Source organism: Aspergillus mulundensis (assembly GCF_003369625.1).
Source record: "Aspergillus mulundensis strain DSM 5745 chromosome Unknown scaffold_9, whole genome shotgun sequence".
Classification (NCBI taxonomy): domain Eukaryota; kingdom Fungi; phylum Ascomycota; class Eurotiomycetes; order Eurotiales; family Aspergillaceae; genus Aspergillus; species Aspergillus mulundensis.
Window position 1 is genome coordinate 1 of NW_020797897.1, and position 71884 is coordinate 71884.

General features: G+C 33.0%; 13 protein-coding genes across 13 annotated transcripts; 7 read left to right on the forward strand and 6 right to left on the reverse strand.

The window, feature by feature from the left end:
* Window positions 1–8150: 8150 nt before the first annotated feature.
* DSM5745_07959 (J domain-containing protein) lies at window positions 8151–8890 on the reverse strand (the record flags this gene model as incomplete). The annotated part of the gene is made up of 3 exons (XM_026749975.1): window positions 8151–8679; window positions 8735–8778; window positions 8831–8890. 3 exons carry the CDS (start codon window positions 8888–8890, stop codon window positions 8151–8153), a joined length of 633 nt encoding a protein of 210 aa, XP_026600979.1.
* Window positions 8891–9175: 285 nt separating this feature from the next.
* dbp4 (RNA-dependent ATPase HCA4) lies at window positions 9176–11602 on the forward strand (the record flags this gene model as incomplete). Its single annotated transcript, XM_026749976.1, has 1 exon — window positions 9176–11602. The coding sequence occupies one exon, from the start codon at window positions 9176–9178 to the stop codon at window positions 11600–11602; it is 2427 nt and encodes an 808-aa protein (XP_026600980.1).
* A 537-nt stretch (window positions 11603–12139) lies between these two features.
* On the forward strand, window positions 12140–13757 carry DSM5745_07961 (E3 ubiquitin-protein ligase; the record flags this gene model as incomplete). Its single annotated transcript, XM_026749977.1, has 2 exons — window positions 12140–13077; window positions 13124–13757. 2 exons carry the CDS (start codon window positions 12140–12142, stop codon window positions 13755–13757), a joined length of 1572 nt encoding a protein of 523 aa, XP_026600981.1.
* Window positions 13758–14169: 412 nt separating this feature from the next.
* Window positions 14170–15901, reverse strand: DSM5745_07962 (uncharacterized protein; the record flags this gene model as incomplete). The annotated part of the gene is made up of 3 exons (XM_026749978.1): window positions 14170–14921; window positions 14996–15606; window positions 15654–15901. The coding sequence occupies 3 exons, from the start codon at window positions 15899–15901 to the stop codon at window positions 14170–14172; spliced, it is 1611 nt and encodes a 536-aa protein (XP_026600982.1).
* Window positions 15902–16383: 482 nt separating this feature from the next.
* DSM5745_07963 (Hsp70 family protein) lies at window positions 16384–18377 on the forward strand (the record flags this gene model as incomplete). Its single annotated transcript, XM_026749979.1, has 4 exons — window positions 16384–16488; window positions 16565–16746; window positions 16818–17412; window positions 17493–18377. The coding sequence occupies 4 exons, from the start codon at window positions 16384–16386 to the stop codon at window positions 18375–18377; spliced, it is 1767 nt and encodes a 588-aa protein (XP_026600983.1).
* Window positions 18378–19330: 953 nt separating this feature from the next.
* DSM5745_07964 (aminoglycoside phosphotransferase family protein) lies at window positions 19331–20164 on the reverse strand (the record flags this gene model as incomplete). The annotated part of the gene is made up of 1 exon (XM_026749980.1): window positions 19331–20164. The coding sequence occupies one exon, from the start codon at window positions 20162–20164 to the stop codon at window positions 19331–19333; it is 834 nt and encodes a 277-aa protein (XP_026600984.1).
* A 649-nt stretch (window positions 20165–20813) lies between these two features.
* Window positions 20814–22391, forward strand: DSM5745_07965 (uncharacterized protein; the record flags this gene model as incomplete). The annotated part of the gene is made up of 5 exons (XM_026749981.1): window positions 20814–21073; window positions 21124–21467; window positions 21524–21834; window positions 21891–22056; window positions 22144–22391. The coding sequence occupies 5 exons, from the start codon at window positions 20814–20816 to the stop codon at window positions 22389–22391; spliced, it is 1329 nt and encodes a 442-aa protein (XP_026600985.1).
* Window positions 22392–22550: 159 nt separating this feature from the next.
* Window positions 22551–24650, reverse strand: DSM5745_07966 (Monooxygenase; the record flags this gene model as incomplete). The annotated part of the gene is made up of 3 exons (XM_026749982.1): window positions 22551–23934; window positions 24002–24261; window positions 24324–24650. The coding sequence occupies 3 exons, from the start codon at window positions 24648–24650 to the stop codon at window positions 22551–22553; spliced, it is 1971 nt and encodes a 656-aa protein (XP_026600986.1).
* A 1235-nt stretch (window positions 24651–25885) lies between these two features.
* Window positions 25886–26920, forward strand: DSM5745_07967 (uncharacterized protein; the record flags this gene model as incomplete). The annotated part of the gene is made up of 5 exons (XM_026749983.1): window positions 25886–26096; window positions 26143–26162; window positions 26212–26319; window positions 26370–26747; window positions 26891–26920. 5 exons carry the CDS (start codon window positions 25886–25888, stop codon window positions 26918–26920), a joined length of 747 nt encoding a protein of 248 aa, XP_026600987.1.
* Window positions 26921–28414: 1494 nt separating this feature from the next.
* Window positions 28415–29937, forward strand: DSM5745_07968 (aminoglycoside phosphotransferase family protein; the record flags this gene model as incomplete). Its single annotated transcript, XM_026749984.1, has 5 exons — window positions 28415–28510; window positions 28561–28778; window positions 28844–29004; window positions 29054–29651; window positions 29706–29937. 5 exons carry the CDS (start codon window positions 28415–28417, stop codon window positions 29935–29937), a joined length of 1305 nt encoding a protein of 434 aa, XP_026600988.1.
* A 2006-nt stretch (window positions 29938–31943) lies between these two features.
* Window positions 31944–32564, forward strand: DSM5745_07969 (uncharacterized protein; the record flags this gene model as incomplete). Its single annotated transcript, XM_026749985.1, has 4 exons — window positions 31944–32121; window positions 32177–32275; window positions 32327–32413; window positions 32464–32564. The coding sequence occupies 4 exons, from the start codon at window positions 31944–31946 to the stop codon at window positions 32562–32564; spliced, it is 465 nt and encodes a 154-aa protein (XP_026600989.1).
* A 394-nt stretch (window positions 32565–32958) lies between these two features.
* DSM5745_07970 (uncharacterized protein) lies at window positions 32959–33488 on the reverse strand (the record flags this gene model as incomplete). Its single annotated transcript, XM_026749986.1, has 4 exons — window positions 32959–32963; window positions 33030–33116; window positions 33164–33262; window positions 33311–33488. 4 exons carry the CDS (start codon window positions 33486–33488, stop codon window positions 32959–32961), a joined length of 369 nt encoding a protein of 122 aa, XP_026600990.1.
* Window positions 33489–34650: 1162 nt separating this feature from the next.
* DSM5745_07971 (uncharacterized protein) lies at window positions 34651–36012 on the reverse strand (the record flags this gene model as incomplete). The annotated part of the gene is made up of 1 exon (XM_026749987.1): window positions 34651–36012. One exon carries the CDS (start codon window positions 36010–36012, stop codon window positions 34651–34653), a length of 1362 nt encoding a protein of 453 aa, XP_026600991.1.
* Window positions 36013–71884: the final 35872 nt, after the last annotated feature.

The window sequence follows — 71884 nt, forward strand, 5'->3', positions numbered from 1 at the left end:
CTATTTTTTTTATACTTAAAAAAAATAAAGGCTTATAATTATATATTAATTATTAAGGGTTAAATAAAATAATAGTTAAAAATTAATACCTTTTACCTTTTATTTTAAAAATTTTTAACTAAATTTTAGGAGCAACCCGCTACACCAAAGTTAATTTAAAAAATGCTTATTATTATATTTAGGTTTATAAAAAAGACTAGTAAAAAATAACTTTTTAATATTAATATAGTTATTATAAGTATATTATTATATTTTTTAGTTTAACTAATGCTCCTGCCACTTTTTAAAGTTATATTTATTTTATAATTTATAATATTTTAAATTAAATTTATATTATTTACCTTAATAATATTTTAATTTTTTTTATTAACCCTAAGCAATATATTAAATATATTAAATAAGTTTTTAAATAGTTACGCAAGGCTAAATTATTTACTAATTTAAAAAAATATACCTTTTTTAAAAAAAAGGTAAAATTCCTAGGTTTTGTAATTAATTAAAATAGTATTAAAATAAACCTAAAATAAGTAATTACTATAATTTTATAAAAAAAACCTTGTTTTTATAAAGCCCTGTAATTCTTTTTAGGTTTTATTAATTTTTATTATTATTTTATTTATAATTTTACATAAATTACCTTACTATTAACTAATTTAATAAAAAAAATATAGCATRGGAAGAAAATTAGGCCCCTGTAATTTTAAAAACATAAAAAGCTAATATTTTAATTTTTTTTTAATATTTTTATAAAAGCCCTTTTATTATATTATTTTAACCCTATATAAAAAAAATAGTTAAAAGTAAATGCTAGTAACACGGGGATAGTTAAAATATATTTTTAACTAAATAATATAGGGAAATATTATCTAGTTATATTTTAGTTTTATAAATTTATTAAAGTAAAAATTAATTAATTAATCCTAAATAAGAAACTATTTACTATTATTTAATTATTTTATTATTAAAGGTAATACCTTAAAGGTTCCCCTTATAAAATAATAGTATAGTTAAATTATATAAATTTTTATTTTTTTATATAGYAGYAAAAGTAYAGYAAAAAGCAAGTAAAATAATATATAAATTTARTARTATATAAYTTTAARATTTTATATTAYYYAGGCAAGYATAACCYTATAAATACCTTATTTAAAAGGTATAAAAGTAAGACTAAATTAGTCTTAAAAAAAAATTTTTTAACACTTATTAAAAAAAAAATAGTATAAGGTATTAAAGTACAAATAATTATTTACCTAGACTTAATATAAAGTCTTTATAAAAAAAAGCTTAATTTAAATAAAAAATAAGATATTTAAGTTTAAAGTATTAGGTGTAATAAATACTTTAATATTTTTAGGAAATTCTCTTGTTTTTAGGATAAAACAAAGTTAAATTTTAATTTTAAAAACTATAGTACTATAAATATATAATCTAATTTTAAAAAAAATTAGGTTTTAGCCTAGTATTAAGTCTAAAATACTATATTAGTTAAAAATATTTACTTTAATTATATATTAAATTATTTAGTAAAGTTACTTTTAGTATTATAATTTATAAATAATTAGACTTAAAAGCAAATTAAAACCTTAAAGGTAAAAAATTAAGCTAAAAAAGCTAAGAAATTAAGTTTTAAAAACTAATTAATTATAAAAAGTAATTTACTAGCTTTTTAAGATTAAATTTATATTTTATTAAATTAAAGGCTTAAAACTATAATTATTTAAGTATATTATAATAATTCTTTAATAAAATATTTTAGTTTATAAAAAACTAAATTTTTAGTAAAATAAAAGTTTTTCTGGCTAAAAATAAAAGCTATAATAAAAACTTTTACCTATTTATACCTTATATATTAATATACTATAACGCCTTAACACTAACCCTATAAAAAATTATCCACCTTACTAAAATTAAATTACCCTTTTTTTAAAATTAGCATGGATTTTATTATTAGCCTACCACCTACTATATACTAAAAATAACATGTTAATACTATTTTTATAATAGTAAATTATTATATAAAGTGGTATTAATTTATCCCTATTTTAATATTAATCCAAGCCCATAAACTAGCCAAAGTTTTTTATTAAAATTAAACTTTAAATTATAGCTAGCCTAAAGGTATTATATTTAATTAAAATTTTTTTTTTATAAGTAAATATTAAAAAAAGCTATAATTTTATTATAAAACTAAATTATATTTATTAATTACTTTCCACCCTTAAACTAATAAATAAACTAAGTAAATTAACTAGGTTTTAAAATAATACCTATATTATTTTATTATAAAAAATTATTATGCTTAGCCTATATTACTTAAAATAGTATAATTTACCTATAATAATACTAAAAATATTATTATTAAAATATTACCCTTTTAAGCTATATATAGCTAAGACCCGGAAATTATAATATAATTTAAGGTTAACTTTAAATAAATAAAGGTACTAGCTGTATTAGCTAGGATTAAAAAACTTAAAAAAATTTAAGCTAAATATAAAAAAAATTAAAAAAAAAATATAAAATACTATTAAACCTACTATAATAAAGGCTAAAAAAATATAAAGTTTAAGCTAAAATAACTTATTAAACTTAGTACTAAAAATTTAAATTTAAAAATGCTAATAAAACTTAAGCCTAAGTTTATTAGTTTTTTTTAAGTATTAAATAAAATTAATTTTATAGTATATTAACTTTTACTTTCCAAAAAGTATTATTAAATATATAATATTTTTTATATTTTATTACTTAAGCCTTGGCATAATAAAATTAATATAAAAACTATACCTAATTTAAAAAAAAATAAAAAATAAAAAATTAATAATATTATTAGCTATAACTTTATTAAAAATAAAGACTTATACCTAGTAAAATAAAAAAAATAGCCTTTAAAATATAATTAATAGGTTTTTATTAAAAATATAAATATATTAAATTTTATTTAAAAGTATAAAAAAAGGCAAGCGCAGCAAGATAATTATTTATTATTTAATTAAAAATAAAAATAAGACCTAATTTTAAGTTAAAATATACTTAATATACTTAAATAAAAAAGACCCTAATAAAATACTACTTAAAAATTATTATTTTAGCCTTAAACTATAAGTAACTATAAAAAACTATAAACCTAAAAAGTAATAAGTGYTAAAGTAAAAAAAAAAAAATAAAGTATTATTAAAAAAACAAGGCCTTAATATTACCAAGCCGTTACCTAGTATAACTAAACTAAAAAATAATAAAAATAAATAACCAAGGCGCTAAAAAGGCACTAAAAATAAAATAAAATATTAACTTTAAAAAAGTAAAAAAATAAAAAAACACTACTACTAATACTAAATATATAATAGACCTGGTTAAATACCCTTAATAATAATAGGAAACTTTGTTTTAATATAAGCAAGTCTAGTATTAAAATTTAAAGTATTAATAAAATAAGCTTAACAGGCAAGCTTAACTTTTTTTTAAAATTAAAATTTAGTAATAAACTATTAAACATGGCCTAAATTACCGGGAAAAAAATAAAAGTATAACTATAAAACTTTAGTATTATTTTTTATATTAGTAATAAAAAAATTTATAAATTAAATAATAGAAAGTAAGGCGCGATATAATAATACTTTTATATAATATTAAAGGTTTAACTTTTACTAGTCCTTTTTTACCTTACTTAAAAAAAAGAATTTTTTTTAATAAGCTTTTTTTATATTTTTAAAGGTTTTTAGTAATTAGATTATTATAAAATAAGTTTAAAAAATAAATTCCTACCCTTATTAATATTTTTTATTTTTTAAAAAAAGCTTTACCCCTTTATTATTAGTCCGCGGGTAAAAAAAATAATAATATTTAATAAAAAATTATAAATTATAGGCGTTTCTTGTTATTATTACTTTAATTTAAAAAATATAATAAATTAGTTATAAAATATAAAAAAAAAATATTAAAAACTTACTAGCTTACAAGTTTTATTATAATAAAAATAGGTCTTACATAAAATTAATATAATAGTATTAAATTTATAACTAAACTAAAATAATATATTATTATTATTTAAATTACTAGCTTTTAATGCGGACCAAAAGCATATTAGGTATTATAATATTACTAAATAAATAGGCACACGTGATAAAACCCTGTAGGTTTTACTAGCTTTTTTACTTTTTTTAAGCTTTTTTTTTTTTTATTATTTATAGCGCCCTTTTTTTACTTATTTTTTTTTTTTAAATTATTTAAGAAACCTTTGCTGTTCCCGTTGCTATTTTTAGTAGTAGTAATAATAGTTTTTAGTAAAAAAGGGGGGTAAATTTTAAACCTTATTATAAGTGCTATAAGATTAAATAACTAGTAAAAAAATAAAAAAATAAAATATTAAACTTTAAAAAATAAAATAAGGAAACTAAAAAAATAAGATAAAAAAATTAAAAAAGTTAAAAAAAAAAAAAACCAGGAAGTAAATAAAAATTTATTTTTTTATATTTAACTACTTATATAATATTAATAATATAGCATTATAATAATTATATTAACCTTTTTATTATTTATAAAATATTGCCTATTTATAATTTATTAATACTTAAATTAATAAAAARTAACTTAAAACTTTTATTATTTACTAGAATAGCTACCTTAGCTACTAAAAGCAAAGTTATTTAAAAGTAAAATACTAATAAAAAAATATTATTTTAAGCCTTAAGATAACCCCGCATTTAATAATAAATTATTTTAAATAAAAAAACTAAATAATTAAATGTAAAATTAAAGCAAAATAATAATAAAACATGTTTATTATAAAAATTAAAGCTATTTAAAAATTAGGATAATTTTAATTAAAAAAGGGCTAAGTTATTATACCCATGGGTGCTAAGCCCTAATAAAATAAAAAAATTAATAAAATAAAAGTTATGGTAATATTAACCTAACATGTAGTAATAATATTATTATTATTTTAATAATATATTTAAGGCTAACACCCTAGTAAAAAATAATTAGCTAAAAGTTAGTTTTTATGTATTCTAGGCCTTAAGATTTAATATTAATCCCCTATTAAATAGCCCTCTTAGTACTTTGTTTTGTACCTGGTTAGCCTACTCAAGGTTTTCACAGCTATATTATTTTAAAATAAAAAGTATAAAATAAACTAGTTTTAAAAAATACCTTTAAAGGTAGTAAAGTTAGGAATATTATTATTAAAAATAGGTTTATTATTATTAAATAGGAACTTTAGAGTAACTTTATAATGGTTTTATATAAATTATATAAATTACTTAATAATATTTTTATAATTACTTTTAAGCTAGTAAGTGTAAGCCTAGTATATTTTAAAGTACTTATTATAAAAGTAAATTACCTATTAATTTTTATTTATTACTAGCTTTATAAAAATAAGATTAGTATAAATATAAATAAATAGCTTAGTAACTAGTTTTTTAAGCTATTTAAATATTTATTAAAAAGCTTAACTAACCTAGTAAGTATTGCAGTGCTTAGGTAATTAAAAATTAAAAATATTAATTTTTTATATAGCTATAAAAAGATACTTAAGTGCTTTATTATTAATATATTTTAGGTGTTAGTAAAAAGCTTTAAGATTTTTTTAAAGCTATACTTTTTAAATTAAAATTTTAACTTTTTATTAAGTTAGAGTGTTGGCCTTTTTTAACTTTAAAAAACTTTTTTTTAGTTTTACTATCTAAAGGCCTAAGAAATGATTTTTAAGGTAGAAAACTAGTTTATTATTTTTAAGTATAAAAGTATTAAAATCCTAGGTATATCTAGCTTTTTAAAAAGGCCTTGCTATTATAATATTAAGGTAAAATTTAAAAGTATATATAATTTTATATAGTATAAATAATATAATCCCTTTATTAAATACTTTTAAATAAATAAAAACTAATTTATAGCCTTGTATAGCTATAATTATATTTTTAGCTTAAATATTATTACCTTAAAAGTAATTTAAAAAGGTAAAATAACTAAAATTATTATAAATATAAACAAAGGCACTAGTATTAAAAATAAAGGTATTTTAAAGTTTTAAATTACTTAAAATACTAAATACTAGGGCTGCTTTATAATATTTTTTAAGAATTATAAATTACATGTTTTTTTAGCTATTTTATTAAGCTTTTTAGTTCTTAGTATTTTTTTTTTTATTTTTAAAAAGCTTGGTATTCTTAACCTTTAACTTCTAGAGCTTCTTGCTATATTTATTATTTTTTTTAAGTATTTTATTAATTTTTTTTAGGCCTTTATTTATCTTATAAAACTTTAAATAATATAAATATATAAAGTTATAATAAAACTTTATAGCGCGCTTATATTTATAAAAATAAATTAATTTATTATTAATTAGTGCCTAGGAAGGTTTATTAGTAAAAAAACTTTTAATATTTAAATTACTAGTAAAGGGCTAATTTAACTTTTTAGTAAGTATAATAAAGGCTATTCCTCCTGCAAAGGTTTTAGCAAAGCTATTAGTAATAAAAAAATATTATTAAAACTTAAAAATAAAGGTAAAATAATTAGTTTTACTAGGTTTTTTATAATTTAATTAATTTGCATGGCGCTTTATATAAGCTATTAAGTATTTATTAATAATTTTTAAAAATATTATATTAGCTATTTTATTATTGGCCTTGGGTTGCTTAAGGCATAAAATTTTTTAATAAATATACTTATAATTTTAAAGCCACTAGGTAACTTTTTCTTATTAAATTAATATAGTAAGGGTAGTAATATAGCTATTAAAAGCCTTAAATTTAATCTTAAGATTAATAAAAGTAAGTTACTACTTTAATTTAATAAAAACCTTTATAATAAGCTTATTTTTAATAAGTTATTAAATAAAAAGCATAATTAACTTTTGTATAATATTATTAATATTTTAAATTTTTAAAAGAACATGCTTAGCGTGGTTTTATTTTTAATTAAATATTTTAAATACTTTTTTATTAATATTATCTCCAGGGAGTGGAAGAAGCTTAAAAAAAAAGTTTAATAAGTTACTTTTAAATTAAAATACTTTTAAACTTTTATAATAATTATAATATATAAAATATAGCTATATTATACTAGCTAGTCCTTCTTAAACTTTAGGAAAATTATTATATTTAAAACACTAGTAGTAAAGCTTATAATAACTTTTAAATTAATAAATTAAGTATAAAAGTTAAGGTTTAATTAATATTTAACTTTTTAAATATAAATATAAAAGATAATTAATTATAAAAGGCCTTTATATAGTAAAGGGCTAGTACTTAGGGAATGTAAATAGCTTTAAAAAGTTTAAAAAAAATAAGAATTTAATAAACTAAATTATTAAGTGGTTTTCCGGGCTTATAACTATAAGGCCTTTTAAATACCATGCAAAAAAAAGCTATTAATTATATAAATATTAAAAAATTAAATAAGAAATATAATAATATTTAAAAGCTGGAGCTAACTAGGGTTTTTATAAATAATTTAAGTTTTTAAAAATAATAAGAATTTTAAATACTTTTACTAATACTTTATAATATTTAAAAAACTGTAAATATTATAGTTATACAAGCAAGTAATTTAGTGGTAGGCGTTACAGTATTTTAATTAAGACTGCCTAAGGCGCCTAAGCGCTGTCAAAGCGCTGCAGCGCTTCCTCATCAAACTAAGCAATCTCCACCATTGGCTGACAATATATATCCGGCAAGTGAGCCAGCACAAGGCTCTGGATTGTAACGGCGGATGCGACCACTATGATTCTAAGAAACCCGGATCTCGCCTTCTACCAAGAACGAATATCGGAGTAAGCGCCAAAGGAACGAAGGGTTACGCTGCGCAGATCTCATTATTCATACAGGACTGGGACCAGAAGATCCCCAACAACGGAATAGTCAAAGATCATTACCGGGCAGAATGACAGGACAAAAGACCGACCGTGCCCAATAAAGTCATTTTGGGAGATGAGCCTCTGATGACGAAACTCTTGCCGAAGCGCTCAAGCTCTGCAAGCAGCGGGAGAAGAAGCGGAGCGTAGGACAATTGATCCCCCTGAGGTGAAATCATTGACGATTTTAACATTATTGCATAACCTCTGTCCGAGTAATAGTAGTGAGACTGCCGTCGCTGCACCTGCGGATGGGTCATGGCTTCCGAGGTGCGTACTTCACGCTGATATAACATCATCCCAGCACCTTCATCTTTTTCTTCTTCTTCTCGCCCTCCTTCTTTTGCCCCTTCTGCCAATCCCGCCAGCTCCCAATCCGTTGATCGCGGCTGTTCTCCCATGCCTGCTGCTGATCCCGTTTCCGCTTTCGCTCCTCAATCTCTTCTTCCTCTTTCCGCCTCTCTCGTCCCTCCTCTTGTAGCTTCGCCTTGGCCTGTCTCCGCCTCCGCGCCTCCTCCTCCAGCAGCACGTGCACCGTCTTCTGCCGCCACTCCTTCTTGAACTCGTCCGTCTTCAACTCCGGTGAGTCCAGCGTATACTTGTGTTCGCGAATGAGAAGCCGCCGCGCGTCCGCGATGCATTCGTCTAGGTAATTTCGTTGTTTCTTGTCCATCAGCGCCGATTGCGCTTTCTTGAGGCGGTCGAAGGCATCTGGTGCACCGGGGTTTTTTGTCTTATCCGGGTGGATGAGTAGTGACTTTTTTCGATATTGGATTTTGATGTCTTTCTCTGTTACTCCGGGCTGAAGGTCGAGGACGGCGTAGCTGTAGTAGGAAATTAGTTTTCGAATGTACCGAATGGACGAATGGAGAGTCTTACGCATCTAGAACAAATGATTTTCGGATGCGATCAATTTCGGCATCCTGAGGTTGTTAGCAAGTCAAGAAGTCTATGTTCATGTGAAACTGCACTCACCTTGGTGAAATCGGAGGCCTCTCGCTCGAGAGCATCGAGCGCATCTTGTTCGTCTGACATTGTGGAGGCGGGGAAGGAAACGATGCGTTGCAGATAATAAGCGAGATATAGCGAGAGGGTATCAAGAGGAATTGCGTATAACAGTAACGACAACGTTCATTATCGTAAATCTTGAGGATGCGAACTGCGGCGTCTTGAGGCTATCGCGATCGTCCTTATCAGCGCTGACTCAGCCGGCGTCCGCCCGGCAGAAAAAAAGTTCCTTGACCGCCCTCCGTCTGTTTCTACTGAAGACCGAGATTCCATCGACCGACAGAAGAATCAGATCAGCTCACTGCGATAATCATGGCTCCCTCAAATGGGCCTCGGAATGGCAAGCAAGCGAAACCATCTAATCGATCCGGAAACTTGAAGCGCAAGCGAGTCCAGGGGGACCTCTCATCGCTCGTCAAGCGAGTCGAAGAGCTCGACTTGAAAGGAAAATACGAATCGTTCTCCGATCTGCCCATATCAGAGCCGACCCTGTCCGGCCTCACTTCGTCGCACTTCAAGACTCTGACGGACATCCAGTCTCGCGCGATCAGCCATGCGATCAAAGGTCGAGACGTTCTCGGTGCCGCAAAGACGGGAAGCGGAAAGACACTGGCATTCTTGGTTCCCGTTCTCGAGAACCTATATCGGAGACAATGGGCGGAACACGATGGTCTTGGTGCGCTGATTATCTCGCCGACGCGCGAACTGGCGATTCAGATTTTCGAGGTTCTCCGCAAAATCGGTCGGTATCATGCGTTTTCGGCGGGTCTGGTTATTGGAGGGAAGAGTTTGAAGGAGGAACAGGAGAGGTTGGGACGAATGAATATCCTCGTGTGTACACCCGGACGAATGCTGCAGCACTTGGATCAGACGGCTTTCTTTGAGACGCACAACCTCCAAATGTTGGTGTTGGACGAGGCGGATCGGATTCTGGACATGGGTTTTCAGAAGACCGTTGACGCCATAATCGGACACTTGCCGCCGGAGCGCCAGACGCTTTTGTTCAGTGCGACACAGACGAAGAAGGTTTCCGACCTGGCTCGACTGAGTCTGCAAGACCCCGAGTATGTGGCCGTTCACGAGGCTGCGTCTTCTGCGACGCCGTCGAAGCTTCAGCAGCACTACGTCGTCACACCTCTTCCCCAGAAACTTGATACGCTGTGGAGTTTTATCCGGAGTAATCTGAAGTCAAAAACCATCGTATTCATGTCATCTGGAAAGCAGGTCCGCTTTGTCTACGAATCCTTCCGACATATGCAGCCCGGTATTCCTTTACTTCATCTCCACGGTCGCCAGAAGCAGGGTGGACGACTCGATATCACAACTAGATTCTCGCAAGCGCAGCATGCCGTTTTATTCTCGACTGATGTTTCCGCTCGAGGGTTGGATTTCCCGGCTGTCGACTGGGTGATTCAGCTGGACTGCCCCGAAGACGCAGACACATACATCCACCGTGTCGGACGAACGGCGCGATACGAACGCGATGGCCGAGCAGTGCTATTCGTTGATCCAAGCGAAGAGAAGGGAATGCTACGACGTCTTGAGCAGAAGAAGGTTACGCTGGAGAAGATCAACGTCAAAGCAAATAAACAGCAAAGCATCAAAAACCAGTTACAAAACATGTGCTTCAAGGATCCCGAGCTCAAGTATCTCGGACAGAAAGCATTCATTTCCTACGTCAAGTCTGTCTACGTCCAAAAGGACAAGGAGACGTTCAACCTGAAGGAGCTCAAGCTGGATGATTTCGCCGCGAGTCTCGGGCTTCCTGGAGCGCCTCGAATCAAGTTCATCAAGGGAGACGATACCAAGGAACGCAAGAACGCCCCTCGCGGCACAGCGTACCTGTCTAGCGGCGACGAAGACTCCGATGAGGAGGGCGAGAAGAAGAAACAACCCAAGGAGAAGGAAGTGCGAACCAAGTACGACCGCATGTTCGAACGACGAAACCAAGACGTGCTGGCGGAGCACTACTCTAAGCTCATCAACGATGACGGCACGATAGCCGACAGCAAGAACACCGAAGAAGCAGACGAAGACGAGGACTTCCTTTCCGTCAAACGCCGCTTCGAGGCGGGAGACGAAGCTCTCGATGCCGAAGGCAGCTCCGAATCCGACTCCGATGTCTCAGACTCAGAGGCTGAAGGAGAAGACGACAAGAAAGACCCCAAGGTCGTTAAAATCAGCGACAAAGACACCCTGGTCGTCGACTCCAAACGCCGCGAGAAACTGCTCAAGTCCAAGAAGAAGCTGCTTAAGTTCAAGGGCAAGGGTACGAAGCTGGTCTACGACGATGAAGGAAACGCACACGAGCTCTACGAGATGGAAGACGAAGAGGCGTTCAAGGCCCGCGGCGACGCACAGGAGCAGCAGGCCCGGTTCTTGGCTGAGGAGGCTGCACGCACCCAGCGCGCGGACATGGAGGACAAGGTCGTTGCTAAGCAGAAGAAGCGCGAGAAGAAGGAGAAGCGGAAGCAACGGGAGCGAGAGCTGCTGGCGGAGGAGGAGCAAGAGGAGCGTGTTGCGCAGCTTGTTCCGTTTGACGAAGACCAGGACATGGATGGTGGGTACTCGCAGTCGGAGGAGGAACAGGAGGTCCCCCGGCCGAGCAAGAGGGCGAAGGTGCAAGAGCCCGAGGCGGTGCCTTGGTACAAGCAGGAGAAGAAGAAGAAGGATTCCGGGGAGAAGCAGATCCAGACGCTGGAGGATCTGGAGTCGTTGGCTACGGGGTTGTTGGGGTAGTTTCTTTCTCTTCCTTTACTATTTTTTTGTCATTCAGCGAGATTCTCTACATATCTATTTGCATGTACATGGTAGTGATGAACAAAATATCTTTATTTTCGCATTCAAGAGCCTCATCTTTGATTATCTTGGTCAGTAGCAGTGGCCTCATCCAATCGCTCCTTGCGCCTTCACGTGCAGAATGATTGGTGAGACACCCACCACTCAGCCCCCTCCAAGCCCGAGACACCCTGCGATTGCCCGACCCCTCCGCCAACGCACCTCGTGTTCAATTCCATGATCCAGTCCTGCAAGGCTGACTCCGGCGCCAGAGCTCGGGCCCGAAGAGGGGCGCTGGAGCTGGGCGTTTGCTTCGCCTCTAACAAGGCCGTTTGGCTATCTCAATCTCAAGGAAATGACGGGAGTCTCGACAGTTGCCCCATTCCTTTTCGCCTTTGTATGATGATACCCTTGCTTGCGGAAGACAAGGTACCGTACTTACATTGAACTCATCTTGCGGCACTTCTCCACCTCAGAGCTGGACAGCTCAAAGTCAGAATGCGCAAATTCGTCAAGTTCCTCGGCGGCGACAAGCACTCCGCATCCTACCACAGCATCTGGGCCGTGCCAGCCCCCGAGTCCGGATCGAGGGCGGTCGTCACAAACACGAAGAAAGAGGCTCGCGAGACTTTATCCAGCAAGAAGCCCCAGTCAACGCTGCACATCTCGAAACTGAACCAGCCGGCTGTTGCGGAGCTCAGCAGCCCTACGGAGTCGACAACACCTAAGGAAGCCGACTCAATCGCGGAGCTCTCGGCCACAGACTCGCAGGTTTCGGAGCTGGATGGATCGAGGCCGACCACAGATGCGGTGCATACCGCCATGCCAAAGGAGGAAGAAAGAGCAACCGCGAGCTCTACGCCCAAACCTACGGCTGGCCCCGATGCAGACCTCCTTATATTTTCGGATGGGACGGAGGGCATCCCGGTGTTTGGACGGCAGTTTGGTATAGCCCCGACGTCGATAATTCGCGAGCAGAAGACGAAACAGCCAGAACCGGAGCCGGAGCCTGAGCCTGAACCTGAACAGCAAGGCGAGCCAGCTGCAAGCCCCAAAAGCCCCGAGGACTTCTTCCAGCAGGTCGACGAGGAACTTGAAGCACTCTACACGGACTATCTTAAGTCGTCCGGCAAGCAGCGAGCGCCCGCCGAACCAAAGAAGAAAGTGAAGAAGGTGAAGAAGATGAAGACACCGAAGAACGAACCAGAGGCATGCATCATCTGCCTCGAACCGTTTTCAGCTACTGGTGTCAAGGCGCCAGAGAAACTATCCATCGCTTGCCAGCATACGCCGTCGGTTTGCTACATCTGTTTGTCGAAGAGCATCAAGCACGACTTGGAGACCAAATTCTGGGACGAGATCAAGTGTCCCGAGTGCAAGGCACCGTTTATCCATGAGGATATCAAGCGGTTCGCTGACCAGGACACGTTCATTCGGTAATGCCCTTCATCAATATTCCCGAACGAGGCTAACACACTTTAGATACGACAGACTCTCCTTCCGACACGCGGTCAATGCCGACAAGAACTTCATCTGGTGTCTCGAGTGCGACTTTGGGCAGCTCCACGAACCAGGCGCCGAGCAGCCGGTCGTGCAATGTTACAACTGTACCGCCGAATCGTGCTTCAAGCATGCCATCAAATGGCACGACGGGTTTACCTGCGACGAGTACGATGCACTGCTCTGGGACCCGGATAGCTACAAATCCATCAAAGCGAAGAACGAGGGAACAACCACGCATGTTAGACCGCTGAGGAAGATAACTAGGTACCGCCTGAAGAACGAGGAGCAGTCACGACAGAGCAACCTCCACGAGGCACAGAAGAAGGCCGCGCGGAAGAGACAGGAGGAGGAGGCTGCGCGGGTGCGCGAGGTGAAGAAGCTCCAGGCTCAAGCGGAAGCCGAGGCAGCACGATTGCAGGAGCAGGAGAGGTCGGAAGAGGAGAGCTACGAAGAGGAGGTGAAAGACGATTTTAAGGAGAAAATCGAGATGCTGAAGCGGAGGATGCGCGAGGTCGAGCTGTCCGTGAAAACGGTGGAGAACACGACGAAGCGTTGTCCCGGATGCGAGTGGCCGATTGAGAAGAATGCTGGGTGCGACCATATGACCTGTTAGTCTCCCTCTTCTTTCTTGCCGTCCGCTGCCTATCGCCGACGTATTGACCAGTACAGGCATCAAATGCAGACAAGAGTTCTGCTGGGTCTGCCTGGGGAAGTGGGGGTCGCATACTCGGCGGTGCCGGCGATAGGCAGTCGCTCTACTGTGGAAGTTCGCTGACTCTTTGGTCAAGGTATCAAATGCCATTCCGAGTTCTGCTGGGCATGTCTGAGCGACTACAATGAGATCCGCCGGTTCGGGAATTCGATGCATAAGGGAAGCTGCAAGTTTCATACGGATAATTTGCCAGAATATCATTCAGATGAATCATATGAATAGCATATCTTGTCATATGAATAGCATATCTTGTCATATGAATAGCTTATCATTATGTCGTTAGGTACCTAAACCAAAGCAAGAACTGACTGCTCTAGAACAAATTGCCAAAGAACCCACCCACCTGCTTCCCCAAGGCTTTCTCCTTCTCCTTCCTCTCCCTCTCCTTCTCGAGATAGTACTCTTGCCTCTGCAACCACCCCTGCACAGCCCCCAAGACCGTCTTATACTCTTCTCCAGCAGCCTTCTTGACCACCTTCTTCGCCGACCCCCCAGACACCCTCTTCTGCTCACTAACCCGCACCAAGACCCTGGGCTTAACAAGCACCTTGCCCTCCCCCCACGAATCAACCTTGAGCTTGCGGAACACCAGCCTCGGCGCCATATCAAACAGCCACCGAACCTTGACCTTCGTCTCCTCCTCACCCTCCTCATACCCCTCTCCCTTCCCCTTCTCGACCATCGGCACTTCCCTCAGGTACTTGCCCCCCTCGCCAACCCTCACAAAATCCCACTCCCCAAACCGCCCCTGCCTAACCTCCCTCTCAAAAACACCCAGCCCATCCTTCGCCGTCTTCTCACTATCATGATACCCCGACCACTCAAGCGCATACTCGTCAAAGCAAAGATGGAACCGCCGCGCCAGTTCGGCGGCGGGTTTCGTAATGCTCTCCAGAAAGCTCTTGGCCAGTGTATTCGGGTCCGTGGACGGCGCGAACGCACGCAGCATTTTCACCATGTGCACTGTTAAACTCCACATTCGGTCCTGCGCGTACGTGTCGAAGCCGGGACGTGACGAGGCAGCCGTGTAGGTTTCTATGTGCCAATGGCGGATTGTGCGTATGTCTGCACGAATTAGCATAGTATAGTGATTACAGATAGGTAGGGGAAGAAAGAAGAGAAGAGAAAAGGAGGCATACCACGCCTCGGCTCAAGAACTCTCATCGCCCGCTCAACGCCCATGACGAACTCCCGCTCGCCCCGCGGAAGAGGCGTGTAAAAGTCCTGGTTGAATATACTTTCGACCAAGAACCGCAGTATAACAGCCTGGATAATATCGACGTCCGTACCCGCGACATTCGTAAACGCTGCTTTTGCCTCGAAAGGGATCAGGTTCATGAGGTTCTGGATATCGTCGACGTGCAAGGCGTCGACGGCGACTTGCTTTTCGTCGAGGCTGTCGGCGAGATACTGGTCCACCCAGGTTTCGATTGCGGTGTGGAGAGACTGGAAGGCGTTTATTGCGTCGCTGTTGGTGAGGGTTTGAGTGTGTGGTTGCAGACTGAAGATGTGGTTTTGGGCGTCGTGGAGGGCGGTTTTGAGGGTTGTTAGTTGGGATTGGAGGGATGCGTTTTCGGTCAGGAGGGAGGTGATTGTTGGGTTGTCGACGGAGGGGTTTGCGTTGCTCTTTTCGGACTCGGTGGTGGCTGGCGCTTCTGTTTCCTCTTTTGCTTCTGCTTCTAACCTCGGTTTGGATTGCGAGGTGGTGGGTTTGGGTTGTTCCTTGGATGTGCTGCTGGTGGAGTTGGACCTTGGCGGTTAGTATGGAGTACACCTGTACGATGTTGAGCGACTCACTTCAACTCATTCCTATCCACCTGCGGCCTATCTTTCTCTTTCTCTTTGGCCTCGACCTTTTTAATCGGAACAACAGCTTGTTTCTTTTTCAGCGATGGCGCCGACGCCATCGCAGCAGCGGCAGCAACCTCAGCCATAATCAGCTCGAGCAGCGACGGAGGTCTGAGTAGTTCAGTCTCCCAGAAAATAAAACGATCGATCGACCACGCACCTCTAGCCGCAGATAACCACGCGTGGACTGACCTCATGCGGGGCACGAGGCGCAAGGCAGATACATCGCGGGCTTAGCAGAGCTCCGATTGCCCGGGGCGCGGCTGCAGGACCTGGCACCTCACTAGTTAGGGCTAGCCTGTCCAAGTCCAAGACCAACGTGCCACTTCTTCTAGCGTGCCATTGGAGCTTCACCCGGGCACGAAGCTCTGCAGTATCGAGAATTATAGCCGATAGGCTGTGATGAGATCGAGGCTTTCTGCCTGGCGAGGAGAGAAACAGGGTCTGGAAAAGGTGGGGTCACCTATGACAGTGAGCAAGTAGAACGCAAACAGCTGCAGAGGCTGAAACACGACAAGGCTCTCCTACGGACAAACGCAGCCTTATTACCGTCATCTTCTCACCCGGTTTCTTTTGGTACCTATCTTCTCGTTTGTAATCCACCTTACCTTAAAAACTGCTTATGGCGAAACCCCTCACCTCGCCCTCCCTCGAACAACTGCTGCGCGCGACAAAGAAAATGGAGAAGACCTTCGACTCCCTCTCGCTCGACGACCGCAAGATCATCATCGGGATTGACTTTGGGACGACCTTTACGGGTGTCGCGTGGGCGGAGACGAGGAGGGTGCGTCCTCACATCTTTCTTCCAATACCTATTTAGGAGATGGAGGGTTGAAGCTGACAATGTACGGTCTGTATAGCCCGACCACATCTCCGTCATCGAATCATGGCCCTCGCACACCGGCACCCAAGAAGGCATCAGCAGCGTCAAGGTCCCGACCGAGCTGCGCTACACCAAGTCGCCCGATCCACTCACCAAGGGCGAAGTCGAATGGGGGTTCCAGATCCCGGGGCTGGTCGATCGGTATCAGTGGTTTAAGCTGTACGCTGCCCTCATCTCCATTTCCTCACTAACGTCATGTTGAGAATGGCTGATAACGTGGTGTGGTGCAGCGGCCTCGACGAAAGCAACCCCCTCGTCTCGACAAAGTCCTGGGGCGACAAGACCCCCGACCAGTTGGCGGAGGACTACCTCTCCGCGATACACAAACACATCATGTACAGCCTGGAGCAGAAACTCGGCGCCGCGTTACTGCGCACAATCCCGCTCGAGTTCTCGCTCACCGTCCCAGCCATCTGGACCGAGGCCGCGAAGGACAAGACGCTGAAGGCGTGGAGGAAGGCCTCCTCCGGCACGAGCACCAGCACTAACACCCCCGAATCCAAAGAGCAAGTGGTCCATCTCGTCTCCGAGCCCGAAGCAGCAGCCATCTACGCAATCCAGGGCCTGGACCCGCACGGTCTCAAAGTCGGCGATAGCTTTGTCCTCTGTGATGCCGGCGGCGGGACCGTCGATCTGATCTCATACCGGATCATCGAGCTCACACCCATCCTGAAGGTGGAAGAGGTCACGACGGGAACAGGGGGCCCCTGTGGCTCGACGTTCCTGAACCGCCGCTTCGCAGACTTCCTCACCCGCAAGCTTGGACGCGAGGAGGGGTGGGACGACGAGGTCCTCCAGGAGGCCGTGGAGCGGTTCGAATCGATCGTACGTCCCATCCCCTTCCCCTTCTCTCTCTCCCAACCCCATCCCATCCAAGAAGGAACATGCTAACCAGGTAAACGTAGGTCAAAAAACAATACTCCCCAACAATCGACGGCGGGAATGGCTACATAATCCCCGTCCCGGGCCTGTCCAACAACAGCACGCTCAACATCCGACGCGGAAAAATCACAATCGCCCCCGCCGAAATGCACTTTATATTCGAGCCGCTCATTCTAAAGGTAATCAAATACGTGCAGGACCAGATCGCCGCATGCTCCGGCATCGACGGCATCTCCATCCGCGCCGTCCTGCTGGTCGGCGGGTTCGGGCAGAACGCGTACCTCAAGGAACGGCTGCGCGATGCTCTCAAGAGTGTTGAGGTGCTGCAGCCGCCGAATGCGTGGACGGCTGTTGTACGGGGCGCTGTCATGATGGGGTTGAGTAGGACGAAGGCGCTTCGGACCGTCGACGTTGTCTCGCGCAAGGCGCGGAAACACTACGGTATTGAGCTGCACACGCCGTATCGAGTTGAGAAGGGGCACGACGAGTCCAAGCGGTACTGGTGCACGCGGCACGGCCACTACCGCGTGCATGCGATGTTCTGGTTCCTGGAGCGCGGCGCAACGCTACAAGAGGACAAGGCGATTCCGATTGACTTTTACCAGGATTTTCCGGTAGCGAAGGGGCGGCCGGGGTTTATGTATACGGATGTGTGGGCGAATGCGGAGGATGAAGGGGCGCCGGTGCATAGGAATGGTGGGACGAAGGTGCTTGTTACGCTGAAGGCGAATCTGTCTGCGATTCCGCAGGTTGATCTGGAGAGGACGGTTGTGAAGAGGAGTGATGGGAAGGAGTATTATAATATTGATGCGGTGATTGAGGCGACGTATAGTTCTGCGGAGACGAGGTATGTGCTTAATGTTATGGGGAAGAGGTATGATGTTGTGAATGCCGAGTATGCTTATTAGGTATTTGGGATGGTTATTTCTGGGGTTTGGACATGGTCGCATTATTACTCCCTAGGTAGTTGGATCTCGCATAAGCTGTTACATAGGTTTGTTAGATGCTTGCCAGACTGCCAGATATATAAACTCACAAGGTTCATCTCTAGATCGTAGCCGGTTTGCATCCACTGCCTAGATTGGCTGCCTACATTCTTGACCGAGCAGAGCTTGGTACTTCTCCGCAACTCTCCGATTGGTGACTGGATACCAAGGCCGCGATCAGGATGGCGCCAGCGCGGTTGGAAGTCAAAGCAATTGTGTCTTTCGACCATGGACGAAGAAGCCGGGCTGCCTAGGAGTACGATCCAGGTACCCAGCCAGGTATGCACCCCCTGTCCTGCAGTCGTGAGGCAGAGGGAAAAATCCACGCACAAAGAGCCACAGCAAAGATTTACCTGTGAAATCAACGGTCGAGAAGGTAAGGAGACAAAGATGAAACGAAGACATCGTGATGAGGTCTTCTGTAGTGGCGTAGGTACCTCAAACCTTAGAAGCCTTCAGTCAATTCCTCGGAATAAAGGTCTCAAGCCCGTCACAGCCTCGCCGCATACACAGTGGTAGCAAGCTGTGGACAGAGGTAGATGCGCGGCATGGCGGGAGATGGGACGCGGTGTTAGCAAGCAGTGACAATAGGGCTGGGTACTGGCGCGCTGGAGACCGGCCATAAATGTGGGTAAGAGAGGGTCCCGCGATACGCCTACAAGGCACGTAGGGTTCAGCCAGTCATAGCTGCAGCCGAATCAGCAAGTATCTGCGTCGCATTAGTTCTTTAGTAACTGGTAGTTATTAGTTGACGTGCTAGAGGTCTGATCTACTAGCCTACGTTCCGCGGGGCTCTTGTGAGCTTCATCGCCTGCAACATTAGCCCGACATGACGTGGACATAATATCGGCCCGTTAGGGCTCGTGACCCTGCTGTCAGTAGAACATCGACGTGTAGAAAATCCGCATCATGAGGTACTCCAATGGATACTCATCGAAGATATGCGGGACCAGTTCAAGCCACGCGGGTCTTGCTTGGCAGTAGACCGTTGAATTGCAGTAGTCCCAGTATTCAGGATACCATCCCGCCATGCTCCAGTCAATCAGTGTAATCCGATAATCTGGACTTCCATCCTCGCACGCTCCGTGTTGTTCAACAATCACATTTTTCGGTTGGAGATCCCCATGGACGAAGACCGTTTTGTGTCCACTGAGCGTATGTTGGATGGGTGCAGTGAGTAAACGAACGTAATGCGGCGACTCCCTTTGCCCTAGGGCTTTCAAGAGGCCTTTGTTGAATTGATCTTCGTTCTCAAACGGCCCTGATATTCTCGGGTCATTATCAAGGGTAGACAGCACACCCTCGTAGTAAGGCATACGGTTCAAGTTCCCCAAGTAACCCGGGGAAGGAATCCGTCGCACCTCGTCTAGTGCTTCTCGAATGCGTTTTCCCACTGTTTTCTTCTGGGCTTCCGAAAGGGATGGCGCTAACTTCTCCAGATCGGTGCCGGGGAGATGATCCATGATGATGTACCGTTTTCGGGTATCGGGATCGATGAAATCAGCGTGGACTTTTGGAACTAGGATGTTGGTATTCGCAGCCACAAACTTCCTGTTCTCGGCTTCGAGCGGCGCGATGGTGAGGCCTACTTTCACGGCGAAGCGCTCTCTTACGCGGACGACCTTGACGGATCGGCAGGGGTCGCTGAGGAGGTCGGTTGAGGCTTCGATTTCGGCGATACTTGGGAGCTCAGATAAACTGGCAGCCATCTTAGCAGTCAATGAGGTGATATGGACTGAGGTTTGAAAGCAGGATGATGAACAAGGGGAGAAAGAACGAGAGGAAACGTCGAGGGCGCTTCTTTGTCTTGGGGACAGCACAGCAGGCAAACAGTGCAAACATCAGGCACAACCCGTCTGTTCCCCGGACCCACCCACACAGTGGAAACGAACTTTCCACCGATCAGAGCACTCACAGCAATACAGATGATGCTGATTGACAACACTTATTCTCCTCTTAAGCGACATCCAAGGTCCGAGCAGCAGATTCCCTGAGACACAGCCTGCTCGCTAGCCGCATTCTCTGGAAAGCTAGAGATCTTGTTTTAACGGTCTTTGCCCTGCGCTCCAATTCGTCGCCTCAGCATTTCAGAAAGTAGTAAACGGGAGCAGAACATCCATCGAGTCTTCCAAAATTGTTTCTGAACATGGCCAAAGCCGATGACCTAGACGGATACCCAGCTCCATCAGTCGATTCATTCTTCGTCATTGTTGATATCAATTCGCTCCAGATTGTGCAAATCCGCGTTTTGCACTGTCCTTGCTGAGCTGGTGGCGGCGCAACCATTCTTCCGCTCTTCTCTCCCATGGTCAACCAGTGTTTCCCATCATCACCATTTCATCTCTCATCACCTCCGACATGCGGCTGAAGCTCACGTCTTTCTACCGTCTTGCGCCGTCCTGGCCGAAGTCTCCAGCTGCTGTTGCTGCTCTCTCGTTTGTCCGACATTCCAGCAATATGGGGAACGGCCCACGAATCGAAGAGCAAACACTACCCTCCTACCACAAGAAACGATACTATCCAGTCCGCATTGGCGACACTCTCAACGACCGATACCGGATTATTGCGAAGCTTGGCTATGGCGGCTACTCCACAGTGTGGCTTGCCCGGGATGAGAGGTCTAAGAATATGCCTAGTAGTGAATTCAATGACTGACTAGGTCTCACAGGACTAAGCAGTATGCTTCGCTCAAGGTGTGCATAGAACAAAATGACAACCAGCCCTCGCCAGTGCTCAACGAGGTCAACATTCTCCAACGCATGCAAAAGCTGGCTGAAACCAAGAATAATCCGGGTCGCTTCTTCACCCGCCTTGCTACCGACATCTTCGAGCTTCACACTTCTTCCGGACGCCATTACTGCATCGCATCCAAGCCCCAGGGCCACAGCCTGCGCCTGCTCCAAGAAACATTTCCCAACGGAAAAGTGCCGAAGCTGTTGGTGAAATCACTGATATCCCGGCTTTTCTTCGCTATAAACTGGCTGCATGCAAGCTGCAATCTCATTCATACAGGTATGAAGATATTACCACCCGAATCTAGGGATGTCAGATTACTTATAGACTGGTAGACATCACACCCCAAAATGTCCTCACCGAGCTTGAGGACGAGAGCAGCCTCAGGGATATCGAGGAGCAGGAATTGCGAGACCCGAGCATCCCCATCATCAGCGACTGCGGCGTCCCTGTCTACCCCTCTCGAAAACCGTTCATACAGCTCGGTGGCACCCCAATACTTACGGACTTTGGCCAAGTGCGAGAGGATTACCTCGACGACCGCGTTAATCAAGACTGGATTATGCCGGATTTTTATCGAGCCCCGGAGGTACTTTTGCAAATACCATGGATGATTCAGGTTGATATGTGGTCTGTTGGAGTGATGGTAAGCAAGGTCCAATTTCTAACCCGCAATATTGCTTACAGAAGGCACTATGATAGACTCTGGAACTTCTCGAAGGCAAGAACCTCTTTGATCCGATGGACCGTGTCAATAATCAATATGTCCTTCCGATGGCGCTGGCCCAGTATATTGGTTACCTTGGGCCGCCGCCGCTGTACATGCTCGAGAAAAGTCCCCTATTCGGCACATATTTTGACGAGAAAGGTCAGTGGTGTACCAGCTCGTCCGATCCCCTTCCTCGTCTTCATTCGCTCTGAAAGAATTTTTAGGATTGATTTAACAACGCGACAGGCAACTGGAGACTCTCAGAAGCACCGATCCCTCGGACATCCCTCGAAGACTTCGTTACAGTGATACCCCCCGGCGAAGAGAAAGATCTGTTTATGAAGTTTATTCGGAGGATGCTTGCCTGGGATCCGGAGGCAAGGGCAACAGCCAACGAAATCGTCGATGATGCATGGCTTCAGATGCCGGTCGATCTGATCGCTTTGCAGGGAGCGCTTGACGAACTCCATGCGGTTTTGCCTTCGCGTTTCTGAACGGGTCGCGGTTTAATTTGACGCCCATGTTGTATTATGTGAAGGTTGGTTCAATTGTTCCATGCCAGGTTCATCTACGATTTGTCCACTGAAAGCGAACTTGCTGCTGAAGCGTATAACCTATACCTATCAAAATTTATGTACACAGATAACTGAAAGTTACAGATATCCATTTGACTCTTTCGTCGCAGTACCCCTATAAGCCTCCGGCAACAATCCCTCCAACTCCGCCTTTATTTGCAGCGCCAGCGTCCGCGAATGCCACCGATGCTGCTGTGTATACCCGCCCATCACCCAGATATTCTCTGCATCCCCATGCCGCTTCCACATGCCCCGGATCTCGCCCTCCGCATCGACACCCCAAGTCCCATCCAAACGCGCAGCAATCTCGGCAGGTGCCAGAATATGCTTCTTCTCCCCATTCACGACCCCGTCCGTATTAGGCTCGCCGCCCAAAATCTCCGCCGCCGTCGTCCTCACATCCCCATCCGCAAAACCCGTACACCAAATAACCGCATCCGTCTCAAGCACACTCCCGTCCGAGAACCGCAGCCCCGTCTCCGTATATCCAGTAGGCTCCACATTTGCCTTGACGCCGACCTTCTTCTCCACGATCAAGTCCGTCGTGCCAACGTCAACATAATGCCCACCTGCGCGTTCCAAAAGGTTATGCATAAGCGCACAAGATGGGTCTGCACTATCCATTGCCGGGAAGCCGGCGTTTCTGAGCGCAGTATACCGCTCCGGCTCGTTGGAAGCGAACATCGCAAACAGCCCGCGTGCCAACTGCCCGTCTACGAAAGAGGGCAAGCTGAGGAACAACTTATCGGCCGCCTCAACGCCAGAATCATACGCTCCGAGACTGAGCGGGTGGCAGACGTACTCGAGGGGCACAATGTAGGTTGGCGAGCGGACGTTCATTGTTGCACTGAGGCCGGCGGCGTGGCAGTCTGCTAGCACGTCGAAGGCGGTGTTTGCGGAGCCGATGACTGTGACGGTCTTGACGCCCTGCTGCTTTAGCACGGTTGCGTTTTTGTATGCGGATGAGTGTATGCTGATGCCTCTGTAGAGATGCGCATCTGCGATCTTCGGCATATTGGGCTTCTGCGAGCCTATCCCCGTTGCGAGGACGAGATGCTTCGAGATAGCGCGCCGCTGTCCGGATGGCGTGTTGAAGGTGATGCTCCACCGCTTCGTGCTCTCGTCGTACTCCGTCCGCTGGATCTGCGCGGAATAGATGGCGTTCAGGTTGAATGTCTCGACATATCGGCGGACCTGGTCTGCCAGGTCCTGGCGGCTGAGCAGGTGAGGAGTTTGGAGTTCTTCGCCGTAGCCTATTGTGTCTGGATTAGCTGACGATGTAAGGGCGAGAAGGAGAGTATCAGTTGACGCACACATATACGGAAGATCACAGAACGCCGTCGGGATATGGAACTTCATGCAGTCGTATCGAAGCGCCCAGTTATCGCCAGGAAGAGGGTTCCGCTCTGCCATGACGCTGTCGACGCCGAGGGCCTTGAGGCGCGCAGAGAGGGCGACGGCGCTAGACGGGATCAGTAAGTACTTCCATACCTCCAGGCAAAGCGATGGATGTTGGGAGTTGGACTCACGCGTTTCCAGCGCCGATGATTAAGACGTCTGTCTCGAAGTCCGGTGAGTCAGGACCGTCGAGCGGTCTTCGAGGTGATTGTAAGAGTTTCTCGTCCTCTGGATGGACGTCTAAACTTTCGAGCCTCGTGCTGAAGATCCATATCTTCCAGGCTATTTTGTTCTCGTTTGCGTCTTCGACAACCGGCAGAAGGAGCATCTTTCCCCGGCATAGGCCAGCAGGAGATTTCGTTCGGAAGACAAGAGGACAATCGATGAATTGCTAACGCGGGCAGTCAGTCACTCCTCGTTCACTTTATTTCAGAACGGTTGATAGGTCCATACAAGAACAGGCGTCGCCGGCAAAAACACTGCTTCGCCATCAACTTCAAATGCCCCAACTTCTCTCAACTTCGCCGTCTCTAGCAAACTCGCCGCAATCGTACTCGGTCCCCTGAATGTCCGCAGATGCCATGTTAGGGCCAACAAATCCTTCCAGTACGCCTGCTCCGCGTAGAAGCAGCTCTCGAGTGTCTTTGTATCGCCAGTCGCCAGCGCGGAGTTCAGTCGGTCCAGAACAGCGCGCGCCTGGGTCGTTGCCGCGTCGCCGGCCATGGAAGCAGGGTCGATTAGTCCGGGGGTCAGGGACGGGACGGGGTTCTCGTCCATCATCTTGCGCAGGTCTGCGCGCGGGGGGTGTTCGTGCGCATGCGCGTCGTCGGCAGAGATCGGAGGGTGTCCATGTGTACTGTCTAATTTAGGAGAAAGGTGAGCACAGTCCGTCTGCAGATACTATCAATTGCTCGGAGTATGGTACTGGTACTCACTGGTCGCCATGGCTCACCGGTCGCAGTAGTTTAATGGTCGCAATCGTCTCACAGGAAGTTGGAGAATCGAAGTGCTGCCACGCCGCGGGCCCAGCAATAATTAAATCGGACTTACATGTCGGACATACGGTACGTCTCGGCTCCTGCGCGGAGAGCGCTCAGCGGACAGCTGCAACGGCTTCGTCCCTTGTCAGCCAGGCGCCCTAGCTGAAACCAGTCAGGCGGGCCACCTAGAAGCTAGAGCTAACGCGGGACCAAAGAGGTAGGAGATGCAGGAGTGTCTGCCATGTGGCTAACATAGACTAGTCGGGCGGGCCTCCTAGAGCTGACACTGGGATCAAAGAGGCAGGAGACTCAGGTGCAGGAATGTCCACCACGTGGCATGATGCTCCAGGCGCAGTTCGGAAACTTCGGATTTGATGGGTTCTTGGCCCCTTCGTCGTTTTGCCGTTTTTGTGTCTCCAACTCTAAGTCAGGGGCAACTGGGGCGGAGCCTCGACGGTCGCTGGCACCTCCTTCAAGTTGCCATGGAAAACATAGAAGCTATGTGACATGAGGCCTTGACGGCCGTCAGACGAAGCTATCACAACGAACACCTGCATATTACTGCCAAATCTCTGCATCTTGGACCTCTAACAAACTCTGCCTCAGATTCTCACCTGCCGAACCGACTAGTCCCCGAATACCGTACGAATGGAGTATGCGGCCACCCCAAGGCGACGCCAGGATCTAGGCTGTGCTGTAGCGCGCTCCACCGCGGGCGGTTTCCACCACAAATGGTTCGGTCCTGGCTCTGTGGGGACGGCACAATGCACGGAAGGACTGGTCCGGTGCAAGGCTTGATCCATTCCACGCTTTATGACTTTTATGAGGCGCGTTCATACGTCTCTAGTCCAAGCCCAGTGGGACCAGTGGATTAATAACGGGCCACGGCTGTCAAAACTGTCATACCGGCGATCAAGAGTTTTCGCCGAGTGGGTAATTGTACTCCGTATGCGATAGATGGTATATGAGCAGTATGCCCACAGAAATATACTCGTCCCTTCCTCCCAAGACTCTTGATGTCGTGTCGCGAGCCAGATGTCGCTATCCCCAGATGCACTGGCGACGCTCCTGGCCCAGCCGGCTTTGGCGCCTCCGGACGGTGTGACGCCGAACTTTGATAATCCGTCGAATGGCAATCACCTTGCATATGTGGTGACGACATTTTGCACCGTGGTCTCAACGCTTTGTCTCCTGCTGCGGCTGTTTGCGAAAGGATGGCTCGAAAAGAAAATCCGCGTCGAGGAGGGTGAGTACTTGGCTCTAAGCTCGCATGACAACACTAACAGCTGCAGTCTTGATGCTTGGCGCCTATGTACGTCCCTGTAAGACCCTGCATACAGTTAATCTAATCCTCGATCTAGGGCGCCTACTGGGGAACCGCATATGCAGGCTACGCGCTGATCGATACGCCAGGCTACTACGTGCACACCTGGAACCTGCACAACAAAGACCTAATCCGACCTCTTTACGTGCGTTTCCCTCATCAATACCAAACCCTGTCTAACCCTTGCTTCTTCAGCTCATCCTCGTCTACGGCTGCTGCTACTCGACCGTCCTCCCGCTCATCAAAACCGCCATCCTGCTCGACTGGATCCGCATCTTCGTCCCCATCGACCGCACCCGCAGCATCTTCTGGTGGGGGTGCATATCCGTAATAACCCTGCAATCCGTCTGGGGCATATTGTGTATTCTCCTCCTAAACATGCAGTGCCGCCCGCACGCCGCCATCTGGGAGTTCTACCTCCCCGCGAAATGCTACAACCTGCCGAAAGTCATGCTCGTGTCCGCGAGCGTCCAGGTCGCCAGCGATATCATCATGTGCTTCCTCCCGCAACGCATCATCTGGAATCTGCAGATGAATTGGCAGAAGAAGGCGGGCGTCAGTGTGATTTTCGGCGTGGGTATCCTTGCCTCGGTCGCCGCTTGCTTTCGCCTCGCGCATACGGTTGCCTTCGCGCATACCACTGACACTATGTACCTCATTGGCCCGTTGCTCTTCTGGGCATGCGGCGAGATGACCTGTGCATTCTTCATCTTCAGTGTCCCGTGTCTGTCGAAGTTGATCGTTGAATCGGGCCTCCCGCGCCGCGTCAAGACATCGCTGGGTTTCGGGTCTGGGGGGACGAGCGGACCGTCGTATGGGAACTCGGGGAATATGAATCCGGCGCATCGCTCGGGGACGTTTAACTCGCGGAAGGCGAGCAGGAGTAACTCGCATCCGATGAAGACGTGGGAGAGGATCGAGGAGGGGAGTGGTACAGGAAAGCCGGAGAGGTCGGAGTCGCAGACGAGTTTGCAGGGGGTGTCCGGGACGAACGGGGGGAGAGGCAGAGGCGTTGATCCATCGAAGTCGGTGCATGTGTCGCATACGGTCGAAGTCAGCGTGTCGGATTCGCATTCGCAGGCGAGTGAGGCGAGTGAGCGCGATCATCCGGCGAGATGGCATGGGCTTTAATTTAATTGATTGGTCATTATTTACAATCTAGCTTCGTGAAAGAACGCTCGAGGGCCTGTAAACCAGGAACTCCCTTCCTTCTAGCCCGTACTCTACTCGTTTCAGCGCCCGGCACTAGAAACACCATCTCCTCAACTGCAGGTGGGCCGATACTTGGGTCGAAGAGCCTACTCAGCAGCCGCGCCCCCAGAATGGAGGATCGTGACGGAAATATCTTCAAGATGGATAACGACGATCGACACCAAGAGGCAAGAGTACGGCCCTATTTATAGTACCAAAGCCGCCTTCCGATCGGTCTTGAGGTAGAGTACTTCTAACAATTTGAGGTGGAAGCAGAATGTATATACATATGTATCATGCCTCGTTCTTCCTGTATTTGCGTATCTATAAAAAGACCAATCGATTTTAGTCTCACAGGCACTGGATAGAAGCATGCCATTTCTAATTTCTCTCTGGCCAAAGAATGTCCTCTTCCACTTCCATCTCGGAATCGTCTGGCATTTGCCGGAGCCGTCATCTGCAGGTGTGTGCGTCCGGCTAGCACACACTACCGTGATCCTCTGGCCTGAAAATATGTTTTACCGCGCCAGATACAACGATGTGGTAGGCTATCTTGAAATAACCTTGCTAAGTAATGATTTCGAGTACCAGCCTCGAAAGCCATTAAATATCAAGTCGTGACCAAGGCTTTTAGGGTTATGGACGACATGTGGACAGGACGCACGTGACCGGCCCCAACCACTTCATGGGACGTTGAACCTTGAGCACCCCCATCCTTCACATTCACCCGTTTGCTTTCAACATGTCTATGTCTCTACTGCTATCCAAGAGCCCTGGCATCAGGTCATCGAGGCATGTTCAGAATAAACTGCCGCTCTTCTCCCGCAGACTTTATACCCATCCCCGCCAACAGCCGCTGTTATTAAACGCCATCGGAGACCCGCAGGATTTCTTCCGCTACACTAGTGGACGATGGGCGTGGAACGAAGAGCAGCAGCTTTAAGAACGGTATTAAGAGTTTGATATTCTTAAACTGTAGAAAGTGGCCGAGAGTTTAGTTAAATCAGGACCCTGTGTTAGCATGGAAAAGCTGGGAGATCAAGTTGACAATGACAGGTGGGAAGACGCTGATTGCTCGCATTCCAAACCCAAACGCTGGACCGCCTTGCCTTACAACGGCGTCAGAGGCTGCAACTATGGACTTTGTAGGTAGCCTTTTGTTTTGTCAACACTGGCGGACTAACGATCTTATTAGTTACGAAATATTCTTCCGATTCCTGTCCCCGGGGTCTTTGCCTGGAGCTCTGCCACGGATTCCACGAACAGCGTGGGCGCCGAATACATCATCATGGAACATGCCCCGGGCACAAACCTCGCAGAAGTTTGGGAGAACATGGAGCTTGAGCAAAAGGTGCGGACAATGGAGGATATAGTTACCATCCAGCAGAGGCTACTTTCGCTGCGATTCTCAGAGTAAATTCCTCTACAATCGCTTCGCCTTCTTCTAATCGGCGCAGGTACGGTTGTCTTTTCTATAGGAAGGACGCAACCCCTCGGTCCAGCCCTGCCGTTGTTCATGGGGAGAGGATATCAGGAGAAGACAGGACCAAGATCGCAGAGCGATTCTCTATCGGTCCAAATGTTGATACCGACTTCTGGTGCAACGAGAGAGCGGGAATGGATATCGATCGTGGACCATGTGCGTTTCCTCTCCTGCCATTATCAGGCAGTGGACTAATAATACACAGGGGCATCTGCAATTGACTACGTTCAAGCCGTCGCGCGTCGGGAAATAGCCTGGATCCAAAAGCACGTAATCCCACGTTCCCCTGACGATCCGTTCTTCGTCTCCCACAGCCAAAACGATCCTGCTGAGCACGTCTCCCTCCTTGAACGATACCTCACCGTTGCGCCGTGCCTCCTCCCACAGGAGAACGACCTCATAGGCTCATACCTCTGGCACTCCGACCTCCGTACCCCGAACATTTTCGTCGACGACACTGGTCACATTACAAGCATCATCGACTGGCAGAGCACATATGCAGCCCCTCTCTTCCTAGAAGGCCGACATCCGTCCTTCCTCGACTACAACGGCGAACTACTGCTGCAGCTCCCCGAGAGCTTCAAGACCCTCGACAACGAAACACAAGCTACGACCAAAGACAAAGTCACAAAGTCGATCCTGCTATACCTGTATGAAAAATACACCGCGGAAAGGAACCCACTTCTGCACCGCGTCTTCCGATATCCGAATGGGAAGTTACTGACTGATCCGATTCGTTTTGCTGGATGTACTTGGGAGGGCGATATCCTGCCGCTGCGGGAGTCACTAATAAGGGTGCAGAAGTACGTACCGTTCTCTTTACCTATAATCGCGTGATACTGACTACATTCCGTAAGGAAATGGGACTCGTTGGGTATTACGGCACAGTGCCCCATTCACTTCTCACCGGAGGAGATTCGAAAACATCGAGAGCAGGGGGAGGGATGGAACGAGGTGCAGGATTTCTGGGATGCGGTGTCGGGGGTTGTGGCTAGGGACGGCTGGACGTCCCACGAAACCTACCACCAGGGTCGGGAGATCTATGCTCAAATTATGGCATCGGAGGAGGGCGAGTCAAGTTCGTGCTGAAAGTTATGATATTGGAGGAGGAACCTCGATTCGGCAGGACTTGATCTTCCTGATGCACATCCATCACGATACCTAATCTAATCCCTACCTCTGAGCAATTCCATCCCTTTGCTGGACCTTAATCGCTTATATGGAAAGTGTTTCACACATCCGTGGATGAAGTATATTCCCTATCCATGCTACCTACATACATGCATTCTTTTCCTGGCCCCTCGTCCAACTCACAGTAGTCCATATCACGCCCTTCCAGTCAGACTCACAGCACCTACCAAAATACCATCTTGACAGACAGTCAAGAGAATCAGAAGTCCCCAAATCCAGAAACCGCCCTGGATGATACCCCTAATGGTCCCGACATGATGTTAACGCCAGGCCCGTCGGAGCGAACTGGAACTGCAGGTGTAGCTTACTATGCGGTCCAGCTTCACTCGCATTCCATAGAAGCTTCACAATGACTAAAGGTTGAGTATGCGTTGTCTAAGACGAAGACATGCCAGGCTTCTGTGCCAGGAGTATAAGTAACGTAAGTTACGTAAGGGCAGTCCAGTACTATCGGCGGGAAATTGATGGACCAGTTCGACGATGGGTAGATGGGTAGATGGGTAGCCAGTGTAAGGACCTTATAGATGGATGGGGGAAGAAAGATCGATTTTGTCCGACCAAACCAAGCAGGTCGTAGCCCTGAACGACGGGATTACCCTATCATTGCCCCGGGACCGCTACACATCGATCTAGGTCTAGGTCACACCGAGATTTGCAAGACCGGTGCAGGGGCGACGAGCGGGGACGAGTCTTAGGCTTATGTACTGCATGCTAGCTCCTTGATTGCCCCTGGTATTGGATAAGTTGGTTGCTGGGGGGGTATCTTGGTTATGAAACGCTGAGCAGAGTTAGAAGCACCGGCTACGTACGGGAAAAGGCAAAGGGAAGGCAAGTGATATTTGATTGATCCTTGGGAGCTGCCCCGCTGATGAAATGCTTTATTCAGCACCGACTTCCTGCTAGCGCAACCATGCAGCACACCAGCAATGAGCTCTTGGAGACAGGGCAGCCGAGGCGGCAACCATGGAGTGGAGCTGAGATAAAGAAATTCAATAGCCCATCCAATCATCCTTGTCGTCGCTGGCAGATTTGTGGTATTCATGCTCTTCCAACCACTTCTCGACAGGGATTGCTGTGCCGGATCTCGTATAAAAGTCGGTCAAGGCGCTGTTCAAGTCTTTCAATGACTGTTAGCGAGACGATTTGGAGATATCTCCAGGCCGGAGTGCGTCATACCGCTCAAAGACATGGGGGATGTTGGCTGAAGCGAGAAGCGAGAGCGGATATCCCGTTCGCGAAAAAGAACCAGAGTTCTTGGTATGGAGGTGCCTAGATAGCAAGGTTAGTGCGTCGCTTTCTATCTGGAGGGCCTTGAATCCATCTCCAACCTTTGGGGATACACAGAATGTGAGGAACCGTGGACGGTTGGCTCTGTGCTAGGTTGTCGAGATAATAGTCATAGGACATGCGAGTCAGTTCTTGCATGAAGAACGTGTTGGGCATGAAGAGCGCTCCGTTTGATACTAGGGGCGGTGTCAGTGGAACGGAATAGTGAGGGGGAGCCTAGCACACTCAATCTAGAGACCGCAGGATAGATAAGTCCGTCTTGAGACACATGGACCGCATCTCCAGCTTCACTCTCCCCCTGCTGCTGCTTTTTGTCGTAGAGCTGGGACTCGCGCTGGAATTGAAGGCGATATAACGTTGCGGGAAACGTTGAATGAACGGACATGAGGGAGAACGCACAGCGGTTGCTGGAGGTGCTGTTGCCGCGGACTGCAGGACGATGGATGAAGGTTCTGAACATGGCGAAGCCGTGGTGGATGATGCTCGAGGTCAGTGTCCGATCGAGACGTTTGTGACAACAGCCGGTTGGGAGTTTCTCCGAACCCCGAGATACCTATGGGTGCGCGCGTGGCGCCAACTGTTCCGGAGACCTTGTTCAGCGTTACCTCAGGCCCATCATGGCAACGTTCATCAAATCCTATTCCATCATCCCCAAGGAGCTATTCCGTATCAACAATGGTCCCGCTGTTCGCTTGCGTGCGCACCCTGGTCCTCAGAGGCCACTTGGTCTATTTGATCTGTTAACCTACAGGGGAAAGGTCAAGCCGAAAGCACTCAGCCCAACCACATACAAGCGTGAGCATATGCGTTGATACAGCTTAACGCCAAAGACTAACTTGCGGGTGTGTAGCGCCTAATGGCGCTTCGATTCGACCAAATACCCCAAAGATGCATAGACTTGTTGGCACCCTTAGGGGGGCGTCAACTTGCATTTACTCAATTCCGGCAGGTTGGTTGCATTGCATGCTTGCGTCCCTGCCTAGACTCTGATGCAAAGCAGGGGTCTATCTTCCTGATGGACTTATTCTTGTCCATGAGTTCAAGGATCATTACTCTCTGCAACCAAGGGTGGAGATGACAGTAGATGGTGAGTCTAAAGTCCAATTGTGTGCCTTGTTTGATTACTAACTGTCAAAGACTTGAATAATAGGATCACAGACTTTCTCCAGTCAGAAGGCGAATGTTGGACAAAGGAAGAATGGCTGTTGCAGTACCCAAAGCCCACACAGACTGAGTGACTGGCTCTCCATATGCGTTAGGCAGGTGTGCTATATCTTATACTCAACCAGTGCGTTCAGTGAAAATAATATTCTCAAAAACTAGCTGATATGATCTTCTGTCGCAGTGAAGTGCTTCCAAAGTTGAAATCCCAATTCAGAGTATGTTGAATACTCAGCCCTAGAACACTATAGAAAAACCACGTAAGGACATAAGAGATATGCATCCATGTAATCTCAACCAATGACACTGGCAAGTGTCCTTCATCTATCCAGCCATGATGTTGATACCATACCCCGGCCCGTCAAGACTTCCAAGACTCACTGGGACTCGCTCGCCTGAGGATATCTCTGGCACCACTCCTCTCGTGTCAAGCACTGGCCATTTGAATTCAGAAAGTCGGTAACACTGGCGTTAAGCTCTGGTCATGGGGCGGATGTGAATAATAGACAGCAAGCTAATTGGAAAAGGTGCTTGACACTTACCATCAACTGTCATCTCTTGATTTGGCTGGATGGCGTAATGGTCCGCGTGCTCGTGAACAAGAATCAGGTTGCTTGGCAGCTGGGTACCTACTCTCACTAAGAATAGTATCTGGGAATAGCTGAGCTTGATTCACCTGCAGGAACAACATAGATACAGATAGATGTGCCGCTGAAGTTCTGAACAAGCTCCTGTTGCCTCGGGGTATTCGGACGCATTGAGGCGCCATTTGGAGCTACACATTGTCAGCTAACAAGACAGCCTGAGAAATAGAGCCGTTTACCTGCGTATGTTTTCGGATCAAGCGCCTTAGGTAGTACTTTGCCTGCGATTGTTAGGAGATCGAAACTCCGTGCAGGCCTCAAGGGCCCTGGGTATCCGCGAAGGCGGATAGAGGTCCCGTTATTTACACGAAACATCTCTTTTGGGAAGGTGGTGAAGACTCGAATAGAACCAGACATGACGAATGTGTAGAGCGGGAAACGGTTGCTACAGGATTCTGTTAAGCCGAACTGGAGTTTGAAGTTGTTGATATTGAAATTCCTCGCAAGGGGAAGTCCTGAATTTATATTCCCATTCATACAACTGCAGCTTGTTGGGTCTAACTGTTGCCCAAGCCATGGGATGGACAATTTGGCATCAAACTTATGCGGGTCCAGTCTCCTGGGCTCTTGAAATGATGTTTACCATCTGATATGACCGCTTGTTCTCCTCTTGGTTGTTGTTGTTGCCAGTTCGGCCATGAAGCCTTACGCATGCCATTGTTTGCATCATCAGGACTAGCGTTCTCGGTTGAGTTCTATCTACCCTATGTATCAGCCATAGGCTGCTCAATTGGGAAGTGGACATACTATACCTAGGTAGGAGGTATTGAAGACTGATGGACCTGTCAAGGAACTGCCCCTGGTGTCGTACGATATTACAGCGGCATCTCAACTTCGTGGTACAAAATGCACTAGCAGGGGGTGCTTGATTCGGTACGGTACCGTAAGGAAGGTCCCGGTCATGTGACTCTCAGCCGAACTAAGGTTGGCACCCCCACCGAACCGCCAGCCCCTCCTTTCGAGACGTCGACAGCCAGACTCTCTCCCGCCTCGTTCTGATCGCATAGCCTGTGGTAGTACCTACCATGACGAGTAGCGAAGATCTTTCAGAGGATTTACGGACCATTCTGGACGCAATCCGAAATGTTCTTGAGAACGGAAATGCAGAGATTGGGCAGAGGAATCCTAGGACCGGGTGGCAGTATTGCGGCTCAGAAATATCCAGCCAAATATCCAAGCTAGAGGAAGAGCTAAACAAGACCAAGTTTAAGGTAGGCTCAGTCAATATTCGCCTTGGCTACACTAACATACACCCAAGGTTATCCAGACCACGGTGTTTCACCTTATTTCAGGTGGCCTCCTCCATAACCCAACGGGCCACTTGTTGATATTCCCTCTCAAAGGAGCTGCGAGCTTTGAGCCCGACAACCCTATACGCCCATGCCATTATATCCAGGCAACAAAGAAGATAATTGGGGACAATCTTGACCTCATCATGGTGGCGATGGTAAAGAAAAAGGACTAAAGGCATCGAGGGCGGAATTCCCTCTGTTGCATGACTGGCTGCGACCGTACAGTGTCACGTTGGCGGTTGGTTGTTCATATTGTTGTTTAGAGTCATCAGCATCTCATTTACTGCACTATCCAATTCCGGCGTCGAGAGGTCAAGCCCACCCGGTGTAAGAGGATCTGGGGCTGGCGTGGCTCGTAACATATCAGGGAATATCGTGCTTGCCAGGTCCTGCGGCTGGTCTGGAAACAGGTTACAGCCTAGAGGCCAGATACTTCTCGTTGTGACATGCCGGGCTTTTTCTGGAAAGATCCAAGGGCCAACGGTTTGAGTATCGGAGACTGATATACCGTGCGAAGACAGCGAGGGAAGGCTCTCAGATGCGGCTTGAGATTCCAACTGCTGTCTTTGACGCTTCGATCGGTCTTCACAAGGCTGTGGAGCCGCGGTGCGCTTTCTGTTCTGCGTAGCTATCAGTCCCTGCCAATCAGTTGGCTGCCAGTCTTTTGTCTCGGCCAAGTCTCTCCAATATTGGGAAGAAAGAATAGTATTCGCGAGGGCTGGTAGATCTGCGTATCGGCAACGGTAGAAGCTCCTCCAAACAAAGAAAAGCGGGTAGATGATGGCCGGTTTCCCTTGCGGCAGGAGATCGGAGCGCGCAGCAGCTTCAGAGGCATAAGTCGTCGAGACTCTGTAGCGCACCCAGCAGAGGATTTCAAAAAACCGCAACTTGATGCCGAACTCGATGAACTCCGCTGCCAATTCTTTGTCCTCAATGGAAGTGCATGTGTCAGCATATGCTCGATATACAGATCCAGTCTTGTCGTGAAGATCATTGTACAAGACATCCAGTCGTCTGGGCCGTCCAGCCTGAACTTGCCAGTCAGTGAAATCATCTGCCAGTGACATCGCACATAGCCCAGCCCGAAAGTAGTCAGATGGGGTTCGTTTGAGCGTGACGGACTTGATAATAGTAACGCGAATGTCTTCGTTATCATAATCAGAACATGCTTTCGGCTCGTATTGGAACGCAAAGATGCTCTCCCTCTTCTTGTCCAGAAGCCTTAGCACCTCTTTTACCGAGTTTGACACTCCTTTTGTCGCCGCTTTTTGCACTTCTGTCCCCTCACCGACCGCTTCCAGATCGGCAGCTTTATCTTGGCCGGCTAACATGGGTATCGTGTCCCCAGACACGTTACTAGACGGGGTATCCAAGTTGGATGGACTTCGGACAGTGTGTGAGGCCGACTGAATCGCTCTTCCATTTGTTGAAGGATCAGTCGATTGAAGCCCAGGTTCTAGCACCTTTTGGAGGGACTGGAAGGCGAACTCAAGTTCGTTGCGATGGCCGCGTAGACGGATTCTGTCTTCATCTCGTATCTTGGAGATAGTTGTGACCGCCTGGAGAATTTCTTCAACGGTTACCACCATGACGGGGATTCTGGCAGCAAGGTTACCTGGGGCAATCCCCGTATGGGCCAACGCCGCGGTTAAATTCCCTGACAGAATGCCGCCCCCTTTAAAGCTGCCTGCGCGCAGGCAGCTTTGCAGGGGTCTAGAGCCCACCAATGACACCAACTGGTCGAATTACCGAAATCGGGATAGTGGCGCTAACAGCCTGCAGACACCGAAGTCGCCAACTTCTCTTGAGATTCACCTCATCCACTCGTTATCGAAAAGAAATTTAATGCCGTTTTCATTGCGGCGCAGGCAGCTGGACGAAACAGGCGTACTCCTTGGATGGTTCCAAATTCTTTCCGGTAGAGAGGACCAAAGGAATCATAGACAGCTACGCCTAGACGCCGGTATTTGTACCATATTGCTACCGTGTGCTGTTTCTACCAATTATACTCGATTCTAGTGTCCCGATGTTCACGGGGCGTGCCCAAGGGACCCTGTTCCATCCCACATCTCCGTTGCTTTTGAAATAATACCTAGGGATAGCTTTTATGGCATGCAGCCCCATGACTGCTTTTCCCCTAATTGTCTTCCGACCATTGCGAGCGTCCCGCGATGAGGCTCATCTGCTTGAAAACCTTGTCAACTGCCTTTGAACTTCTTCCTAGATCAAGGCGCATTGGTGCCTTGCACTAAGAAGAAAATGACACTTAGAACTCCTGTTAATGGCGCCTTAATACTTTCACCAAGCCATTTTGCTGACATGTTGATACCACTACCACAAATGAGCGAGAGTAGTAGATCAAGCAAATTTCGGCCAGTCTTCTCAGAGATCGCACAAGGTGGGATGAAAACACCATATCATTCGTGCAGAATTTGTGTTTTTGTTTTAGCCACCACGTACTCTTGGAATGGGCACGGTTATGCCGAATCTCCCATCTTAGAGCTTGGGTGGATACACCAGACTAGACTGTCCACTCTATGTTCTCATTCAATGTCTTGCAGAGACAGACAGCGAGGGATTGACTGATACGTCAGCTGAATCCAGTAGGGGTGCTTCTCGCCGTGTATCCACCAGTCGGTGACTGATCATACCATCCACATATCTTTCCATCCGGCACTGGATTTGTGCCTCTTGTCGCGAGGTTGCTTTAGCAAGTAGACAATGTGGCGCGGTAGAAGGTGGTCAGGTGAAGTCAGGAATGCGATACCAGGGGCGCCAATGGATGGACATCATCGTGGAATTTCCTAATTGTCTGTCTCTAAACTCCTGCCCACACAGGCATAATTCTCCCTCAGTGACTTTGACGTGTTAATGTACCAAGGTGTACTTAGCTTTGGTTTGCAGTAAAGGGAAATCAAACACGCGGAGGGTCATTACTGGGTGTAAGCAATAATATGGGAGGAACAGGCCCTGTATGGTGAAGTTGGTTGATATCGCGTCAGCCCTTGCTCATAATCCATGGTATGCCCACTGCCAGGCTGTGGAAAGCCAGAAATGAGCCCTTGAAGAGCTCAGTTCTAAGCCACGCTTTTAATTCTTCCATGTTTTCTACTGTTTCCAACTCTCGGGCAATATCAGCCCATTCTTTGAGCTTGAATTGCCGGCGGTAAAAACGGGTCTGGATCAATTGGGTCTTCGGAGTCTGTGTCTTTCAAGTTTACAGGTGGTTTCTGAGATTACAATATGGTATGGTAGGCTTTTAAAACAGGCCACGGGAATGGGACGGTCTCGGGCTGTCCAGCCACCCTGGGGCAGCATATAGACAGCAGGAATCAACTTCACCACCCTGTTAAAACCAAAAGCCAGGAACACCAGGGCTGGCAACATAAATATAAAGCACCGGAGGCAAGGTCTATATCAGGCATAGTCTTATTGCCGGCATCATGCTTGGCTCTTAGTTTTTGCACATCACTTTACAAACACTCACAACAGAGGTCCAGCCTGAAAGTCCCAAGTATTAGCATAAATTTCAGCCTAGTTGCGATCATATCTACCTATAATACAGCCCAGCCCCCGAGTTTGTGTAATACCCCCTCCTAAATTAGGCTACTAACTTTTCCCATTTCCTAGAGTCCCATAAGTCCACTGCCACGCTTGCACGGTAGCCGCAATCAAGTCTATACTTACGGCCCGGAATTCAATGATTATCGGTATATGCTCGGCATCCAGGGAGTTGAGCCAAGTGTGACTATACAGGCCGCACTTGGCCGCTGGTGAAATCTTGTTACTTTATAACAACGCTGTTTCGTCCGTCTGACCCCATTTCGGATGTTAGAACGTTGTTATTCAGGGAACTCGGGATTTCTCCCGTGTAACCTGTTTAGGGACCTGGCCACTCTCCCCTACAGCCTGAACCAGAACAAGGCACATGCCGGTAGAGGGGTATACTGAGATACGGGCCTGCCGCTTTCTTAATCGGGCACCATGCTGTTAAATAAATAAAAAGAATCCCTTTTTAATTACAATGCTTCTGTTACTAGTCTACCTTGGTTGGGATGGAGCTATTCCTAGATATTTATATGCAAAAAAGTTAATGCTTTGCAAAACGCGAGTCCAGTTAAGGTTACAAGTGTAGTATCTTAATCACGCGAACCGTTGGTTAAGGCATTATAAAGCCAGCACTTTACTAGTATTCGCAATAGGTCGTCTGTCACCTAGTTTTTATGGGAACTTAAGACACTAAATAGGCTCCTCTGGCTGCAGGGTGGACTTAGTGCCCACAACACTTGCTTTCGGCCATTATAAGCTTCGCTAAGCTAAAGTAAAAAGATAATGGTTTAACCTAACCTCGGGATGGATATCACTGTTGTGGCGGACACGCTAACCATGGCGGAAATAATTAGCCAACTTTATACTTTAAGCTTTGTAGACTAGTATAATTGCTTTGCTATAATTAATAAATAATTTAGGAATATTACCGGGCATATACAAGTACGCAAAGGGAAAATAGCAAGATTAGCGTGTTTATAATCCCCCGGGAGGTAATAAACAAGCACCCCGTGGCCTTAATAAAAAGCATAAAAATTAATTTACCGTGCTTAATTAGCTGCCGCTAAAACCTATATAATATTAATATTTAACCCCCATAATAACTTAAAAAAATAAAGCTTTTTAACTTATATAAAAGGTATAAAAACCTAAAATTTTAATAATATATTTTATACTAGCTAATTTATTTATATAATAATTTTAAAAATTTTAAAAGTATTATAGTAGCCGGATCTCGCGGCCTTAATAATTATATATAATTAAAATATTAAAAATAATTTTAGGGCTAGGAGGGGTTATTTTTTTTTAAAAAAATATTTTTAAAGTTACTAGGGTTTAGTTTTTGCCTAGCTTATTTAATTTAAAATTATTTTAAAGTTATATTTTTATATTTTTATTTATACAAGCCTGCTTCTTATAATATTTTTTTAACCTTTTTTATTTACTTTAAAATGCCATTTTTATATATTAATAGCTTAAATTTTTACTTTTTTAGTTTATTATTTTTTTATAACTTATTATAAGTATATTTTATTTTATTTTATTTTATTTTATTTTATTTTATTTTATTTTATTTTATTTTATTTTATTTTATTTTATTTTATTTTATTTTATTTTATTTNTATTTTATTTTATTTTATTTTATTTTATTTTATTTTATTTTTTTACTATTAAAAATTACAGGCTTGCTAATTTTTTTTTTAAAAAATAAAATATTATATTACTATTTTTTAGGGCCTGGAGTTAAAATATAAAAAGCTTTTTTTACCTTTTTTTATTAATAAGGGCCTTTTTAAGGTTTTTAGCCTGTGCTTTTATAAGAATATATTTTATATAAATATAATATACTATAATACTAAGTTTTTTAAATTTTGTAGGCATAGGGGCTGCTTTTATATTTTTAATAAGCTTTTAAATATTTTTTTTAATATTTTACCTATAATATATTTATTATAGGCTTAGTAAACACCCAAATTTTATTTATATTTTTTTTAAAATTATTATAGTGTAATAACGCTAGCGCTGGCGATTACCTAGCAAGTAAGGCCAGGTAATTAAAAAAGAATATATAAAAAAGGAACTAAATATAAAATTATTTAAAGGTTTTTTATTAAGGCCTTTAAATACTTTATATAACTTTTATTTAATGTAATAAAGCCTAAGTATTATTTTTTAAGGCTATTAATATTTTTAGGCCTTAATATTATTATAATTAATAAAGTAGCTTAAGGTATTAATATTAGTAATAAAATTATATTTTTTTACTTAAATAAAATAACACCCTTAATATTAACCCTTGTTTTTAAATATATTTTAATAAAAATATAAAAAATTAAAAACTTTTATTAAAGCCTTTAACTTATTATAAATAAAAAAAACATATTATAATATATAAAAAATACTATTATTTCCTATAATAAAAAAATCCTTAAATTATAAAATAACTTCTTTAAGTATAAAATTATAAAATTTTAACTTATTAATATTAATAAAAATTACTTAATATATTTTTAATTTAATATTATTAATTATAATAACCCTTATTTATATTTTATTTTTAAAAACTTTATATCGGACGCCCGGAGGGCCGGCGCCTAGGACACGCCTATCCTAATTAGGACTAGCGCAGCACGTGATAGTTAAAGTTTTTTATAACTTACTACTTACTATATATAAATAATTCAAAGGTTTACTATAAGTAATATTATTAGCTAGTTATTAGGTTATAAGCCCTTAAACTTTTTTAACTACTTTAAAATATTATTTAAAACTTTTTTAAGTATTTTTATAAGCTTTAAAGCTTATAATAAGTATTATTATATACTTTTTTTATTTTTTTAAAGCACGATTTTTAATACTTACTATTTATAAATTAATAACACTATAACTTTTTAATTAATTAAAACTTAATATTTAATATAGCCAAGCCTTAACAAGCTATTTTTAATATAAAAATACTTAATTTTATTATAAAAATATTTTAGTAAGTAACTTAGTTAATAAATCCCTTTAATTTTTTACTTAAACAGGTATATTATAAGCACTACTTACTTTTAATAATAATTTTTATTATTATATACCTACTTGGGATTAAGCTTATAAGCTAAATTAATTATAATAAGTAATTTAATTAGGTAAAAAAATATTTACAAGCCTTATAATTTTTTTAATTAATTAATTTTTTACTTCCCTGGCCTTTTAAAAACAGGCTATACTAAAAATATTAAAAAAATTACTTAATACTTATTATTAATTAGCTTTTTAGCTAAATTAGCTATAAAATTTATATTAAAGTTATAAAATCCCTATATTTAATAAAGTATATTAATAAAATATTAAATATAATTTACTAAATTATTATTAAATAAAATATACCCTAGATTATTAAGGTAGTGCTTAGTATTATTAATATATATAAAAACTAGTTTTTTATTATTTTTAAGTTTATTATAATATTTATAACTACATGGGATATTATTAAAAACCTATATATTATTATTAAATTTAGTATTACTATGTTATTAGTTTTTTAAAAGATTTATAGTAACCTTAAAATATAGACTATACTTTAATAATTATTTTTAATTAATAAAAATTTAAGAAACTATAATAAAAATAACCTAAAATAATTATGTAAAAATACCATAGCTAAAATTAATATAATTATTTTACTTACCGCCGCGGCCCCGCCTTTAAAAAAGTAAAAAAAATAAGTTTATTATAAAAAACCTTGTACTAAAGCACTTACTAGCCCTTTAAATAATATAAATAAAAAAAATAAGCTAATTAAATAAATAAGGGAATAATAAGGTTTATTTTTATTAATATTATAAATAAGGCAGCTACTTTTAAAAAAATTATTATTATTTAAACCCTTAACTTTAACTTAATAACTAAATTAAACTTTTTAAAATATAGGTATTATACTTAAATAAAATTAGTATAAAGCCACAAGCTATAGCTTTATATAATAATAATAAATTTAATAATTATAAATTTAAATATAATAAATTAAAGCCTAAAATTAGTCCTAAATTTTTAACTATATTTATTTTTATTATAACTACTAAACTAATAAAGTAGCTTATAAATATAAAATTAGCTAAGTTTATTTTTTTTAAGTATTTTAACTTTAAAAATTATATAAAATATAGCCCAAGCTGCTTGGGGTACTTATATAAAATATTTAATAAAGTAATTAAGCGCGCTAAAGGTTATAAAATACTAATTATTATTATAAAAGGTATAAATAATATATATAAAAAAATTAGGGTTTATAAATATTACATGCCTAAGGCTTTAATTTACCTATTATTTATTAAAAGGCTAAAAAAAATACTTGGCATATGGTATTATAAAAAAAATATTTTTATTAATTTAAATAAATCTATTATAGGGCAAGCTTACACACACTATAATATTTTTTTTTTAAAGTTTATATTTAAATAATATTTTTAATTAGCTATAATTAATATAAATTTACTTTATAAGCGCCTTAGCTATATAAGTATTTTTAAACTTTATGTTATGGCCCGGGCAAAAGGCCTTAATATAAATATTATTAACTAATTAAATTACTCCGCTTGCCTTAAGACTAAATTTTATAAAATATTATTTTAGCCTATTTTATAAGAAGCAGATCCAGGAAAACTATAGTATATAAATATATAATTTATTTAATTAACTAAAATTAGTAGTTTTAACTATTATTTTATAATTATTAATAACACCACCTAATTAGCCATGGTATATTATATTAAAAAAAAAGTATTTTAATAATTAATATTATACTAAAAATACCACAAGCGCCTTATAGGATAGTATATTTATATTATTAAAATAAATAATAATAAAAAGTTTTTTAAGTATAAAGCCTGGGCCAAGCCAAAGGATTTAATATTTTAATTTTTTTTATTAAAAACTTTAAAGTTTAATAGGATTTTAAAATATTATACCTAGTATATTAATATAATAGCTTAAGCCATAAAAATTAATACTAGTTTATTAAAAAAAAGTATGGCCTAAAATAATTAAGGTTATTATTAAAACCTTAAATTAACTATTTATTACTAAGGATTTTTATAATAAGTTACCCCTATAACTTTAGTATAAATATTATTAAATTAATAACCTAATACCCTGCCTTAATAACTTTCGCGCTTATAATTATAAATTATATATTTATATATTAATTAAAAATTATAAATAATTTTATAAGCTTGTTATAAAAGCCCTAATTAATTATTTAGTTAAATATAAAAAAAATAATAATAAAATCTTTTAAGTATGGGTCCCAGGGAAGCAGGTTTATTACTTAAAATATATTTTATTTAATAAATTAAAGTTTTATAAAAATAATTACCTACTTAGTATTATATTTATAAAGGGTGCCTTACCTTAACTAAATAAATTAGTATTAAGGGTTACTATATATAGCACTAAGCTTAATAATATACTTATTTTTAAGCTAATTTTAATAATCCAGGCGCCTAAAATATTAATTACTAACTAAATTTAAATTATATTCCTAACTTTACGGCATTAACTAACTTTAATATTATATAATAATATTAAATTAAAGTTACTAGCCTTACTAATACTAAAGTGCTAGGTTAACTTTATTTTAGTATTAATATAGTACTTACATGCTAAAAATATAAAAATCTTATTAAAATAGTTAATTAATAGTAAAAATAATAGTACTAGCGCGCCAAGCCTAATCTTATTAAATTATTATAATAACCTTAATTTAGCAACACCACCTTAATTTTTAATAAAAAGTATTAATACTATAATAACACTAGCTTATACACCACCACTAATAAATTTTATTAATTAATTTTAAATATAAATTATATTACTTTTACTAGTAACCTAAGCCCTATTTACTTTATACTTTTAAAAGTTTTAAAATAACCTTAATTTACTAGCATTAGCGCTAGATAATATTTAAAATATATATAAATAAATTTTTAAGGTAAATTACTTTAAGCTATGTATATTTAACATAAATACTAATATAATACTAAATACACTAATTAATTAAGGTTTAAAAATATTAAACTATAAGATACCAGGCTAATTCCCTAATTAATTAAAGGTTTTAATAATAAAGGCCATTCTATATAAAATAAATATAAATACTAATATTTTTAATATAATAATTATCTTGTTAACTAAACGCCCTAAACCCTGTATTAATTATAGCTTACTAACTAAAGTAATTAAGCACCTTAATACTAAAGTTATTAAAATACCTAAGGAAATAATTTAGTATTTACTTATTAAAAGGTTTTAAATATTAGCTAGAGCTAAATTACATGTTAATAATATTAAAGTGCTAAGATTTTATAAAAAAACATAATAATTTAAATTTTTTAATTAATAAAAAAAGGCTATATTAATTTATATTAGCATAGTAATTATTATAAACACATAAAAGCTTGTTAAATAGCTAAAAGGGGCTAAAATTATTTTTAGTAAGTAAGTATTTATACTTAAAAGTAATAAAAATAGCTTTATTTTATTATTTAAGGCTTAAATTATTACATGTGGTAACTACAAAGTTACTAAATTAAATTATAATAAAAGCTTTTATTTAGTTATAGCTAACATAATAGTTAAATATATATTAATAATTATAATTATTAAAAGGCTTAGCTAGCACTAATTTAATATTATTAATACTTATTTTAATATAAAAATAACTAATTAAAAAATTTATATATAATAACCACGCGGCCACAGGATTAATAATAACCTTATATATAAGGTATAAAAAGCCTTATTTAATTTTTATAACTTTATATACTTATAAAACCAGGAATTTAATTAATTACTACGCGCTAAGGGCTTTAAGCCACTTACTAAAAAATTTTATATATATATTTATAAGTTACCCTACGCGTTAATTATTACCTATATAAATAATAATATTATTACTAGTAAAATAAAAAATAATATAAATACTATTATTAGCCTTTTATAAAAGATTTATAAACTTAAAGTTAGTAATAAGTTAATTAAATTTTTTAAATTAATAGTATCCTGTAACTATAAAAATAGGATAATTTATTTTTTTAAGTTATATATATAAAATAAATAACTTAATATTTTAGTTTTACTAAGGCTAGGCTGGCAAAAACGCTAATAATAAAGGGGTATATTAAAACTATATAAAAAGTTAATTAATTAAATATTATAAATCTTAATATACCTTTAGTTTTTAACACTTTTAGCACTTATATTTTTACTTAATTAGTTAATTTTTTTTAGCTAGCTTAAAAAGACCCGCGTTAACCTTGCATACCTAATTTAATTTTTATAATATTAATAAAAAATTTTAATTATTAATAATATAGTAGCTACCAAGCACGTGGTTTACTATATTATAATTAACTAAAGTAATTTAGTACTTACTAAGACCTATATAAAAAAGATAATTATTTATTTTAATATATTTTATTAAAATTATTTTAATAAAAAGTTTACTAAGGGCCTTATTATATACCTTTATAAGTTTTTTATTATATAAAGTTTAAAAAAACAAGTAATTATAACGCCTTTATTTACTATAATAAAATTCTTGGTATTTAACAAGGCTATTAAAATAGCCTTATTTATAAAAAAGCTTGCTAAGGCGCTTAAAGTATAAAATAATAAGCTAATTATAATATACTTTAATAATACTAGCGCTATTATTAATACTACTAGTTAAAAAATTTTAGTTACTACACGCTAGTTTATTAATAAATACTTTTTTATATAAGATATTTATAAGTAATATCTTGTAAAGTTTTACCACGTGCTAAAAAAAAACCTTATAAATAAAATAATTAAATTACTAAAAATAACTAAGTTTACTATTTTTAAAAATATAACAGGCCTTAAAAAAGCCCTTTAATTAATAGATTAAAAATATAAAAGTTTTATTATTTTTGTTTTTAGTAATATTTTTTATTTAAAATATATATATAGCTTTATAATATAGCCACGCACTGCTTAGTTAAAAGGTATATTAAATACTTAAAGGGCTAGCGCCTAAAACATACCTATCTTAATTAAGACTAGCGCAGCACGTGATAGTTAAGGTTTTCTTATAACTTACCGCTTGCTACACATAGACAATTTAAATGTTTATTATAAGCAACGCTATTGGCTAGTCATTACTTTATTAGGCATAACTTGCCCTGGCTTGCTTTTTATTTTTTTAAAATAAAATAAAGTAAAAAGTAAAAAAGTTTAAAAAAAGGTTAAAATTATAAGCTATTAACTTTTTAAAAAGGCTAGCCTTTTTAAAAAATTAATAATAAAAGTTTATTATAAATTTTAGTAAAAATTTAATTTTAAAGTAAGGTTAACCCCGCGCCTATATAAGGCTTTTTTTAACTTTTTTATTTTTTTTTTATATTTTCCTTTTTTTTATTATTACCCTATGGCTTTTTTTTTTAATTCTTGCCTTATTATATTAAATTATAATATATAATAATATTTTTTTTACCCAGGGCACTTGCTTATAATATATTTTTTATAAATAATAATCTTAGGCTTTATAAGTAGTAATATTTCATATTTTTTTTATTTTAACTTTTATAATAGTAACTATTTATTATTTATTTAAAAGAAAGCAAAGCTTTTTAATAAAGTATTTAAAGTATTTAGGTAAGGTTTTATTACTATAGTAAATATAAAGGCCTTTATTAATAACTTGCTTATTATTAATAATACCCCCACTATAATATTATTATTCTTATTAATAAATATTACCTTTTTTCTTATCCCCTTTTTTATTTTTTTAAAATTTTTTAAGGCTTTTTTAAACCCCTAGCTTTTTTTAATTCCTTTTTTTATTAAAATTTTTAATATAGCTTTTAAAAAGTTTAGTATATTACCTGTAAAGTATAAGCAGGATATTATTATAATTTTCTTTTTTTTTAAAAAAAGGTTTAAACTAGCTATGTAAATATTAAAAATAATAAAATAGTTAATAATTTTCCCGTGCCTTTTTTTAATAAATACTTTTTTTTAGCTTGGTTAATAATAATAAAAGCTAATATATTATTATATTTATAAAATCTTACAAATTATTAAAGCCCTTTTAAAGCTTTTTTTTATATATATAGGGATTTAGATTAGGCCTTTACATGGCTTAAAAAATATAAAACTTAGGCTATTAAAGATTTTTATTAATAATTTATTATATTTTTATAATAGCAGGGTATTATTTTTAAGCAGGTAGTAAGTTATTTTAAATATAAAATATTATTTAAAATAGTTTTTATAGCTTGCGTACAGGCCCTTAAAATTAAAAAATATATACTTTTTTAAGGGGCTTATGCTTATTATATATTAACTTACTAGTAAGCTTAATATTTTTTTAAGTAAAGGTAGATTTTTAGCTTGCTAAGTAAAATAAAAAATTATTAATATAAGTTTTTTTTTATAGTGCTTAATTACTAATAACTTATAAGTTTATTAAAAAGCATAATAATCTTAATATTATAATCCGGGTGGTAAAAATAAAAAAATTTAAAAAATAAAAGAATAAGTAGTAGTGCTGGTAAGACAGGCATTAAAAAAATAGGCTAATTTTAATAAAGCTTTTAACTAAAATTATTAATTACTTAATAGGGGCAAAAATAAGCTTATATAATTTTTTATTTTAAAAACTTTAAACCCTAGTAATAAAAAGAAAATAAAGTTTAAGAATTTTAATAATATAATTAATAATATTAATAACTTTAAGATAGCCCTTAAGTTTTTTAAAAAATAACATGTTATTTTAAAGCTAGTACTTATTTTTTTAAGCTTTTTAAAAAAGCTTTAGCCTTTATACTAAAGTTTACTTTATTATTATATAGTTTTATAAATAAGGAACTTTTATTATAACCCTTTTTTATTATAATATAAAAGAGTTTAAAAGCGCTTATACTAGGACTTAATAATTTAAAGGCCTTTTAATTAATAATATATTAATACTTGCTTTATTTTAAAATTAACCTAGGTAAAATAGGTTAAAATTTACTTTATTAATAAAAGTAGGCTATAATATTAGGGCTTGCCCTTGCTAGTTTTTTTTTAACTTTTTACTTTTTTTTATTTTAATACTAGTTTTTTACGCTTGTTAACATAGCCTAATAATATTAATAATATTTTTAAATTAGTTAAGCCTTGCCTTAAAGCAAAGGTTTAAGTAAAATAATTTTTTTTTTAAATATAAAGTAATTTTAAGTTTTAAATTTAATAAGTATAGGTAAGCGCCCTTTTATTTTTAACTATTTTTTTTAAATTTTTTTAATACAGGGATTAATCCTATTAATATTAAAATATATACTAATTTAATTTTTTTTAAATTTTTTTATTAATAGCGGTCCTTTTTTAATATTTATAAAAAATAAGTCCCCCTTTTTTAAGTTAATTAATAGTATCCCTAATTATTAATATTAGGTATTTTAGGCTTAAAAGCAGTGCTTAATTAAAAGGCATAAAAAAAGGTACTTTTCCTAAGGTTTAAAAAAAGCTAACTACTTTTATAAAGTCTTAGGTAATAATATTATGCCTTACTTTAATTTTAATAAAAATAGTAATATTAAAATAAATATTAATAAAAAAATAATAATAAATAAAATAATAGGGCTCGCGGAGGATTAAATAACTTTTAATAATATTAATATTAATTTTAATAAGGTAAAAGTAAATTATTAAATATTTAAGGCGGCTTTTACTTTAAGTAGTTTAAAAAAATTAAAGGTATATAAAACTACTTTTAATAACAAGGCTAATAATACTATTTATAATAATAATAAGGTGTAGGTTAGTTTTATTTTTTTTTAAATAATAAATAAAATATTAGCAGGTTACTTACTAGGGCTTTTTTTAGTATAAGTACTGCACTTTTTTTGATAAAATACTTTTTTTAAATATAATAATTTAAAATAATAATAGCAAAGTTGCGCTTGGTGCTAGTTTTTTTAGTATTTTATAAAAGTTAGTATTTTTAGTATTTATTAATAGTTTTTTTTACTAAATTATTAATTAGGATTAGTAAGTCTTTTTTTAAAGTTTATTTTTTATTTAGTTTTAACTTTAAAAATAAATATTAAATAGGGTTATAAGTTTTTATTTATAGTATTTTTATTACTAAAGTGTTACTAGCCTTAAAAGCTCTTGCTTTTTTAGCATGTTTTTTATTTTTAATAATAAGCTTATTAATAGTAACACCCTTTCTTACTTAGTTTAAAAATAATTTTTTATTTTTATACTTATTTTATTCTGCCCTTGTTTATATTAATAAGTTAAAATAAAAGGGGATTAAATGCTTAATAGTATTAATAATTTATTATATTTTTATTAATTTTATAATTTTTTAGCCTTGCTTTTTAAGGGCTTTTTATAATTATATATTTATTTAAAGCTTTTTTAAATTATTAACTTTTATATAAATAAGGCGTTATTTATTAATAAAATTATAAATAACATGTTTATTTAGTTTAGTAATAATATATATATTAAGTATGTATAATTTTAGTATTTTATAAGGTTTAAACCACTTAATATTAAATTTTTATAAGTTTTTATTTTTAACTAGGACTTAATTATTTATTTAAAATAAGTAATACTTTATTTTATAATTATAAATATGCTATTACTTAATAATATAGGTTAATAAGTACTTATTAATAATAATTTAAATATATTATAACTTAAAAATATAACTTTTTATGGTAATACTTTTTATAAATATATTATTTATAAAAAGGCATGGTTAAATACTATATAAGAATTTAAAAAAACTTATACTAGTAATATTATATAATTTAATATATATAATAAATAATACTTAATTTAGGTATTAATCCTATAGTCTTATTAGCTTTTTAAGTAGTATTTTTATAAGTATTAAGTTAAGGATTTTATTTAATTACTTAATATACTTATTTATTTTAAAATAATATGGTATAGTAATATAATACTTTGTTTTTAATAATTATATAAAATAAGTAATAACCTTAAATAATAAGTTTAAACTATTATTTAATATTAATTTTACTATAGCCCTATAATAAATAAAGATTTTTTTATATAAAAATCTTACTATTATTTTATTTTTAATATTAAAAATAACTTTAATAACTAGCTAGCTTATTATATAACTAATAGTTATAATAATTTATTTATTATTATTAGGTATTACTAGTAGTATCTTAATAAAGTTAATTTTTTATTACTTAAAAAGTTGCATGTTTCCTTTAAATATATAAAATTATATTTTATACTTTAGCCCCGGTCGCGACCTTTATATAACTTAATAAATAAAATAAATATAAACTATATACTAAATATTTTTTTTTATTATAAGTTACTAAGTATAGTTATTAATTATACCTAAAAGGCCTGGATATTTTAAATAGCTATAACACTTATATATCTTATGTATAAAGTTTTTTTTAAAAAGGTATTTATAAATATAATGCCTTTTAATTATTTAGTTTAATATATAAAAATATTTTTCTTATAATATAAAGTTTTATGCCTAGTTAAGGGCCTTAATAAAAATCCTTACTTTTTTATTATACCTAATTTATAAAAGATTTATTATTAAGTAATTAATTATTCTTAAGGTACGTTATTATTATATTTTTTTAATATTTTTTTTTATTTTTAGTTAATATAATTATTAGTATTAGTATTATACGCTTAACCCAAGTGTTTATTATTTTATTATTTTAGTTATTTTAAGTATTAGCAGGACTGTTCTTAATAAAATTAGGTTTTTAATTAAAAATATTAAAAATAATAACTTTTACGCCCAGGTAATAGTAAATATTTAAGTTATATATTTAAAACTTTTTTACTTATTATATTAATTACTTAAAGTAAGTTCTTATAATAGCAAGGTACTTAAAACTTTTATAATTAATAATAACTTTAATTATAATATTATTTTCTAAATAGTAATTTTATTAGTATAATACCTTCTTAATTATAAAAAGCTTTTTTTTATATTAGGTAGTTTTTCTTAGTATTATTAACTTTATAGCTATTATAAGTAATAAAATACTAATATTTTTAATTATTTTACTAGCTTAAAACCATGTTAATTACCTACTTTAAAATATTTATTTTAATTTTAAAGGGTTTATGTAGCTTTATAATTTTAAGTACTAAAGTATTAGTTAATACCTTTTTTAAAATAATAAATATAAGTTTATATTAACTATTTTATTATACTATATAATACTTTCTTTTTTACTTAGTAATATTTTTTTTAAAAAGTTTATATAATAATATAATAATTTTAATAAAATTTTTAATATATTTTTAATAATATATGGCAAGGCCTAGGAATTACTAGACTTTATAAATATTTTAAGATTTTAGTTAATTTTAAAAAATATTTAACTTTACTAGCATGGGTTAAGTATATTCATACCTAATAATATAATTATAAAACTTTAATTTTTTTTATAATAAAAGTGCACTTAAAGCCTTTTATAAATAGCTTATTATTTTTAAGGGCTATTATAATTTAGTAAAAATGTTTTTTATACTTTTTAATAAAGTTAAAAAAAATAAGAATATTATTAAAATATATAATACAAGTTTTTTATATAAAGGGTAAAAAAATTAATTTATTAATATTTAAAAGGTGGCTAGGGCGTTGCTTAGCCTAAATAATATTATTAAAAAATTATATTTTTTAAAAATAATATTAAAAGCTATTTTTTAAATTAATACCTTGTGTATTCACACCTGCTAATATCCTAAAAAAGGTTAATTTTAAAAAAATATTAGGTAGGTCCTACAAGGTTAATAAGGTTTTTAATATAAGAATATAAATAACTATTTTTAATAATTTTTTAGTTTAATAATTAATAATTAATATATATATATATACTATTTACCACTAGGCTTTAAAATAAAAATAACTAAAAATTTTTAAGGGCTAGTAAAAACATGGATAATATTTTTTTTAAAAGCTTAGTAAGTTACTTTTTAACTTTTTAAGCTTTTTTAAAAAAGCAAATAAAAGGGTTAGTTAATAAAAAAAATACCTATATTAATATTATAAATTATATTTTATTTTAAAAAAAAGTTAATAAAAGTTTTTTTTTTAAATTAATCCATGAATTTTTAAGTAATTTTCTTCGCTAATTTAAATACCTTAAATCCCTTTTCTATACCCTTATTTTAGTTAGGATTAAAATAAATATTTATAAAAAAGGTTTACTAGGTTTGCTTTTACAGCAGGCGCTTAACTTACTTTATTAATATAATTTTTTAGGGAAGTTTAAATGCTATTAATATTAGGTTAAGTTTAAATAGGCTTAATAATAAAAAGGTGTTTTTTATTAATAACAGGGAAATATATTTTATTAATATTAAAATTTATTTTTAAAAGGTACTTATAAAGCTAGTTTTTCCTAAAATAATATTATATTTTAAAATATTTATTTTTTATAAATAATAAATATATTTTTAACTATTAAGCGCAAGTAGTATTTAAAAGCTTTTATATACTTTTATTTATTATTTATTAATTATAGTAACTTTAAGTTTATTAAGCAAGCCCTTTATTTTATATAATTATAGCAGGTATAAATATTTTTTATTAATAAAAAATTATTTTATACTTATATTAATAAAAACTTAAAAATACTTAGTATTAAAAAGGTTAGTGTTAATACTTGCCTAGTATTATAAAATATTTTTATTAATAATATATAACTTAGTTTTAGTAACTTAAAAAGTAAATAATATTATATAAGGCTTAAGGTTCTTTTACTTTAAGTTTTAAGAAAAAATTTAAAAAAAAATTAATAATAGTAGGAAAAATATATTTAAAAACCTTTATTATTTTAGCTATTAATATTTTAAAATTTAGTAATTAATCTTATTTTTAAATAAGATAGCTTAGGATAATTAAAGTAAAAATACTTATTATTATTATAATTAAAATCAAGGTGGTTTCAAGTATACTTTTTTTTAGCTAATATTATTAAAGTTTAAATTAGTATTAGGTGTAGGAATAAATTAAAGGTTTTATACTTTTTTTTAATTATATTAATTAATAAATTAACAGCCTTAACTATAGTTTTTAAGTATAGGATTTTTAGCTAAGGCTTTAATTAAAGTAGTTTTAATAATATTTAAGTTTATAGTATTTAGGTTATAGCAGCTAAGTTTTTTACTAAAATTAAAATTATATAAAAAAAATAATTATTAAAGCTTTTTTAAGTAAATTTTTTTATATAAAGGCTTTACTTATATAAGGTAAAATACTTAATTACTATTTTAAAAATATTAAGGTAATTATAGTTATAAGCTTATTTAACCTAAAATTTAGGTTTAGCCTTATTAATAAAATTTATAATTTAAACTTTTATAAATACTAGGTGTTTAAATAGGCTAATAATAATAACTTAAAAGTAGTTATTATAGCTTTATACTTTAATATTATTTTAAGCCATGTTTTAATAATAAAAATAATATTTTTAGGTACTAAAATACTTTTTAAAGTTTTAATAAACTTAACCTTTAAAATTATTAAAAGTAAAGATTTATTTAAGTGCTGTTTCTTAGATTTTTTTAAAACTAGTAAGTATTTTAGTATTTTTTAGCCTAGCTAATAAAAAAGTTAATAGTAACTAGGACTTTTTTATACTTATTAAAGTTTTAGTGTGAGGCGCTTTTGTATACTGCGCTGAGATTAAGAGAACGTGAATTACCGCAATAGGAAAGCATTGTATATTTATAGTAGGAACTAATTGCTAATTTTTTAAGTTAAAGTTTTAAGTTAAACTTAGTATTTTATATATTATATAACTAACCACTACCTTAGCACGTGGTTAAATTAATACTAAAGTTTTTTTATTAAATGGCCTTAGGCCGCTGGATTATATTATTATAATATTATATAATTATAATACTATAGTAGTAATAATAATACTTTTTTTAAATAATTATATTTTTATAATTTATAAATTTACTTTTTTTTATAAAAAGTAATTTAAATTATAAATTTTATCACGCGCTATAAAATAAGCTATTTTTAGGTTTATAAAGTATTATAATTTATATATAATTTATATTTAAAGTTAGGGGTAAAAATTAATTTAATTATTTTACTTTATTATTAGGTTTAAATATAGTGTTACTGCCTGCGGTAGCTAGGCATAATATTTTAATTTTAATATTAAAGCGCCCTTGCAATCTTTTTTTTTTAAAATTTTTTTTTAATACCTAAAGCAAGATGGCTCCTATAAGTATATACCTTTTTTATCATGTTTTTATTACTTTTTAATTATTTAATTATATTTTTAAAGTTAAAATACTTAATATTTATTTTTTATGCTTTTTAAGCGCGGTATTATTTATTTTAATAATATTAGCTATGTATTAGTATTATTAGGCCTGTATATTTTATTTTACTTTATACTTAATTTTTATAATAAGGCTTTAAGCTTTAAATAGCTAAATTTTCTTATTTTTATATTTTTTTAATGCTTTTAGTAGTTATTTATAATATATAGTTATTTTATTTTAGCTATTAATATATTATTATATTAGTTTTTTATTTACCTTTTTTTATACCTTGCTGCGCACTTGCCTTTTTAATTTAGTTAATAAGTTTTTTATATTTAATTTTTTTTATTTTTATATTTTTAAAACCATTTTTAATAATTAAATTAAACATAGTTTACCTTTATTATAGCCTTTATTATATTATATATTTTTAACCCTGTTTTTTATTAAGGTCTCCCATGCTTACTTTTTACTTTATATTTTTTTTACTTTAATACTTAATATAGCTTTATGTCGCGCTTTAAATACTATTATTAATAATTATTTTACTTATTATAGTGTTTTATTTTATATTTTTTTATTATAGTAGTTAAGCCTTAGTTTTAGCCTTTACTTTTTATTTTATTTTTAATATATAAAATTTATATTTCCCTACCAATGCTTATATAATATTACTTACTAATATATTTTTTAAAATTACTTATTTTTATTACGCTCGCGCTGCTGCCCCTATTATTAACTTTATTATTATTATTTTTTTATACCTTTAGTATAACTTCCAGCCCTAGCCCTTGCTTTTTTAATTACTTTTTTAATTATTATTTTAGCCTTTCTCCCCTTGCTACCCCTTAATTTATTTTAAGCTTATTATTTTTAATATATACTTTTTACTATATAAAAAATTTATTATTATTTTTATACATAAGTAGTAACCTATTATTTTAAGTATATTAAGCTTATAAATAAAAGGTATAATTATTATAAAAATAATTATAAAACCCTAGTAAAATATATTATATTTAATATAATTATAATTTAGCTAAAATTACTTTAGGTCCTAGGCCTATATAATATTATATATATTAATAATAATAATTTATAAGAAAACGCAAATATTATAATACTAAAAAATGCTTGTAATATCTTTTTTATAATTATTTAAGCTATTATAACTATAGGTATAGTTACCCTTTTTATTAATTTAATTATATTAATATTTAATTTAAAATTATTTTTAGTTAATACCCGTGTGGTCCGCGATAATATTATTACTTGTAAGTTATAATTATACTTTACTAATATTATTTATATTAATATTATATATAGTTTTTATTTAAGCCTTTAGGCTATTTACTATTATTACCTTAATAACTACCTTTATTTTTTATACTAGCGCGGCCTTGGCCGCTAATTATATATTTATATATTTAATTTACCTTATATTATATTACTAACCTTATTATAAATTTATATTTTTTTTTAGTTTAGTATGTATTATATTATAATACTATTTAAAATTATTATTTAGTTAGCTTTTATATTAAGGGTTGGTGTTGGTGCCCTGCTAGGTATTATTTTTATATTAAGTATTTAGGTTTTTACACGCCGCGCCGCCTAGGTGCTTATTTAAGTTTTATTTTTTATTTTATTTTATTTTTTATTTTATTTTTTTTACTAAAGGCCCTGCGGGCGCTGCTAATTAATAAAAATAAAATATACTTTTTTTTATAATTACTTATAGCTTATAAAAAGTAAACTTTTAAGTATGCCTTTTTTTACCCTTTATAGCTTATTTTTATAAGATTATTTAAATTTATTAAGTGCTATAGTTTTAGTAATATAAGCCTTTAGCTTTTATATATTATTTTTTATACTATTTTAACCCTGTTACTTTATTAAATATTATACTTTACTTTTATATTTATAAATATTAAGAATTTTTTTAATAAAGTACTTTTTCTTGCTATTAACTAGTATAAAATAAATATTTAATACTTAGGATAGGTTACCTTAATAAAATTTTAAAAATATAATATAAAAAATATTATATAATTAGTATATATTTAGTAAAAGTAGTAGCTTATATAACTACCTTCCCTATTTTATAATTATTAAAAATAAGCTAATAAATATTTTACTTAATTTATGGTTTAGCCTTGCAAATTTAATATTTTTTATATAAAGTATAATCTAATTATTAACTTTAAAACTTATTTTTTTATACTTTTTGTTATACTACATGGTTATTATTTTTTTTAATTTTTATAATTATTTTTTTAGCTTTACGGGGATTTTTTTAAATTTTATAGCTTTTTAAAATTTAATATTTAACGCGTGCTTAGATCCCTTAATATTAATATATATAATAACTTTTAGGTTTATAAGGGCCTTAGTAGGTGTGTAACCTATAAATTATTTATATATATTATTATTTATAAATTATGCTATTTTAATTTAGTATAACTAATTATTTTAATACTAGTTAATATAGGCGTGAAAATAGTGCTTAAGGACTTAGTTTTACCTTTTAGTCTAGCTATTTATTTATAAGTAATATATAGTAAATAATTTTTATTTTACACCTAGGTAGTAGCTTAATATAACTTAAAATATATTAATAAAAAGGCTTCCGCGGTTACTAACCATATTTTTTAATATATTAATAAAATAAAAAATATTATTTATAAGGGTATTTATAAGTTATTTTATATTAATACTTTTTAAGCAAGAAATATACTATATAAATTTAATATATATTTTAATTATTACTAAAACAGTATTATACACGCGCTTGTTATATTTTATAAGTAGTAATTTAATAATAAAATTTATACTAATTTATTTTACAGGCGCTTTTAATAAGTTTAATAGTTTTAAAAGTTTATATAGCTTGTATTTATAAACTATAATTTATTAATATTTATTATATTTTTTAACATGCTTTTTAATATATTTAATTATATTTAGTAAATAGTACCTTTATAAAATATTTATAATAATAGTATTAATACCTTAGTGTTTACCTTGGGGTTTATTATAATTTATTTTTATAATTTTTTATATAGTGCTATTAACTTTAGTATATAAACTTAATTTTTAAAATATAATAAACTATTATTTACTATTTTTTAATACTTAAAATTTTTTTACATGTTTTAAATTTATAAGATTACTTTTTATTTTCTTGGACTTTTTGTTATAGTTTTAGGCTATTAATAATAATTTTTTATTACTTAATTATAATTTATTTACATGCTGGTTTTTATTAACTATAGCTGCTTGTATATTAATTTATAACTTAAATTTAAGGTGTAATAATATTTAATTATTTAATTACTTTTATAATTTATAAAAAACTATTTTACCTACGGTTTTTTTTTAAAAAAAAATATAGTTTGCTTGTTTACTTAGGGCATTTACCAGGTTTTTTACACCTAAATAGTGCTTAATAATAAAGTTAAAAGCTATAAGTTTTTTAGCCTATCACGCTTGTTTTTACGTTAGGTTCTTAATTATTATAAATTATTATAATTTATTATAATTTATAAGCACCTTAATAAGAAACTTATTACCTTTAAGGTAATATTTTTAAGCTTAAAAGCATTTTATAATTATAAGTATTTTAGAGTTATGGGTTTTATAATAGGTTTTCGTGTTTTTTAACTTATAAAACTAAAAAATAATTAAATATTATTATATATTTTTTACTAGCTAAAATAGCACTTTAATAATAATATATTATAATATATTAATTTATAACTACGTGTGTAATTTTAGGTTAAAGTATTTTAATAAAGGCCACTTTATAAATTTAAGGTATAGTATATTAAATGCTTTTAGCACTTTTTTTAAATAGGTATTTTATAATTATATTAATCTTTATAAGGTTAAAAAGCGCTGCCATAACTTAGCTGTAATTTTTAATAAACCCTTAATAAAAGCTATAAAATTTTTAAAAAAATACTACTTTTTTATATTTTTTAGTATTAACCACTCTGCGATGGTTTAGACCCTTTTTAATTTTATTTTAATTTTATTTTAATTTTATTAATAATTATAATAAAGCCCAAGAAGTTAATCTTTTTAATATAAAATAAGTATTTACTAACTTTTATATATAGCTTAAAATTCTGCAGTTTTTTAAGGACTATTTATATATATTATTTATATTTTTTTTTATTTTTTAAGAAGATAATAATATTATTTAAGTAAATAATATAAATTATATTAATTAGCCTAGCTAGAGCGCGGTTTATATAAAATTAAAATATTATTAATATATTTACTAATTTAAAAGGCATAACTTAGTATTTATAAAGCTTAAAGCATGTTTTAAACATTATTTTTTACTTATTTTTTTTATAAATTTAAAGCTTATAGTATATATTACGTAAATTAAGCTATATAAATTTTTTTTTATTTTTAAATAGTTAAAAGTTATATTAAGTAATAATAAGGGGTATATATTTTTAATTATAATAATATTTAGGCCTTGGTAGTTAATGCAAAGCTATAGGCTATTATTTTTTTTAATATAAATAATATTAAAGCTCCCGCTGTCAGGGCCAACATTAATCCGGGTCACGCCATCAAGCAATACCTGAGGCACCCAGATCACGCCACCGCGAAGCGTTAATATCACCCGTGTAAAATATTTTAGGCACTTATTTAGCTTAATAAACCTTATTATTATAAATTACTATATAAAACTTAATATAATATTAGCTTTAACCAGGGACCTTAGCTTAGAAACCTTAGGTTTTAAATATTATTTAAGTAATAAACTAAAAACACGCCTTGTACTAAATTATTTTAATAATTAAAAAATAATTATAAAGGGCGTGAATATAAAAATATTAAAATATTACTTATTTTTTAAATAAAAATAGCTTAAAAAATTACTTAAAAGCCTTAGGCCTTTAAGTAAGGCTTATATAAAAATATTAAAGGCTATAATATATTTAGTTTTTTAAGTAATTTTTTTAGTTAAATTTATTAAGATTTTAAATACTTTATTTTTATTAATTAAAAATACTTTATTAAGTTTTATTATTATTAATAAAAAATATTTAAGGGCTAGAGCGCCCTTATAGTTAAAATTACTTTTTTTATTAATTTTTAAATATTATTAATATAATATTTTAAACTAAATTTTTAAATAAATAAAGGCGGACTAGAGCTATTTTAGTTAAGGTATTTAAAATATAAACTTAAGTATAAAAAAGTTTAGGATTATTATTTTTATTTAAACCTATATTATTAATATTTAATAATACCCTTGTTATTAAGGTTGCTAACTTAAATATTAAATTAAATAACTTATTTTTTTTAATAAGTAAGGCTTAAAAAAATTTTTTACTACCTTACCTTTTTAAAAATCCTATATAGTATATTAACCCTAAATATATTATAATAAATATTATTTTAATTTAAAATACTACCTTAGGAACGCTTATAACTAAGTTATTTATTATAATATTATAATAAAATATATTATTAAAACTAAAGCTTAATAAGGGCAAGTAAATAGCTTGGTAAATTAAAAAGTATTAATAGCTAAATAAGCTATTTTTACCTGCTAAAAATCTTAAAAAGCCATTTAACTTATTAAGCTTAAATAATAGTAATAATACTATAAGTAAAACACTACTTAACTAAAATTAAGCGCATAAATAACCTTAAATATTTATTAAAAATAAGGTTATTAAAGTATTAGCATAATAATTATTATAAAATAAACCTAAGTTAAAAAAATCAAAGCCCTTAAATATTAAAATCTTTAATAATAAGAACTTAATAAAGCTAAAAATATTTTTTAATAATTTTAAAAATATATTTAATAAAGCCCTTGTGTAGTATAGCACTAAAATAAGTAAAGTTATTTATTTAATAAATAAAGTTAAAAAAAATATATAATATAAGTAATATATAAAGTAAAAAAAGCTTACTAAGCCACCCACGTGGGCAATATTTAAAAAGTTTATATATTAATAGGTTAACCTAAAAAAAGATTAAGCTAGTTAAAAAATAAAGCATTTTATAAATAAATAATAAAATAACTAATTACTAAAAATATAATTAATAAAATTTTAGGAAATAATTTTTAACCCCCTCCGGGGCACTTATAAAAAGGCTAATATTTATATTTATATATTAAATAAGCTATATTAGTAATATATAGCATGCCTGTAAAATTCTTTAACTACCTTTAAAGGTATTAATATAAAAATAACCTAATATAAGTTAATTTTAGCACGCGAAAAGCAAGAAGCGCCTAAAAATAATAATTAAAAAAAATAATAATTTTTTTATTATAAAAAATAAAAATCTAGTAAAAGGTACTAACTAAAGCTAAAATAAAAATATTTTAATAAATAAAAAAAACTAAAATTTATTAGGACAGCCCTTAAAAAAGCAAGATTAAAAAAATTATTATAACTTTAAAAATAAAACTAGTAGGTAAAAGCTAGCACAAGCTAAGTATTAGCTTTTGCTTAAAAAAAATAAATTAAAAAAAAATTATTACTATACATGCGGCGCGAAAGGGCATTTTATAAAAAATTACTTAATTAAAATAAAAATAAATAAAAAACTAAAAACTAAATAGTAATTACCAGGCCCTAAGCTATTAACTTTAAGTAATATAAATAAACTTACTATATTCCTTATCCTAGCAGATTTATAAATTTAAAAAAATAATTTAAATAAATAATTTAAGGCTTTACTAAATACTAGGGCTAGTGCAAATTTTTTTTTAATTTAATTTTTAAAAAAGTAAAAAATTAAAATAGCTATAAATTAAATACTATAACTAGTTTAATATACTAATAAAAAAATTACTTTATGCTATAGCTAATTTAAGGCTAAAATATAAATTTATAATTTTATTAATAAAATAAAAATATTTAATATAATATTTTATATTATTAATTTTATTTATAATAAGTACCAAGCCATGCTTGAACGGCCTTAAATAATTAAAGTAAATTTAAATATTTTTTTAATTATTAATTAATAATGTTAGCAGTATTATACCCCACGCTTTTAAATTAAACTAGTAAATAAGTTTATTAAAATAATAAAAAAGGGTCCTATACTTTTAGTTTTATATAAATTAAAAAAATTAAAGGTAAACTAGTTATAGTTCTGCCTTTTTAATATATTAAATAAAGCCGGGTCTTTTTTAAAAAAAGAGTATCTTAATTTTTAAGCAAGAAAGTGTGTTATAAAACTTTTTTAAAAAAAGATAAAATACCTTTTTAGGGGCTTATTTATAGCCTTTCCTATTATAAATTATTAACTTTAAAAAAGTATTTTAATAAAATGTTAATAAGGGGTTAAATATAGCTATTTTAGTTTAATAAAAGCACTTATTTTTTTTACTTAAAAAGTAAATGGATTTTTATGTTTATATATTAATTATTAGGGTTTAAATATAATAACCTAAAAAAATTATTATTTATTACCTTATATTAATAAACTTATAAATTAGTTAATAAATATATAATACTTTATTAAACTTAACCTTTATAATATATATTATTATATTTATATAAAGTAAAAAAAATAAGTAAAAAATAGTATTTTAAACCTAGTATAGCCACTATAAATATATAATTATATTATTTAATTTTACTAATATACCCGCGATATTTTAATTTTATATTAATATAGTAATAAGCAGGGTTTTTAATAATTTTTATATAGTTTACCTAAATAATATTTTAATTTTTTTTAAAATTAAAAAAAAGTATATTTAGCATGTTTAAAAAGTCTTAAAATACCTGTAAAAGTATAATTTATATATAAAGTTATTAAAGTATAGCTTTTATTAAAAAAAGGTAAAGTTTTTTAGCTTTATTATTAGCTAGGGTGGAATATTTATTAACTTAATATAAAATTAAATAATTACTAATTAGCTAGTACTAATATTATATTATAAGTTATAAGTTTTTTTAGGGTTTATAAACTACTTTAAATAATTTATTAAAAAATATACTAAAGTAACTTGCCTTATAATATAGCTTTTAAAAAGCATAGTTAAGGGGCGTAAAAATAACCCCTTTTTATAATTAAATAATATATAAAAAGCTTTTAAAAGGGTTAAATCCACTTTTACCTAGTTTTTAGTATTATAATATTTTAACCTAAAAAAATTCTTATTATTATAAATATATTAAGTTTTATTATAGCTAGTATTATTATATAGTTAAATTAAAAAAAAAACACCTAATAAAAAAAAAGCAAAACTAATAGTAGCTTATTACCTTTTACTTTTAATAATTTTATAAACTAAAGCTAAGATACAAGGTTTATAATTAAAAATTACTTATAATTATTAAGTTATTTAAAAAGTAGTAATACTACCTAAAGGGCTTTATATATTTTATATATATTTAATATAATTATAATAACTTATAGTACTTTTTTAAAATAAAGATTTTAAATTAAAGGTAAGCTTATTAGGTAAAATTATTAATAACTTATAATTTTAAAATTAAGTATAGGCCAGGAAGGTTTAATTTAATAAATATATTATTAAGGCGCCTGGATTATTAAGCAGGAAATAAAAAGTATTAAGTTAGTTTACTTTTAACTTTATAAAAAAAGTTAAAATTATTTTTTAACTAAATTAATATTAAACAGGCGCTAAAGGGCCTAGCTACCCCTTTAAAAAAAATTAAAAAAAATATTAACTTTTAGGGTTAATATATTTTAAGTTATAGGTTATAAAAGTAGCTTATAAAAAAAACCTGTTAAACTAGCTATAAAACCCTTTTAGTAAAAGTTACTTAAAGCCTAATATAAAAATACTTATGCTAGCTATATTTAATAATAATTAAAAAAAATAATTTTAGTTAAAATAGGGCAGGGCTTCTATTTAAAATACTAGTATATAAAAAATAACCTTTTTTTTATTAAAAGGCTATTTATATTTCTTTTATATTTATATTATAGTATAAAATTATAAGGGTATATTATAATAATTTTTATATAAGCTATTTTAATTATAAGTGTATTATTAAGCTGCTTAAGCATAAGTTTTAATAAGAAAATTTTAATAAAAAAGTGTAAAAGTATATTAAAGGGTATTTTTTATATTAAAGGTTTAAAGCTTTATAATAGCTAGCCTAAGGCTAGCTTACCTTTTTAATAATTTTAAATATATTATAAAAAGAATTTTTTATAAACTTTATTATTAGCTTACCTTTATTAAAGTATAAAGGCCGCGTATATAATATAATATTAATAATAATAAATTATTTTAGTAAAAAAGAAAATATATTTTTACTACCTAAAAAGTTAATACTAAAAAGCTAGCTAATAAGTTTATTAAAAAAATAATATATAATATAAGGGCGCCCAAAAGCCTAATTATTAATTAAAACTTATTATTTATTTTAGGTTATTAATAATTATTTTATTAAGTATTATAAATTAAAAAATACCTTAGCACTGCGTACCATCCATAGTTAAATAATTAAATTAAATAATAAAATTAAATACTTAAAATATACCTGCGTATTTATTATAACTTTTAGTAAAATAATTAGGTTATATTTTTACTAGCTATATTATTTACCTATAATAATTTAAAATATAATATAACTAGGTATATACCCTGGATAGCCTTGCGCGGCTAAAAACTTATTATTTTTTTATTAAAAAATTATAAAAAAAAATATTATATTTTTTATTAAAAAATAAACTTTATTAATTATAAAAGTTACGGGATAAATTATAAAATTATATAAATAAGGCTTAAAAAAGTAAGCCCTTTATTATAATAAAAAGCATACCCCTACTAAATTTAAGGTTAGGAATAATATTTTACTATTATTATATAATATTAAAATAATTTAGCTAAGTAAAAAACTTAACTAAAAGTTTAATAATTTTTTTAAAATTATTAAACTTATTAAAAAGCAGGTATATTAGCTCCAGCTTACTAGTTATTATACTTAATTAAAAATTTATTTAATATTTTATATATTTTTACTAAAGCCTTACACCAAGCAACCTAAATTTAAAAAAGATAAAAAAATACTTAATATAAAATTTATTAATAAAAAGTAAAAATAAAAAGTTAAAGCTATTTTTATTAAATAACATGCTTATAAACTAAACTAGTTTTTAGTTAAATAAAAAGGCTAGCCTAGTTATAAAAATTTATAAAAATTACTTAAAAATCTTAAGCACGCACAAGAGGCTTTAAAAAATTATTATAAATTAATTAAAATAGCGCCAGAACGCCCCTGGTTTAAAAAAAAAGTAGTAATAATTTTTTATTTACTAGGTTTTTATATTACTAAAGCTAAAAAACTAGTAAAGTAATTACCTTTCTCCTATATTTTAAAAGGTTTAAAGGTTTAATAGACTGCTATTATAAATAAAACGCCTTTTAATAAAATCCGGACTACTTATGGCCTAATAATATTAAACTTATGTATTAAAAACCTAGGTAAAAATAGTTATTTTTTTTATCCTATATAATTTTAAGGTTTAATAAACTATAACCTAAACAGCTCTGGACTATTAAAATTTACAAGTTATATTTATAAAAGCATATTAAAAAAAAAGTGGTTTTTTAAAAATAAAAAAAATAAATAAAATATTAAGTAATATAAAATTACTAACCTAAAAGCTAGCTACATACCAAAGGCATAAATAAAAATATAAAACCTTAAAAAGGGGCACGGACAAAAATATAAAAGCTTTTAAAAAATAAAATCTAAAATTATTATAATAATAAGATTAGTTATATTAAATATATTTTTACTATATATTTTTTAATACCCTTTATTAAAAGTGGTTAAAAACTTACCAGTAAATAAGCAAAGCTTATTAATAAGTAAAAAAATAGTATAATATAAGTTATTTATTAATTAAACTTTTACTAGCACTTTATTAAAAGCCTTAATAATATTTTTTATATATTTATTAAATTTTTTTTATATACTTATATATTTTTTTAAGCTTTTATTAGCAGGCAAGCATTATAAAACATTAATATTATTATATATATAAATAAAAATAGGCTTGTACTTATTACTATTACTATAATAATAAACACACGCTAAACCTAAACCTTAAAAAATATAATTATAATAAGGCCTATAAAGGTTCCGCTTGGGGAACACCTCTAGTTTATTACTAGTAATAAAAATTTATTAACTATTTTTACCTTTTATTTTTTTACTATTATAAAAAATTGCCTTGGCGTATTTAATATATATTTAAAAATTATTAATTATTTATATTAAAAGCTATTTAAAAAAAAAATAAAAAAAACTTACCTTTATTAAAAGGGCGGGGCTAGCTATAACAAAAGTAAAAAAAAGTTAAGGTAAAAAAAATAAAAGTAAAGGGGGTAATTATAAAAGGCGCGGTATTGTTAGTATTATTACTATTATTATTATTATTTAGGATATTTTTATTTAAAATGCTTAATAAGCTAAAAAAAAATTAGGAAATATATTATTAGGCTTAAAAAGCCTAAAATAATTATATATATTATTTATAAGCTAATTAATAATAGCCCGGCGGGTAATAAAAAATAGTAATAAAATAAATTATTAATTATTTTTATAAATCCTAAGTTAATATACTTTAATATTAATATATTATTACTAAAATGCCTTTAGATAGGCTATTATAAATAAAAAAATATTTATTATTAAAGTAAAGCCCTATATATAAACACAAGCTAAAAAAGGAATTATTTTTAAAATTAATAAAATAAAAAAATACTATTTATAATTAGTTATTTATTACTACTTAAAAAAAAGCCTTAAAAGCTTTATTTAAAATTATTTAAGGTACTTACCAGCGGGGGAGTAACTGGGCAAGTAATTAAAAAAATAATTTTTAAAAGTAAGGGCTTTTTAAGGTTTTATTTAAATTTTATTTTTTTACTAATTATACTTTTTTGATATTAATAAAACACAGCGCAGTATTAAAAAAATTTTTTTATTTAAGTATAATTAAAAAAAAATAAGGTAAAAAAGTAAATAAAAGCTAAAATAAAGTTATATAGTTTAGTTATATAAAAGTAATTTAAAGTTTAAAGTTTTAAAAAAACTAGACTTAGGTTAAATTAATAAAAAAGCTATTTTATAATTAGGCGCTATTTTAAATATAAACAAGTAATAAGGTATTTTAAATAAAGTATTAAATATTATTTAATATTTTAAACCAAAAATAATAAATAATAAGAATAGTAATAATAAAAAACGCTATTATATTATAATATAATAATAAGTTAGTGTTATAAATTACTTATTTATTATTTTTTTAAAATAACTAGCGCTGGATCGCGGACAATCTATTTTTTTAAAAAAAAATTATTAAGGCTAATATTAATTTAGGTTATATTATTAAATAATACCTAAGACACCTAGGTTATATTACCGCAAAGTATTAATATTATTTATATAAAATACCTTAGGTACTTATTTAACTTAATAAATTTTATTATTATAAATTATTATATAAAACTTAATATAATATTAGCTTTAACCAGGGACCTTAGCTTGGGAACCTTGGGTTTTAGATATTATTTAAGTAGTAAATTAAAGGCGCGTTTTATATTAAATTACCTTAATAATTAAAAAGTAATTATAAGGGGCGTGAATATAAAAATATTTAAATATTACTTACTTTTTAAATAAAAATAGCTTAAAAAATTACTTAAAGGCCTTAGGCCTTTAGGCAAGGCTTATATAAAAAGGCTAAAGGCCATGGTATATTTAATTTTTTAAGTAATTTTTTGGTTAAATTTATTAAGGTTTTAAATACTTTATTCTTATTGGTTAAAGATACTTTGCCAAGCTTTATTATTATTAGTAAAGAACATCTAGGTGCTAGGGCGCCCTTACACCCGCAGGGCTTTTTAATAAATATATTTAACTTTTTTTTAAAGCTTTTTTAATATATTCGCGTAAAACCTTAAGCTTTTTTAAAAATAATAAATAAATATATTTATTTAAAGGCTTAGCACTAGGTTATAACTTAATTATATAATTATATAAGTAGTAAAATATAAAAATATTTGCCTTTACTTTAAAAAATATATTTATATATTTATAGTATTATTTAGGTAGTAGGATTTTTTTAACCTTTACCTTATTAAGGTATATTATAATATAATTTTTTTATTTAAAAATTTATATTAAAAGCACTTTAACTCCTGCAGTAATTTTTATAATATAATTTTATATTATTATTATATATTATAAGTATTTAAAATTATACTTTACTTTTTAACTATATACCTAATTACTAGTATACTAGTTTAAAATAGGTATTATAGCTAAAAGCCACGGGAACCTTAAAATTATATTATAACTATTAATATTAATAACTTTAAAATTTTATTAATAATATTATATATTACGCGTAAAATTTCTGGCATAAACTATAAGTATATATTTTTTATAAAATATTATTATGTGGCTATTAATTATATATACTTTATAAGCTAATTTTTATTTTATATAAAATAAGACTTTGCCTAGCGCTAGTTTATAAAATTTACTTTTATTTTAAAATTAATAAAGACTCTTGCATATTATTATTTTTTATTTTTATTTTTTTTTATTTTTACTTAAATTACCCAGGCACGCGGCGCACTTTTTTATTTTATATAAATTTTTAAAGCTTATACCACGTAGAGCTTTAGGGTTTTATATTTTTTATATTATTAAATTTACTTAAAGGTTATTATTATAAAAGCACTTTTTTTTTAACCCCCGCCCGGTAACTAATAATATTATTTAAAGTATCCTAGGTATAGCTTTTTTATAAATAAGTTATTACTTAAATTACTAGGTTATTTTATGCTGGTGTTTACTTTTATACCTTTTTTAAAAATAAATAGCGCTTTAACTTTTATTACTAATAACCTAGCATGTGTTTAGTTTAAAAATTTTTATTTTTTTTATAATAGTTTTTTTTTATTTAGGTATATTATTTTTTATACTAGTTAAATATAACATGTAGTTTTTATAGCATTTTAGTTCTTAGTATTTATAAATAAGAAATTCTTTTTATATATTTTTTAAATTTTTTTAATATAGGTGCCCTTTGCGCTAGTTATTCTTGTATTTATAAAATAAGTATTTTTTAATTTAATTTAGTAATTATATAAATTACTTAATAATTTATTATAATTATTACTTTATATTACCCTATTTAATAAGTAAATTATTAACAAGCATTATTTTATTATTAATTATTTTAACTAGTATATTAAGAATTTTTTTTTAAGTAAATATAGGTTTTACCTTGCGGATATTAAATTATTTATATTAATAATTTTTTATTAAAAACTTAATAAACCAAGATATTTTATAACTATTATTAGGATAGTAGGTTAAAAAGGTTTTAAAGTATGTTTTTATATTTAATTTTTTTTTAAAAAAAAATTTTAGGGCGCGCAGCTATTATTATAACTAGTTTTATAATAATTTTTATAGGGTTTGCAAGGGTGTTAAAGTCTATTTAGTAAAAAGTTATTAATTACTTAATAAATTAAATAAGGGTATTATATATTTATTAATTAGCTTTAGCTATTATAATTTATTAGCATGCCTTTTTAATTTAAGCATAAATTTATTAATATTTTTTTTTGTAATATTCTTATTTCTATAATTTTTTTTTTACTAAAATTATATTTAGTATTACCTATAGTTTTTTAGTGGTTTTTTTATTACTTTTATTTTTATGCCCTTAAGCAGGTGCCTTATGTTTTAATATTTTTTATATAATTTAGTTTTTATTAGTAAAAATGCCCTTAAGTTTTTTTAATTAAAAGTTTATAAATTTTTTTAGGTATATTAGTTAGTTATTAAGTTACGGTTTATAATTACTTTTTTAAAATATTATTTACTAGCTTTTAAAATTAAGTTTACTGCTTAGCTATTATATAAAATAATTTTTTTTWAAAAAAAATAATTAAAATTATAAGACGCTTTTATATATTACACTAAAATTAAAAAAATATAAATTATTATAATAAAAAAGTATTATATATTTATAATAAGAACTAATTACTAATTTTTTAAATTAAAGTTTTAAGTTAAACTTAATATTTTATATAATATATAATTAACCGCCGCCTTGGCGCGCGGTTAAATTAATACTAAAGTTCCTTTATTAAGTAGCCTTAGGCCGCCGGATTATGTTATTACAACACTGCGCAGTTGCAACACCATAGCAGTAATAATAAAGGGGACTAACCTAGTTAATTTTTAAAAACTTTCAATATTTTTTATAAATAAGGCCTTAGGCCAGGCCTTTTAAAATAATTAAAAAAGTTTTACTTATTAATTATACTAAGGCTTTAATAAAAATATATAAAGTTATTTAGTTTTTTATTATATGCCTTGGCTAAACAAAGATTTTAATATTTAAAGGCTATAAAATATAAATTAAATAAGGTAAATAAGTAGCTATAAGAATTTTATTATTTTTATAAAAGTTTAAAAAGTATATAATATTATAAAATTTATAATTATTAAAAAAAGCCTTTCACACCTTTTTACTTAATTTTTTGTTTATTTTTTAAAAATATTATAAACCCATGCGTATTTAAGGTTATTATTTATTTATTTTAAAGGGAATAAGGTAAAAAAATAATTATAAAATTTAAAATTATAATTTTAAAGCTAAAAGTCATATAATTTACATGTAATAAATTAATAAATTAAGCCTAAAAATAATTAAGTTTTTTTATTTATTAAAATACATATAATTATAATTATTTACTTTTAATTATTATTGTATAAATATTACTTAGCTAGGCCTTTTATATAAAACTTTTTAAAAAAAAATTATTTTATAACTATATTAATAATTTTTTTTTATTTATATTATATATATTCTTAGGTAGTATTTTATATTTATTAACTTTATGCTTTAAGCAATTAAAATATAAAAAATACTTATAGGCTAAATTAGCCCTTTTTTAAAAAGAATTAATTTTAGTTATATAGGTATTTATAAGTTTATTTTAGTTATTATGAAACCTAGTTACTTTTTAGCTTTTTTTAAATTTTTTCTAATAAAGTTTTAAATTATATTATAAAAGTAAAATAAGCCTTGGCTGGCCTGTTAATTAATATACTTTATAAAAACTTTTAATTATTAAGTATTAAGTAATGACTAGCTTTTATATTACTTTTTTTTAAGTTTTATATACCTTTATAATATTTAAATAAAGTTTTTTATTATATACTAAAATTTATAATAACTTTTATATATATAAAATATTTTCCTGGCTTTAAGAAATTAATATATTTTATTACCTTTTTTATAGGAGTTATAATAGGCAAGATACAAGTGGTTAAAATTTATAGATAAATATTAATATAAATATAGTTTTAGCATCACGTGGGTTTTAGCAGCAGCTAATTAAGCACTATACAGTGTAAGGGAAGTGTTAAGTAAAATGTAACTAAAAATATGGCATCCAGGTTATCTTCTGGGGGCTTTTAATTACTTGTCACACCGCTGAGCCTTCGGCCAAACCCACTAGGCCTAGCGGGTCTGCCAAAGGCTCAGCGAAGTGACAAGTAACTAAATTACCACCTAATATAAAGTCCATTAATACACTGTCTTCCAAACAGGATTGCTGTATTTTTCACACATGATTTTTGTTAGGTGTCTTAAGCAGCGTGTGAAAGCTCTGGGCAATACCTATTATGGATAATGTTGGTATAACCACAAAGTGAATTTATAAAGGCACGCTTCACACCACAGAACAGGCAGGCGGATTTACCTGTGTGATATGGTTGGATACCCATTTCTAGATTACATGTGGTAAAAAATATCTTTGTGTGGTCAACCCTAAGGTAATACTTCCAAATACGCGGGAGCAGGGATTCATAATTATATTTAAAATATTAAATATTTTTTGCCCCCCTATGTCCTTGGTTAAGTGCTGTACAAAGGGAACTTGTTTAAATCTAGATATATTTTCATGCAACATAAACTTTGCCGTAGTCATGTTAAGTTAATTTCCAAAGGTGATTCCTTAACCTGGTTTAAACGCTGTGGGAATTAGGTTACCTAACGGTCAGGATTAGGACATGTTTAAACTCTATGCGAGCTAAGTTAATAAAAGTTAGGGTAAGAATTAGTTCAAACTTTATTATAAATAAATGTATTTATAGTATAACTTGCGGATATACAGTAATTGTGCGGGTAAACAAAAGACTATGACTAGAGTCTTGAGCATGTTTCCAGCGGTCCTTAAAGTGTCTCCAGGGCTGCTTCCACAACTATTAAATACCCTTGAATTTACATAAAATCGCCCATTATGAACAGGTTTTTTTTTAACAGGACGTGCATGATGGTCAAGAGACCAGGGCAACGTCGACCTCCGGCTTGCTCAATTATGGCGGACCTCAAGCGGGAACACAAAAAGCTTTCATGGCACTCGCCGGATGTATAGCTACATCTATATCGAGTTCTTGGAGTAACAGTTTCTTCCCGCTTGTAGGGGTTAAACTCTTTTTCTTGATTTAGTTCCCACCAGTATTATTATTAGGTCAAGGCAAGTCCATGAAACAGCTTTAACTCGGGGCAATTCACCCATACACTGCA